At 60.2% G+C, this 67,870-nt stretch overlaps 2 protein-coding genes across 2 annotated transcripts in view; both read right to left on the reverse strand.

Annotated features, from left to right (window-relative positions):
• Positions 1 to 6,716: 6,716 nt before the first annotated feature.
• Positions 6,717 to 38,714, reverse strand: MUC5B (mucin 5B, oligomeric mucus/gel-forming). Its single transcript, XM_032153872.2, has 49 exons — positions 38,645 to 38,714; positions 35,869 to 35,925; positions 35,329 to 35,400; positions 34,729 to 34,990; positions 34,460 to 34,574; positions 34,206 to 34,296; positions 33,823 to 33,929; positions 32,785 to 32,986; positions 32,254 to 32,379; positions 31,747 to 31,864; positions 31,461 to 31,599; positions 31,003 to 31,113; positions 30,623 to 30,692; positions 30,067 to 30,204; positions 29,397 to 29,561; positions 29,013 to 29,107; positions 28,785 to 28,911; positions 28,287 to 28,542; positions 27,707 to 27,762; positions 27,196 to 27,296; positions 26,826 to 26,977; positions 26,228 to 26,366; positions 26,038 to 26,148; positions 25,128 to 25,304; positions 24,535 to 24,774; positions 22,739 to 22,895; positions 22,199 to 22,327; positions 21,822 to 21,966; positions 21,677 to 21,720; positions 21,390 to 21,587; positions 15,985 to 20,910; positions 15,224 to 15,405; positions 14,768 to 14,939; positions 13,501 to 13,754; positions 12,973 to 13,159; positions 12,588 to 12,813; positions 12,300 to 12,475; positions 11,990 to 12,059; positions 11,446 to 11,546; positions 10,946 to 10,977; positions 10,504 to 10,684; positions 10,011 to 10,115; positions 9,838 to 9,875; positions 9,133 to 9,252; positions 8,510 to 8,596; positions 8,267 to 8,389; positions 8,018 to 8,060; positions 7,683 to 7,785; positions 6,717 to 7,027 (listed from the first exon to the last, which is right to left on the reverse strand). The coding sequence occupies exons 1-49, from the start codon at positions 38,712 to 38,714 to the stop codon at positions 6,808 to 6,810; spliced, it is 11,316 nt and encodes a 3,771-aa protein (XP_032009763.1). The 3' UTR covers positions 6,717 to 6,807.
• Positions 38,715 to 57,976: 19,262 nt separating this feature from the next.
• Positions 57,977 to 67,870, reverse strand: part of MUC5AC (mucin 5AC, oligomeric mucus/gel-forming) — a 35,069-nt gene continuing 25,175 nt past the window's right edge. Inside the window, 18 exon segments of the mRNA XM_058439714.1 lie at positions 57,977 to 58,099; positions 58,301 to 58,419; positions 61,302 to 61,522; positions 61,659 to 61,817; positions 61,997 to 62,111; positions 62,202 to 62,271; positions 62,471 to 62,590; positions 62,776 to 62,874; positions 62,987 to 63,109; positions 63,687 to 63,724; positions 64,359 to 64,529; positions 65,088 to 65,119; positions 65,522 to 65,609; positions 65,943 to 66,121; positions 66,717 to 66,924; positions 67,076 to 67,159; positions 67,286 to 67,450; positions 67,564 to 67,842. Coding sequence (XP_058295697.1) covers positions 57,977 to 58,099; positions 58,301 to 58,419; positions 61,302 to 61,522; positions 61,659 to 61,817; positions 61,997 to 62,111; positions 62,202 to 62,271; positions 62,471 to 62,590; positions 62,776 to 62,874; positions 62,987 to 63,109; positions 63,687 to 63,724; positions 64,359 to 64,529; positions 65,088 to 65,119; positions 65,522 to 65,609; positions 65,943 to 66,121; positions 66,717 to 66,924; positions 67,076 to 67,159; positions 67,286 to 67,450; positions 67,564 to 67,842 — 2,393 coding nt within the window.

The raw sequence follows: 67,870 nt of genomic DNA on the forward strand, positions 1-67,870 counted from the left end.
TAAAGGCAGAAGGCAAAATTGCAGAGCTTTTAGGAAATAATTCAGAAGACAGTGTTCCTGATCCCAGGGCAGAGAAGGGTTTTCTTAAATAAGACCAACAGGCACTAATTACGAAGGATTGAGTCGTTAAAGTTAGCAACTTCTGTATTGTGACCTGTGGATTTCTGTTAGGTGCGTTTCTTATTCGGATATAACAGGGCACGTAGGCCGGGCACGGTGGCTCACACCTGTAATCCCAGCACTTTGGGAGGTCAGGAATGGGTGGATCACCTGAGGTCAGGAGTTCGAGACCTGCCTGGCCAACATGATGAAACCCTGTCTCTACTAAAAATACAAAAATTAGCTGGGTTTGGTGGCGCATGCCTGTCATCCCAGCTACTCGGGAGACTGAGGCCGGAGAATCACTTGAACCCGGGAGGCGGAGGTTGCAGTGAGCCGAGATCATGCCACTGCACTCCAGCCTATGCAACACAGCAAGACTCCATCTCAAAAAAAAAAAAAAAAAAACAAAACAAAAAAACCAGGGCAAGTCACCCATTTCTTTGCTCACCATTATGGCATGCGTGTGACTGCACTTGGCCACTGGTCACCTCTGTTAGTAGCTCATTCACAGAGGATCTGTGGGAAGTGACCTTCTCAGTCCCTGTATGTCAGAAATGTCCTTGTCACTCTTAAATGACAGTCTAGTTGGAATAGAATAGAATTCTGTGTTGATTTACCTTCCCTCAGTGCTTTGAAAAATATCATGGCACCATCTTGCTGCATCCAGTGTTACTAATGAGAAACCAGATACCTGTCTGGTTCTCATGCCTTTGTAGGTGAACTGCCTTGTCTTTCTGGTAGCTTTGAGGTTTTCTCTTTCTCTTGGGCATATTTTTGCTTGGTCTGTCTTGGCATTCATTGAAAGCTTTGAGTCTAAGACTTCATGTTTTCAGTTCTGAAAATATGGCCTCTCTTCCACTCTCTCTATTCTTTCCTTTTGGCGTCCACTAGAAAAAGTGTCGAGATTTCCAGATCTGTCCTCCAAATCCTCTATTAAACCTGACAGCTTGAGCGCATGGCCTTTGTCTTTCTCTACTGACGGAGCATTTGCTCTCTTTCAGGGTGTTAGCATCTCTGAGCTGCTTGGTGGTTTCAGGCTGAATGCCCATTTTCTGTAAAGAAAAGTGATGTCAGGCTCTGTGTCCCCACCCAAATCTCACCTTGAATTGTGTCTCCCAGAATTCCCATGTGTTGTGGGAGGGACCCAGGCAGAGGTAATTGAATCATGGGGGCCAGTCTTTCCCACATTATTCTCGTGATAGTGACTAAGTCTCACAAGATCTGATGGGTTTATCAGGGGTTTCCACTTGTGGTTCTTCCTCATTTTTCTCTTGCTGCCACCATGTAAGAAGTGGCCTGATTCTGAGGCCTCCCCCACCATGTGGAACTGTAAGTTCAATTAAACCTTTTTTTTCTTCTCAGTCTTGGGTATATCTTTATCAGCAGTGTGAAAATGGACTAATACAATAAATTGGTACCGAGAGTGGGGCATTGCTGAAAAGATACCTGAAAATGTGGAAGTAATTTTGAAACTGGGTAACAGGCAGAGATTGGAACAGTTTGAAGAGCTCAGAAGAAGACAGGAAAATGTGGGAAAGTTTAGAACCTCCTAGAGACTTGTTGAATGGCTTTGACAAAAATGCTGATAGTGATATGAACAATAAGGTCCAGGCTGAGGTGGTCTCAGATGAAGATGAGGAACTTATTGGGAACTGGAGCAAAGGTGACACTTGTTATGTTTTAGCAAAGAAACTGGCGGCATTTTGCCCCTGCCCTAGAGATATGTGGAACTTTGAACTTGAGAAAGATGATTTAGGGTATCTGGCAGAAGAAATTTTTAAGCAACAAAGCATTAAAAAGGTGACTTGGATACTGTTAAACATTCCATTTTAAAAGGAAAATAGGCTGGGCACAGTGGCTCACACCTATAATCCCAGCATTTTGGGAGGCTGAGGCGGGTGGATCACCTGAGGTCAGGAGTTCGAGACCAGCCTGGCCAACATGGAGAAACCTCATCTCTACTAAAATGCAAAAATTAGTCGGGCATAATGGTTCATGCCTGTAATCCCAGCTAGGGAGGCTGAGGCAGGAGAATCACTTGAACCTGGGAGGTGGAGGTTGCAGTGAGCCAAGATTGCACCACTGCACTCCAGGCTGGGTGACAGAGTGAGACTCCATCTCAAAAAAAAATTTTTTTTTTTGTTAAAGGGGAAAACAGAGCGTAAAAGTTCAGAAAATTTGCAGCCTGATGATGCAGTAGAAAAGAAAAACCCATTTTTGAGGAGAAATTTAAGCCGACTGCAGAAATTTGCTTAAGTAGCAAGGAGCCTAATGTTAATCCCCAAGACCATGGGGAAAATATCTCCAGGCCATGTCAGAGACCTTCACAGCACCCCATCCCATCAGAAACCTGGAGGCCCAGGAGGAAAAAATGGTTTTGTGGGCTGGGCCCAGGGTCCCCATTCTGTGTGCAACCTAGGAACTTGGTGCCCTGCATCCCAGCCTCTCCAACTGTGGCCGAAAGGGGCCCAATGTGGAGTTCAGGCTGTGGCTTCAGAGGGTAGAAGCTCCAAGCCTTAGCAACTTCCACGTGGTGTTGAGTCTGTGGGTGCACAGAAGTCAAGAACTGAGGTTTGGGAACCTCCGCCTCAATTTCAGAACATTTATGGAAACATCTGAATGTCCAGGCAGAAGCTTGCTGTAGGGGCGGGGCCCTCATGGACAACCTCTGCCAGGGCAGTGCAGAAGGGAAATGTGGGGTTGGAGCCTCCACACAGAGTCCCTACTGGGCCACCACCTAGTGGAGCTGTGAAAAGAGGGCCACTGTCTTCCAGACCTCAGAAAGGTAGATCCACCAACAGCTTGCACCATGTGCCTGGAAAAGCCACAGACACTCAACACCAGCCATGAAAGCAGCCAGGAGGGAGGCTGTATCCTGCAAAGCCACAGGGGTGGTGCTGCCCAAGACCATGGGAACCCACCTCTTGCATCAGCGTGAACTGGACATGACACCTGGAGTCAAAAGAGATCATTTTAGAGCTTTAAAATTTTACAGCCCTGCTGGATTTTGGACTTGCATGGGCCCTGTAGCCCCTTTGTTTTGGCCAATTTCTCCCATTTGGAACAGCTGTATTTACCCAATACATGTACCATCGTTGTATCTAGGAAGTAACTAGCTTGCTTTTGATTTTACAGGTTCATAGGCAGAAGGGACTTGCCTTGTCTCAGATGAGATGTTGAACTGTGGACATTTGGGTTAATGCTGAAATGAATTAAGACTTTTGGGGACTTTTAGGAAGGCATGATTGGTTTTGAAATGTGAGGACATGAGATTTGGAGGTATCAGGGGCAGAATGATATGGTTTGGCTGTGTCCCCACCCAAATCTCACCTTGAATTGTATCTTCCAGAATTCCCACATGTTGTGGGAGGGACCCAGGCAGAGGTAATTGAATCATGGGGGCCAGTCTTTCATGTGCTATTTTTGTGATGGTTATTAAGTCTCACGAGATCTGGTGGGTTTATCAGGGGCTTCCACTTTTGCTTCTTCCTCATATTCTCTTGCTGCTACCATGTAAGAAGTGCCTTTCACCTCCCACCATGATCCTGAGGCCTCCCCCAGCCATGTGGAACTGTAAGTCCAATTAAACCTCTTTTTCTTCCCAGTCTTGGGTATGAAGACAGTGTGAAAACGGACTAATACATCCCTGTGATCCCCACATGTCATGGGAGGGACACTGTGGGAGTGACTGGATTATGGGGGTGGTTTCCCCCATGCTGTTCTCGTGATAGTGAGTGAATTCTCACGAGATCTGATGGTTTCCTAAGCATCTGGCATCTCCCCTGCTAGGTCTCATTCTCTCTCCTGCCAGCTTGTGAAGAAAGTGCCTGCTTCTGCTTCACCCTCCACCATGATTGTAAGTTTCCTGAGGCCTCCTCAGCCAGGCAGAACTGTGAGTCAGTTAAACCTCTTTTCTTTATAAATTACCCAGTCTCAGGTATTTCTTTATAGCAGTGTGAGAATGGCCTCATACAAAAAGCTTTGGGCCCCCCTCTCAGCACTTCCCAAATATTTCCTTTTCGGGATATCTGCTGGCTTTGCGGATGATTTACTTTCTTGTTTTCAACTGCTGCTATTTTAAAGTTTCTTTCTATCATTGTTATAGTTTTTGTGTCTGTGGGGGAAGACAGGCCCACTTTTCCATCTGGAAACCAGAAATCCCTTTCAAAACGTCTTTAAAGTCTAAGTAACATTGGTTTATATTCACTGTGTTTGTTTATTTATTTATTTATTTATTTTTATTTATTTATTTATTTTTTTTGAGACAGAGTCTCGCTCTGTCGCCCAGGCTGGAGTGCAGTGGCGCGATCTCAGCTCACTGCAAGCTCCACCTCCCGGATTCACGCCATTCTCCGGCCTCAGCCTCCCAAGTAGCTGGGACCACAGGTGCCCACCAACATGCCTGGCAAATTTTTTGTATTTTTAGTAGAGATGGGGTTTCACCGCGTTAGCCAGGATGGTCTCGATCTCGTGACCTCGTAATCCGCCCGTCTCGGCCTCCCAAAGTGCTGGGATTACAGGCATGAGCCACCGCGCCCGGCCCACTGTGTTTATTTTTATAGTTCGTTGCTCTGGGGCATTGTAGAGCCCTGTGGTTTTGAGTGTGGCCTCGACTCGGGCTGCCTGGGTGTGAGCCCAGCTTTCCCCCTGACAGAACCACACCTTTTCATTGCTTTGTGCCTCAGTGTTCCCATCTCTGGAGTGGAAGACACAATAGCAGACACCACACAGGGTATTGTCAGGATTGAATGATACAGTTCTGGGGCACAGAGACAGCACAGCATGGGCCTCTGAGAGGTGTGCTTGTACCCACACACTGACATAAATGGGTCTAAGGAAACCATCGCGCCGTGGGAATGACTGAGGTTCAGGAAACCATTTGTTTACACGTGGCGGAATGCAGACCCAGGTCAGGCAGTGAGCTGGCGCAACCTCCAGACAATCAGCCTCAGAGATGCAGGGTAAAGCTATAGAAGCTCACCCCAGTGGTGACCATCCTAGCACACCACCCACCAGAGCCCACCTGCAACCTTGTCAGGCCCCTGACTATCTCCAGCCCAGTCCTGGGGTGGCTGGCCCTGCTGGGCCTTGGCAAGGAGGGCAGGAGAGGCTGGAGCTCTGGAGTGCTGGCAGGGGCCTGGCCGGGCCCCCAGAAGCTGGGAGCTCTGTAAATGTACAGTATGATGGCATCGCTTCCTGGGCAGGGCAGGACCCGCCCAAGGGCAGAAGGCAGAGGCAGGCCCCGGTGTGGGGAAGGCCCCACTCTGCACCCACACTAGAGGCTTCCACAGCCAGGCACGAGCATTGCTTTTGTCTCCCCAGGCCACGGTCTGCCTGTAGCCACCCCCTGCCCAGTAGGAGGTCATTTTGTGTCCAAAGCTCCCTGCATCCCACTGTGCCGAGGTCCTGGCTGGCACCACCTTCACTGTCTTCCCTACCCACACCTGCAGCCCCAGCTGCCGACCCCACCCATCCCACAGGCTCCCCGATACCCTGCTGTCTGCACCAGGTGCTCTCTGCTCTGGACAGAGCAACAGAAAGGAAGGGCAGAAAGCCCTGCCCGTGCGTGTGGAGGCGGGACAGGAGGCGAGCAAGCTCATGTGTGGCTCGTGTAGCAAGTGCCCCAAGGAAAGCATTCCCGGGGAGGTGTGCATAGCACGGGGTGAAAGGCGGCCCCACAGGGCCCAGCACCAGCCTGGGAGCATTGCACCCGGCTCCGTGCACCTGCCCTGGGGGGCGGCTGCCTTCCCGCTGACCGGGCCTGGTTGCCTGCTTGCCCCACTGACTGCTTCCATCTTCCTACATGAGCTGGTTTCCTCACACAATCCACTATGCTGGAAATAACAGCCGGGGTGACCTCTGGGTCATGGCGGCCCCCTGCCCCCTGTCCCCTGGGCAGTGCTCCCACAGCCCAAGACTGACTCTCGGGGTGCCCACAGGGGCATGTGGATGACCAAGCGGCTCCTTGTCCCCCACCCTGCCTGGCCTTCCCAGAGGCTTCCTGGCCCTTCAGTGGCTGCTGGGGGTCCTGCACCATCCCCCGCATGTGTCCTCCAGCCTGCAGGCCCCAGGCAAGCAGCCCACAGAGGACCTGGACAGCCTGGGAAAGACGGTAGGCAAGAAAAGACGTCAGGACAGGAAACGTACTCGATGCTCAGGGTTTATTTGCAAAACTGGGCTGGGTTGAGCAGAGGGGGCTTTGGGATGCTGACCCCTCTCTGACCTGGCAGTTGCAACCTCAGCCCTGAGGTACCCTGCAGCAGGCATGGACAGGCGGCCGCCTTGCCTATCGCAGCTTCCTGGCAGCAGCTGGCCTTGCCTGGACAAGCCTGTCTGTGCCCCAGCGGCCGGACATGGCCAGCCGGAATCCGTGCTGCACGGGGGTTCCGGCCGTGGCAGGGACACATAGGCCCGCACATGTTTAGTTTGTTCCAGGGCGTCCCAGTGACATCAGGGAGGGGCAAGGCCAAGGTGGGCCTCAGGCTCTCCCAGGGCAGGACTCCTGAGTGGCGCCCTCCTGAAAGGGGTCCTGCTGGCCCCTCACCCTTCCAGGGCTGGTTTCACCCATGGGGTGGGCAGCAGGAGCACGGGGTGCCACACACAGAGGCCGGGGGGCTCCGCAGAGCAGGCCCAAGGTTTTCATGATTGGACAATGCACGTCTTGGCTCCAGGTGGACAGAGCATGGGGATGGAGGCAGAACGTCCTCAGACAGCAGTGGCCTCCTGGGCCAGGAAGCCAGGGGTGTGTGGGGGAGCCCTGGGAGCAGGGACACAGAAGGGCGTGCAGCCACACTCATCCACGTGGGTGTAGGTGTGCAGGATGGCCGAGCCGTCGGGACAGCGCAAGGGTACCGTTTCCTCATGGACCCGCCTCTCCTGGCAGCAGGTGCACTGGTGCTGCATGGCCTGGGCCTCTGCCAAGTACCTGTGGACGCAGAGTGGCCCTCACATCAGCCACCTTGGCCCCGCCATTTCTCTGCCCAGCCATGGTGACACGTGGGCCTCTGGGGTCCTGGGCCAGACGGCCGCCCCCTTCTGTCCACAGTGGCCTACTCTGTGGGCATGTGAGGCTTCACCTTCTCAGGTTGGGGCAGCTCTGGGCCCCCAGGGTCCCTTGGCTCCCAGCTCTGTCTTCTGTGGCCTGCACTTCCCCTGTCTGAACCGCTCCTCCAATCCTGCTGACCCTGATCAGCCCTTGACCCTTCCTCCTGCCTCTTCTAGCTAAGGGTCAACCCTGCTGGCCCCTCCTGCTGACAGCCACAGTGGCAAGCCATGGGGGGCTTCACAGAAGGCTCTGGTTCCGCCCACCCTTCCCAGGGGGACACCTGGACCTGGGTTCGCAGCTGGGAGCTCTGTGCCATGTGGCTCAGCTCAGCCGGGCCCTGGCCTGGCTAGGAGAGTGGCCCCAGGCTTTCTGCCAATGGACTTGGAGAGGGGGAGCCCTGCTGGGGAGCCCCTTCCCTCCTTCCTGGAGCTGGCGTAGGCCCTCCTGACCCAGAGCAGGCTGCCAGCCAGCTGACGGGCCAGGGCAGACCCACCACATGCAGGTGCTCTTGGCACAGGGCCAGGAGCCCACTCACTTGGACACTCCGGGGCAGGAGCCCTCGCAGAAGGTGATGTTGACCTCGGTCTCACAGCCCTGGTGCCACAGGACGGTCATGTTGACGTGGACTTGACAGGAGTCTGGGAGGAGGAAAGGCAGATGCGGAGCCCCACTGGACCCTCACTCTGAGGGCCTGGACCTGCTGGGCTGACCATCCCCATGGGACCACCCCTCCCATGGCCCTCCAGGACCGAGGGTAGAGTCTGGACGTGGGCATCCCACTGCTGCCCAGTGCAGATGTCTGGGCAGGAATGGATGGGCGGCAACGGGCTGGAGCTGGAGGGCTGGTATGGGAAGGTGGCTTCCACTTACCCTCCTCACAGGAGTAGCAGCAGCCGGTTTTCCTGAGGCTCCCCTGGGGGGCCAAAGACAGGGGCAGAGCTGTGGGTGGGGCCTCCCTGGTGGGTGTGGCCTCCTGGGGAGGGGTGGGGCCTCCCAGGCAGGGGCAGGGCCTCCCAGGCAGGGGCGGGGCCTCCCTGCTGTGCGGGGCATCCTAGACAGGGGTTGGGCCTCCCTGGTGGACAAGGACTCCCAGGCAGGGGTAGGGCCTCCAGCACACACCCTGCAGCTGGACACATCTGGGCAGGATGCAGGCTGTGGGGTCAGCAAATGGACTCCACCCTCAACCTCACAGAGGTACACAGTGCAGTTGTCCACACGGCTGTTGACCCAGGTTTCGTTCAGCTGAAATGCAAGGGTGAGAGTGGAAGCCGAGTAGGGATTATCTCTTGTGTGGAGCCCCATTGGGGGCGAGGGTCTCCAGGGAGGGAGCTGAGAACTGCCCCCACATGCCTCTGCTGTTACCTGGACTGGCTGGCCATCGGGCGTGAGGCAGGCGGTCTGCATGCACTCCCCACAGCACTGCCCGGCCACTCTCTTGTACTCAAAGCCCTGTGGAGGCATAAGGGGCGTCAGGCCCTAACCCTCTCCTCCAGCGCCTGCCCCGGCCCAGCCTGCCCTCCTGTCTACACCCCAGTGGTCCAGGGTCCCTTAGCCCTGTCCCTGCCTGGGCCTATACCCGAAGAAGTTGCCCCCACTCAGTTATCCTGGCTCAGCCTCACCCCAGTTTCCAGCACCTTCTCTCTGCCTACCCCTGCCTTCCTGGAACCTGACCCCAGCCCCTGTCCCCAGCAGCCTGCAGGTCCTGTCCCACCCCCAGACCCCCTCAGTCATCCTCCTACTTCATACCCTCCCTTTGCAAACAAAGAAGACCCCAGCAGTGGCTGAGCTAGAGAACCCCAGGGAGCCGGGATAAGTGACTCAGGGCTGGGTCTGCCCAGCAGCTGTGGGCTCACCTGGGGGCAGGTGCCTCGGGGGCTCACCTGGGGGCAGGTGCCTCGGGTCTCACCTGGGGGCAGTGCCTTGGGGGCTCACCTGGGGGCGGGTGCCTCGGGGGCTCACCTGGGGGCAGGTTACTCAGGTCTCACCTGGGGGCAGGTAGTATTGTTGCAGGCATCCTCCTGACATTGCACCGTTGGGTCCTGGGTGTCCCCAGAGAGGCAGGTACATGTGTGGCAGGGAAGGGCCCCTGGGAAGGTTGCACCAACCTGCAATGGGTAGGAGGGTGGCACTGAGGGCACTGGTGGGGCACCAGGGCCAGGACCTCTCCCCGTGACCCACTGGGGCCCACAGGGAGTTGTTCCTTCCTCAGATGGAGCATGGATGCACCCCTGGCTGAGCATGGACTCGGGCAGGCAGGGAGCTGATGCACACAGGGACCACAGGTGGGCAGGGAATCCCGGCAGGCAGAGACCCCATGTGGGCAGGAATCTAGGTGGGCAGAGACCCCATGGGGGCAGGAATCCGGTGGGCAGGAATCCAGGCGGGTAGGAATCTGGGTGGGCAGGAATCCGGGTGGGCAGGGACCCCAGGCAGGTGTGTGCTGCCCCCAGGCTGTTGCTGGGAGCCCCTGAAAGGACCTTTCAGAGGCAGCAGGTGTGGAGCTCATGCTGTCGACGTAAGGTGCCTCCGAGTCCCAAGCACGTCCCAGCTCTGACGTGCCCAGGGCCCCTGTGCGGATCTGCCCTCATGGCAGGAATGTCAAGACAAGGAGTGGGGCTCAGAGGGCCCCGGGGCATCCCACACACATGTTCAGGTCCCAGGGCCACACCCGCCCACTGCTGTGCCCTTACCCCGTAGAAGGTGCCGTTGTATGAACACAGCTGAGGTCCTGGAAGGAAAGGGAGCTAAGCCCACGACAGGTGGTGGGGAGCATGTGCTCCAGCGCTCCCACCGTCCTGCACCTCCCACCCAGGCGAGAGGCCACCCAGGAGCCCGGCCCCAGCCCTGCCCCAGCCCCGCTCACTGCAGCGGAAGGTGGGACAGCAGTCGCCCTCCTCCTGGGTGCAGATCAACTCCTGCCCTGGCGGGCACACGGGCAGGCTCTGGGGGCAGGTGGTTGTGTCGCACACTGTGGGAGGACGGAGGCCACTGTCCGGGTGCTGCTCACTCCTCCTCCAGACCGCTTCTTCCCAGAGTAAGTTGCAGGCATGCTTTTCCCCGAGGACCTGACCGTTTCACAGCCCCTGGGGACTCCCTCCAGGCCCCTTGCTTGGCCACCTCCCTGCTGCTTCCCACGTCCCTGGGCCACTCCTGGGCAGGCCAGAGGTCACCAACCTCACCCTTAGGAGGAGAATGAAGCACCTGGAGGCCATCTCTGCCGAGTGGTCCTGCCACGGTCACACCAGGACACAGTGGCTCTCCTCTGCTCTCCTGTGCCCAACCCGCAGGCCCCTGGTGGGTGCCGGCTCTGTCCCCCCTCACCCTACGCCGGGCACCTCTGCTCTGCAGGGTCTTACCGCACACTGTCTCGGGGCAGCAGGGGTTGTCGGCCCGGGGCCTGGTCACGGTCACAAAGCCGGGACGGCTGCACGGCAGGGGCTGACCCTGGGCCTCACAGGGCAGGGGCTTGCACTGCACCGACACTGAGCCCTCGTCACACACGCAGGACTGGCAGTTGCTGACCCACCGCTCCCCGGGCTGGAATGGATCAAGGGGGTCCCTGAGGGCTCCTGGACAGGCACAGGTCAACTCTGGGCATCTGTCTGGCCACCCCCTCCCACCTCGGGCTGGTACCCGAGTGGCCCAGAGTGATGGGGCAGGAAGCCCACACCAGCCACCGGCACGTCCACGTCACACTCAGGCGCCCCACAGCTGCCCTGTGTGATGGGGATGATCCTTCCCTCCCTCCCTCAGCTCGCGAGAGGGTGGGGTAGGGCAGGTGGGGGTGGAGCCACTCACGAATTTGGGAAATCCATCGGGTCCCACGCAGGCTGGAAAGAAAACAGCATGGCGTCACTGAGGGTGCTGAGGTTGCAGGCGGAGGGGCCTCTGGCCATCAGAGGTGCTATCAGGCCTGGAGCCTGCTTCCCCCCGGGATGGAAGGCCCTGGAGAACTTTTGGGGTGTCAGATGTGGCTGGAGCTCAGGCCAGGGCACCGTAAGCCCAGCTGTCAGTGCACAGAAGCCTCGTCCATGGTGGTGGGAGGCAGGGCTCAGGGGAGGGACCACCACAGCATCACACAAGGGCAGAGCCTCCCTGTGGGGCTTCAGGGGACCGTGGGGGCTCTGCAGGGCTCAGGGCCACTCTGGGGCCATCCCGTGCTCTGGTGGGGCAGAACAGGTCACAGGGGTCAGCTGGGGAGAGGGGAGAGCACATCACGGTCCTGGGTGGCTCCTCCCACCCTGTGTGTGCTTGGGTCGAGCCCAAGGTCGTGTCCCGCAGCAGGTGGCGGAGCTTACGGCAGGCCTGCACGCAGATGCCTGTGTGTGCGTTGAAGAGGATCTGGTCCTCAGGGCAGAAGCAGCCCTCTGCCAGACCCTCCAGCTGTGGATTCTGGTTCCTGCAGGACGACAAGAGAGGCCCTGAGACCTAGAGATCCAGGAGGCCTCCACTGTCATCCACGTGAGTCCCCAGGATGGGCAGTGGGGAGCGGGGAAGGAGATGAATGGGTGGAGTGCAGGGCTCAGGGTGGGCGGGGCTGGGGGCGGAGATGTGTGGGGCTGGGGTGGGGATGGGCGGGGCTGAGTGGATGGGGATGGGTGGGGCTTGGGGGCGGGGCCAGGTGGGGATGGGGGACTAGGCGTGGCCAGGGATGCGCCCCCTGCCTGACTCTGTCTCTAAGGCATCTGGGAGCAGCAGGGGATGTTTTCCAAGGAGTCCTGGGCTCAGGTACCCCAGAGATCTGTGGCTCACAGTGGGACACCCTCTGGCCTCCTCCTGCTCCCCCAGACGGGTCAGGCAGGCCTGGGTGGCGGAGAAGGCACCAGCCATCCCCGTACTCACCTGGAGTTGCAGGTGGCAGGCTGTATGCGGCCGCATGGCTTGTACACTTTGGTGGGCGGGCAGGTGAGGTCTGTGGGCACAGAGAGGTGTCAGACAAGCCAAGGGGTCTGGGGGGCCCAGGGCCACCCCCACTCACCACACAGGCCACTCAGGCTGAGGGGTCTGGGGGGACCCAGGGCCGCCCCCACTCACCGCACAGGACACTCAGAGAGGCCGAGGAGTCTGGGGGGCCCTGGGCCACCCCCACTCACCGCACAGGACACTCAGAGAGGCCGAGGAGTCTGGGGGACCCAGGGCCGCCCCCACTCACCGCACAGGCCACCAGTTGCACCTCGCCAGTCACTGCACACTCCCTGGGTGCGGCAGAGTGCTGCGTAGGCCTCCAGGCTCTGGCAGGGCACCTCGGGGCGGCCCCCGCAGTGGTCGCTGATGCAGGCGTTGAAGAATGGGCCCGGAGGCACAAGGTCGTGGCACTCAGCAAAGACCCTGTGGGGCAAAGCAATCAGGATGGAGGGCACCCAGCCCCAGGGAGCTGCGTGCGTGCGTGCGTGCGGGCGGGGGCGCCCCAGGGCCTGCAACCCCTGAGGGGAGGACTCACTGGCTCAGCATCAGATCGCAGAGCGGCTGCGGTGGGCACGGGCTGGGGGTGGGTGTGCTAGACACCGGGGCCGGGGGGCTGGCAGTGGGGGGTGTGCCAGTCGGGGCCCAGCAGCCGTCCTTTCTGCTGTCGGGGACCAGCCAAGTCTTGGCCATGTCCTTGCAGCTGGCGGCAGTGGTTCCATCCCGCTGGAGACAGTCGTCCCTCTGGTTGTTGGTGCAGGTGCCTGGGGGTGGGGGTGTCACCGCGGTGCTGGAATCCGGGGAGCCTTTCACAGCCCCCACCCCCTCCCCCACTCATTCCCCTCCGCAGGCTTCCCCTATGCTCACTGGGTTGTCAGGCCCAGCAGCAGCCCTGGCCCGGACAGGACCCGCCGCCCACTCACCGCACTGGCCCTCGGTGTTGTTGTGGAAGAGGCTGTAGGGCAGCCGGGCCTGGAAGACGTGGCCATCGAAGGTGACGCTCACGCCCAGGGCAGGAATGTCCACACGCATGGTGGTGGTCCCCGTCACAGACACCAGCACGCCGTTCTTGCTGAAACCGCTGCTCACTGGAATTTTGTCAAACAGGGTCTGGGGGAATCCGGGGGAACCCTGAGCCGGGAGGCAGTGCCAGGCGAGCTCGGGGAGCGGGGCTTCCCTTTGGGGCTCTGCCTTGATGTGCAGAGACCCCCTGTGTATCCCCCACCCCAAAGCCCAGATCTTCCCCAGGGGCCTGGAGTCTCCAGTTGGCTGCATTTAGGCCACGGGGTGTGCTTGGCCTTAGGTGGCCCCACAGGCCTTCCCTGCCCCCTGGGAGCTGTCTTGGGCACCGGGCCATCGCTGCGGCACCTGGGTCACCCCGGCCTGCAGTCGGCCTGCCCAGGTTCAGTTGGGACTGGGCCAACACTGTGCCACCTGCAGCCTGGACTCACCAGGCCCTCCTCCTTCCCATGCACCATGGTGACGGTGAGGACGATGTCCATGGACTTGTAGTGGATGCTGAGGGCGCGGGGGCAGCTGGCGGCAGTGGCAGAGGCTGCGCAGTAATTGTTGTCCAGGTAGAGGCTGAGATTCCCAAAGCGTGCATGGATCTCTCTCATGAGGACATAGGTGCAGTTGCCCCGGAAGGTGTAAGAGGTGCCGTCAAAGGTGGAATAGTGGGAGCCGCCCCACATGCTGCAGATGCCTGTGGGACACAGATGGACGGGCTGGCAGGCTCCGTGGTGGTGCCCTCGTTCCCCAGGCGTCATGGCAGCCAGCATCACCACTGTGACTGCCGCCTCGGGGAGCCACTGAAGCCCTGGGGCCTCAGCTATAAAAATGGGTCCAGTGTGTGGAATTGGGTCCCCAAAATCTATGGCCACCCCAGAACCTCTGCATGTGGCTTTGCCGGGAGAAACCGTCTTTGCAGATGGGATTAAGGGAAGCATCTTGAAATGACTTCATCGTGGACTAGCTGGGTGGGCCCTCAATCCAATGACCAGTGTCCTTACAGGAGACAGAAGAGACACAGACACAGAGAGGGGAGGCCACAGAGAGGCAGAGGCAGAGATCAGAGGGATGCAGCCACAGCCAAAGGACACCTGGAGTCCCCAAAGCTGGGAGAGGCAGGAAGGACCTCCCCAGACCCTCAGCGGGGAGTGTAGCCCCTGCCCGCCTGGATCTCAGACTTCCAGCTCCAGGACGGAGAGTGTGTTTCTGTTGTATAAGCTCCTCAGCTTGTGGCGGTTTGGAACAGCAGCCCTGGGCCAAGGACATGGGGAGGAGTGAGAAGGCCGTCACCTCTTAGCGGCGGGTCCCGCATGGTGATGGAAGCCACTGTTAGGACCCAGGAGACAAAAGCTCCTCTGGGCTCCCGCTTCCATCCTGAGCTTCTCCTGGCCCCAGAAGCCCCTGGACGGGGTCCCTTTCAAACCACACAGGCTGATGTACAGAGAAGCTCAGCAAACCGGCCTCTGCTGCCTCTCCCTTGGGCTGTGTCAGCATTTTCAGCCCTGTGGACACAGAGCCTGCACACTAAAGGCTCTCAGGACATGCACCACTGAGGCCCGAGACAGCATGGTACGTGATGGTTTCCTGAAGGGATGCTAGCGATCTTCCAAACACCACCACCATGCCCCACCATGCCCCACTGCACCCCACCATGCCCCACCGTGCCCCACCATGCCCCACTGCACCCCACCACACCCACACACTCACACTCGCACTCATAGTGGAAGTCACAGGGCTGGATCGGGTCCGACACTTTGATGGGCAGGTGCTTGTTCACGCAGGTGACGTTGGCCACAGGCTTTGGATCCAGCAGGATGACATGGTTGTCACCCACGCACCTGGCCACCATGCAGTTCTCCAGGGTCCAGGTCTCATTCACCTGGGGCAGGGAACATGCACGTCCTCACCTGGACTGGCTCACGGGACCCATCCCCAGCTCATCCCACCCCTCATGGCCCAAAGCCCCAGGTGGCCACAAGATCCTACCTGGGGAGGGCAGCCCCTGTGCTATCCTGGCCCCTAGACCCTGTGTGCCTCCTCCAACTGGAGATACTGGCGGCAGGGTCACTGAGACGGGCCTTGGGGGCTGGGCCGTGGCTGTGCCTCCAGCCAACCCAGACCCTGTGCACACAGCAGGGGAGGTAGAGGGCAGGCGGGGCCCACCTGCCGGGGAGGGATGGCATTGTCACAGCCAGGGGCAGGGGAGGGCGAGGACAGCGGGGTGGAGGACACTGGTGCTGGGGAGGTGGGGCAGGCGCCCTGGAAGCGGTCGATGTCACAGTGCTGGTTGCACACTGCGTAGAAATGGCAGCCGGCTCGGTCGGTCTTATTATAGATGACTTCCCCTGTGAAAGACAACACCATAGGAAGATAAGCCACTCCCAGAGATGGGCAAGCCAGAGTCCTGGGAGAGTGAACGCAGAGGTCAGTGCAGGAGGGAGCAGCTGTTCCAGGGAGGGGAGTGGGGAGGGCCGAGGCTGAGTGTGTCCAGTGGGGACTGATTGTGGCCAATGGGGACACATTGTGGCCAGGGGAGACCGAATGTGGCCAGTGGGGATGCACTGTGGCCAGTGGGGACGCACTGTGGCCAGGGGAGACCGAATGGGGCCAGTGGGGACTGATTGTGGCCAGTGGGGACCAATTGTGGCCAGTGGGGACTGATTGTGGCCAGGGGAGACCGAATGTGGCCAGTGGGGATGCATTGTGGCCAGTGGGGACTGAATGTGGCCACTGGGGATGCATTGTGGCCAGTGGGGACCAAGTGTGGCCAGTGGGGACCGAGTGTGGCCGGGAGGGGCCAAGTGAGGCCAGTGGGGAACAAGCATGGCCAGCAGGGAGAAAGCAAGTGGCTCCCAGGACAGGCAGACCCAGGTTGGCATAGCATGCGGGGAAAGGGTATGGCAGCATTATCCACGTTCACTCACCAGGCGAGAAGAACTGTCCAAATGCCCTGCAGAAGCAGGGAGTAGAGAAGTGGGAGCTGGGCAACCCAGTGGGTCTCAGGGTAGTGAGGACTGAGGAGGACACAGTGGACATGCTGAAGGTTGGCAGGCTGCTGGGGAGCACTGCAGGGGTGTGGGTGGTCCCCAGGGTGGACGAGCTGGGAACCGTGGAGCCAGTGGCTGTGGGCATGGTGGCCATGGTGGTCACCACCTTGGGGGTGTGACCTGTTCCTGGAGTGGAGGAGGCAGTGGCCATGGAGCCGCTGGGCACGATCATGGTGGCTGTAGTGCTTGGCTCTGTGAGGATCCAGGTGGTCTCTGGGGTGGAGGACGGGGTGGCCGTGGAGCCAGTGGCTGCAGTCGTAGTGGCTGCTGAGGTCAGCTCTGTGAGGACCCAGGTTGTCCCCAGAGTGGAGGAGGATGTGGCCGTGGAACTGGTGGCCCTTGTCGTGGTGGCAGTGGTGGTCAGCACTGTGGAGGTGTGGGTGGTCTCTGGAGTGGAAGAGGTGTGGATTGTGGACATGGTGGCCACGGGTGTGGTGGTCTGTGCTGGGAGGGTCCAGGTGGTCCACAGGGTGGAGGAGGGGATGGGTGTAAAGCTGGTAGCTGTGGATTTTGTGGCTGTGCTTGTCAGCACTGGAAGGGTGGTTGTAGTCCTTGCACTGGAGGAAGGAGTGGCTTTGGAGCTGCTGGCTATGGGTGTGGTGGCCGTGCTGGTCAGCACTTTGGGAGGGTGAGCTGTTACTGGGGTGGAGGTCAGGGTGGCCGTGGAGCCCGCGGCCACAGTCGTGATGGCTGTAGTGGTTGGCTCTGTAAGGATCCAGGTTGTCCCCGGAGTGGAGGACGGTGTGGCTGTGGAGCCGGTGGCCACGGTTGTGGTGGCTGGAGTAGTTGGCTCTGTGAGGATCCAGGTGGTCCCTGGGGTGGAGGAGGGGGTGGCCGAGGAGCCAGTGGCTGCAGTCGTAGTGCCTGTTGTGGTCAGCTCTGTGAGGATCCAGGTCGTCCCCGGAGTGGAGGAGGCTGTGGCCGTGGAGCTGGTGGCCGGGGTGCTGGGGCAGAGGCTGTAGTTGCAGCAGAACACGCGGATTTCATAGTTGAAGCACATCTTGAACTTCCCCACCTGCTCACGGTTCCTGCAGACCAGGCCAAAGTCCAGGCTGCATTCCACGATCTGGCCCAACTCCCGCAGGGGGACACCAGGCTGGGCCTGGGCGCGGCACTCGAGGCCCAGGGGCTGCTCACAGACGGCCCCTCCGGCCGCGCGGATGTTGGAGTAGGTGTCAAAGTCGCCGCCAGAGGGCCCCGGCATGGGGTAGCTGTAGTCCAGCCAGTCCGACCAGGCACACTGGGGCTCACAGCCCGTGGTCACCACCAGGGTCGTGGAGGCCGACGTGGGGCTGCTGGGCAGCAGGGTCGAGATGCGAGTCTCACTGGGTGTGGTCGTGGCCGTGGTCCTGGAGGTGGCCGTGGTGAGGCCCAGGGTGGTCTTCCCTGGAGAAGGAGGTGACTCGGTGGCCCTGCTGCTAGGGTGAGGGCTGGACAGGATTGGAGTCGAGTGCAGGGTGGTACCTGTGGTTCCTGCTGGGGTGTGGGAAGTCACCGTGGATGGCTCTGTGATGTGGGTGGTGCCCAAGGTGGCCATGGAAGTCCAGACCGTGGGCACTGTGTGGGGACTACTGGGGGGCTGGGATTGCCCATGTGTGGTGGATGTTGTGGTCAGCACTGGAAGTGTATTAGTTGTCCCTGCAGTGCTGGGGGCTGCAGGTGTGATGGCTGTGGTGTTCAACACTAGAGGAATGGGAGTTGTCCTTGGAGTGGAAGAGGGGTTGGTGGTGGAGCCAGTGGCCGTGATCTTGGTGGCCGTGGTGGTCAGTTCTGTTGGAGTACCAGCTGTCTGTGGGCTAGAGGTGGGTGTTGCCATAGAACCAGTGCCCACAGTTGTCATGGTGGTGGTGATCAGCACTGCAGGGGTGTGGGTTGTCCCCGGGATAGAGGAGGGGGTCACCATGGAGATGGTAGTTTTGGGTGTGGTGGTTGTGGTGATAAGTGCTGGAAGGGTGCTTGCAGTCCCTGGGCTGTTGGAGGGGGTGACTGTGGAGCCCATGGTGGTGGCCGTGGTGGTCAGCACTTTGGGGGTGTGAGCTGTCTGCACGGTGGCGAAGGGGGTGGCGGTGGAGCTGGCAGCCACAGTTCTGGTGGTAGTGGTGGTCAACATTTTGGGGGTCTCAGCAGTCCTTTGGGTGGAGTAGGGGGTGGCTGTGGAGCTGGTGGCCTGGGTCGTGATGCCTGTGGTGGTCAGTACTTTCGTGGTGTGAGCTGTTCCTGGGGTGGTGGCGCGCCTGGCTGTGGCGCCTGTGCTCCTAGGCGTGGCAGCCGTGGAACCAGCACTCATGGATGTGGCAGCCATGGATCCGGTCCTCGTGGGAGTGGTAGTGATGGATCTGGTGCTCGTGGGAGTTGTGGCACAGTGGCTGTCGTCGCAGCACAACAGGCGCACATGAAAGTTGTGGCAGTACCACAGGGGCCCAAGTTGGTCACGGTTCCTACACACCAGCCCAATGCTCACGTCGCATTGTACCACCTGTCCCAGGGCCTCCAGTGGCTGGTCGGGCTCCATCTCAGAGCGGCACTCAATGTCCTGTGGATGCTCACAGAAGGTGTGGCCAGCCGAGCGGATAACCCCAAAGGTCTCAAAGTCCCCGCTGTCAGGGCCGGGGCTGGGGTAGTCCGCATCAAACCAGTCTGTCCAGGTGCAGCGAGGCACACAGCCCGTGCTGGGAGATGGGGGGCCGGAGGGCAGGGTCGTCCTGATGGTGGGCCCAGAGCTGGAAGTCTGCAGGGTTGTGTGCACACGGTCGGTCACCATGGGGGACGTTGTGGGGGTGCTGGTCACAGTTGCACTGGTGGGCATGGACGGAGCCTGGGAGGTCTGCTGCCCCCTGGTAGGGAGGAGGCTGGTGGTGGAAGCTGGAGGGGCAGAGGGACTGGGGAGGGATACCCTCTCTGTGGTCTTGGAGAAGCTGGGGCCAGTTTGAGTGGTGGCCAGAGTTGAGGGTCCTGTTACTGCTGGTGACTTGGTGCTCCAGGTTGCAGTGGCTGTGGGGGTGGTGGCCACCATGGCAGTGGTGGCTGTGGAGGCAGTCACTGTGGGGGTGGTGGCCCCCGTGGAGGTGAGTTTGGGTGCCTGTGTGGAGGAGGTGGGCGTGGGGGCGGCTGTGCTGGGGCAGTGGCTGTAGTCGTCACAGCAAAGCACACGCACATTGTAGTTGAAGCACATGTTGAACCTGCCCGTCTGGTCCTCATTCTTGCAGGTCAGCCCCGTCTCCAGGCTGCAGGTCAGCACCTGCCCGACCTGGTCGATGCTAACCTCGGGGTAGTTCTCCGCCCGGCACTCTATGCTCTTTGGTGCCCAGCACATCTTGCCCCCAGCAGCCTTGATGTTTTCAAAAGTTTCCATGTCCCCGCCTGCAACCCCTGAGGTTGGGAAGTCCACGTCAAACCACTCTGTCCACTCACACTTCGGCTGACAGTGGGTTGTGCCCTGGCTGGTGGTGGCCTCAGTCAAGGGGGTCAGTGTCGTCTCTGCCCTGGGCGTGCTGGTGTCGGCCCGAGAGGTGGACAGCTTGCTCGTGAGTGTTGGCGCCAGGCTTGTGGTCAGCGGCTCTTTGGAGCCGGTGCTGGCTGTGCCTGTCGGGTGAGCTCTGGAGGTTGCCATTGTTGTTGGGGCCAGTGTGGATGGCTGTGAGGGGCGCCATGTGCCCGAGCTCCCTGTGGTCGCTGGAAGGGCTGAGCGTGTTGGAAGGCTGGATGTGGCCACCCCTGGGACAGTGGGTTCTGTGGAAGCTGCAGGAACCGTGGGGCCTCCCGTGGTGGCTGTACCAAGGGTGCTTGTGTATCTGGGGGATGTCAGTCCTTTTGAGAGAGTGGGGACTGCTGTGGTGCTGGGCAGGGGAGCCCTGGTCACCCCTGGGCTACTCGTAGGCTGCGGCGTTGAGAACAGGGCCTGGGTGGTGGTGGTGGTGGCTGTCTCCGGCTCTGTGGCTGGTGGCGGGGTTGTGGCACGTCCCCTACAGTGGTCGGCGCTGCAGCACAGGACCCGGATCCTGTAGTTGTAGCACATCTTGAACACGCCCTCCTGTTCCCAGTTCCTGCACACCAGGCCGAAGCGGACGTCACAGTGCACCTTCTGCCCCACCTGTGCCAGGGTCCAGTTGGGGAAGCTCTCGGCCTGGCACTCTATGTCTTTAGGCTGCTGGCATAAGTGCCCTCCCGCGGCCTTGATCTTATCGTAGGACTCAACGTCCCCCCCAAGTTGTTCAGACTTGGGGTAGTCCTCATCAAACCACTCTGTCCACTGACACCGGGGCTGGCAGGTGGTGGTACCTGGGGCTGGGGGGGTGACCGTCACGGGGCCTGAGCTGGACCCAGTCTGCGAGGTGAGGGCCGCCGTCGACTGGACGCTCGGGGTCACCCATAGGGTGGTCTTTTCGGTTGCTGTGGTCTGGGTGGGGGTAGGCACAGCAGGCTCCGTGCTGGCACTGAAGGAGGGCTGGGGGCTGCTGCCTGGGGCTGGGGAGGGGCCACAGGGCACGTATTCACAGCAGAGAACCCGCAGCTCATAGTCGTGACAGAGCGGGGGGCTCTGCTGGCTGTTGGCGCACATCAGCCCCCGCACGCGGTCACAGTCCACCTGCTGGCCCAGCTCCTCCAGCGGCATGTCGGGAAGCTGCCCCGCCCGGCACTCGATGTCAGCCGGCATGGGGCACACCTGGTACCCTCTCTGCCTCAGGTTTTCAAATGTCTCGAAGTCTCCACCTCCCAGGCCGGGCTCTGGGCGGTGCCCATTGTACCAGCTGGACCAGTGGCAGAACTCGCGGACACACACGGTGGAGACCGGGAGGGCCGGGCCTGCAAGGGGCGTGGGAGAGGGGTCCTGGCTCAGCATCCTCCAGTCCTGGCCTCACAAGGTGGAGGGGCCCCCGTGGACCCTTTTCCCAGGGCTGGCCCTGCCCCTGTGGGATACTGGGGACCCCAGTGCCTGCCTCAGCCTTGGTTAGAGCCGTTTCTGCATGAGGGACTGGGGCCTGGCAGCCTGGCCTTGAGGGAGCTGGCTGGCTGGGATAGGCCATGCTGAAGGATGGGACGGAGTCTGGGAAAGCTTTATTGTCCCCTTGGGGTATTATCCCATCAGTCATTGTGCTGAGGCTTTGTGGGGAGCCCCTGGAGACACGCAGGGTGTTGGGGGGCCGTGCACCCCGAGACAGAGCCCGGCAGGTCAGTGGATTGGGACTGTCACTACCATCCAGGGCACCTGCACCAAGAGCCCAGGGGGTCCCTCCTTGTCACCCAGGTGTGACCGGGCCTCAGGAGAGCCAGGTAGGGCTTACTTGTCGTGGGGTGGGGGACCCAGGCGGTGGTGAAGGTGAATGGCGTTGTGGCTGGAGTTCCAGGACATGCCACAGCCTTCCTGATGATGGTGCCGTTGCTTCCGCAGATGGCGATCAAGCAGGCGCCAAGCCCATCGGTGGTGTTGTAGATGACGTCCTGGTAGCTGTAGGTCCTGTCCTCATAGGTGCAGGTGCAGGCTGGGGATGGAACCGGCAGAGTCACCCAGTGCCTCTAAGCCCCTGGCCGCAGCCCTCACCGGCCCGCTAACCCCCAGACCCTTCCTTACCCTCAAGGCTGTGAGCGCACTGGATGCCACTGGGTGTGCAGTTACTGGGGGTGGGGGAGAGGCGAGCTGAGGGCCTGGGGGGCAGCCTGTGGGGTCTGCTCCCCAGCCCTGCTCCCCCAGTGCCACCCGCTCCCCACCCCCTCACCAGCTCTGGCAGTTCTCCGCTGTGGGGACCCTTGCACCGACGTCATAGTAGTTTCCGTCCTTGTCGTAGCAGCCACACTGGGCCACGCACTTCATCTGGTCCTCATTGAAGAAGGGCTGGCTGGGTGGGCACTTTGGGTAGCAGCCTAGGGCCGGCAGGGTGAGCAGAAAACTCACCAGGGCCCTTTAGTCTTTCCAGCCAGGGGCTCCATGCTGCAGGGAGTAGCTGCCCCCGACCAGCCAGCAGGGGCCTGCCCTCAAGGCTTGCATTGTGCAGTTTATGGGAGCCTACACTGCGCCCCTGGGGATCCCTGGCCCCCCACATACACTCGGGAACCCAAGGATAGGAGGCTCCATCCAAGAAAGGCTGCCCCTCACCTTCCAGGCCAGGCAGGTCCACCAGGCAGTGCCCACTGGGGTTCCGGCAGGTTTTCAGGCAGGGTGCCCCGCAGGGCTGGTAGTGCCACTCACAGCTCCCGTGTGGGTTGTAGAAGTCACAGAACAAGGCTGGGGCACAGAGGGCAGAGGCTAAGGAGGCGCCCACTGGCCCTCACCCCTGTTGTGCAGGGCAGCCCCCACCCTGGGTGTGGGGGCCAGTGTCCCCAGGGCCAGACCCAGGCTTGTCCCAGACATGCAGGGCCTCGGGCCGGGTGGTGCCTCACCTTCCCCTCCACTCCCCAGCCCTGCTCTTGGAACTCCTGTCCCCTAGGAGCCGTCTCGTGTTGGGGTGACCTGTCTGGTGGTTTTGCACAGGTCTTCCTCTGTGCATAGGAAAGTGTGCACTCACGTGGAGGCACATGCGTGTTGGATGTCTGTGTGCAGCTCAGGCCCAGGCCAATGCACCTATGGAGGCCGCCACACCTCCTCCCCTGCCCCGGCCGCTCCACCCTTCAGCACCACGGACAGAGCCCGACTCACGGCAGGTGTCTGGAGTCCGCCAGGACACACACAGGCCTGCGTCGTGGCAAGCCTGGGCGTAGGCGGCCACAGCCGTGCAGAAACACTCGCAGTCGCCACCCGAGTCACAGGCACACGCGTCGTTCACGCAGGCCTCGTAGTACTTGGTGGAGTCAACCTGGGGGCGAGGCCAAGATGCGGCTCAGCCAGGCCAATGTCCCCGCCAGCCAGGGGGTGGCTGGCCCAGGGCCAGTTGCTGGAACCATTTGTATTTCAACACCCCCCATAGCAGCTCTCTGAGCTCCGGGGCCTGGAATACCTCAGAGCGTGCCCCAAATGGGAGCTGCCCAGCACTTCTCCAGCCCACCTGTGCCCTTGTCCAGCTATATCCCTACCCACCCGCCCACCTGCACACCTGCCCATCTGCCCACCTGCCCACCTGTCCATCTGCCCACCTATGCACCTGCCCACCTATGCGCCTGCCCATCTGCCTGCCTTCACATGTGCTCTTTGGATTTTTCTATCACGTGGATCTGGTCATGTGGCCCACAGGTTTCAAACCCATGTAGAGCATAGCACCCTTGCCTACCCTCTGCCCTCGCCCCTACCTCTCTCTGCTGCAGTCGTACTGGCCTCCTTTCCACCTGGGGGCCTTACCTCCAGCCGACCCAACCCCTGCCCAGGGCCCTCCACATCCGAGCATCCGACCACCCAGCGCCCACCGCCTTGCTGCCTCCTCTGGAAGCTCTGTGAGAGTCACTTCCTTTCCAGACCAGCCACGTGGGGAGCCGAGCTGTGAAGCCATCCTGACCATGGGAAGCTGCCTACTTCCTCCACACAGCCCACACCCCTCCCAGGCCCCATCTGAACCTGGGCTCAGCTTTGTCAGGCCACAGGACCTTCCAAGTGGTCACCAGCTGCCTTCTCAGGAAGGCAAGTGGTGACCAACGTGAGAGTGCTTCAGGGCCTCCCACGAGCGAGTATGCCCACTGCTGCCCCTACGCCAGCCCCTCATCTCAGCTCCTGAGCCACCATGCTGTGTGCCTAAGTGGGCACTCAAGTCTTCCTTAAGATGACAGGAAACTGCTTTTTGGTTTTTTGGTTTTTTGTTTTGAGACAGAGTCTCACTCTTTTTGCTCAGGCTGGAGTGCAATGGTGCGATCTTGGCTCACTGCAACTTCTTCTTCCCAGGTTCAAGTGATTCTCCTGCCTCAGCCTCCCGAGTAGCTGGGATTACAGGCACGCACCACCACACCCGGCAAATTTTTGTATTTTTAGTAGAGACAGGGTTTCACCATGTTGACCAGGCTGGTCTTGAACTCCTGACCTCAGGTGATCCACCTGCCTCAGCGTCCCAAAGTGCTGGGATTACAGGCATGAGCCACCGCGCCCAGTCAGGAAACTGCTTTTTGGAAGTGTCTGCTTAAGGCTGATCTCTGATTCCTCCCTGGCTGGGTGGGGAGCCAGGCTGGCGTTCCAGTTTGTGCTGAGGACCGGGCAGGTCTGGGGATCATAGAGGAGGGTGGCTCGGGCCACATCGAGGGCTGCCCCTCCCTGTGAGTCTCTGGGTGTGACTGAGGCTGTGGTCAAAGGAGTGGCCGGGAAACAGCCAAGATGGCTTTGTGCCAGGGGCAAGAGGCACAGGTGTGGGGCTAACGGAGATCCGGACTTGGGACCTGACATCCAGGACCGTGTGCCGTGGGACATGGTCAGACTCTCCTTGGAGCCCTGCTGTGTGCCCAGAAGACCCAGTTCTCAGTGGGAAGGAGGCAGCCGCCATCCCCACCAGACCTTGCCTGCCAAGACCAGAGCCCCACCTGGGAGCGGCAGGCGGCGAAGGTGGGGCCGTGGAGGATGCTGCACTGCTTCTGGGCCCAGGACTTGCGGAAGGGGTTGGCTGTGCAGGGGTCCTTGGGCACCAGGGAATCCGGGCAGGAGGGGGAGAGCTTCCAGCTGTTCCCGAACTCCAGCGCGTCCCCCACCACGGACCGGCTACGTGTGGCAAAGTCATTGATGGCATTGTCATCGAAGTTCCCGCACAGGCCGCAGACCCTGCCCTGCAGAGGCAGCAAGAGAGTGGGGCCCTGGAGCTGGGGCCACAGGCATCCATGGGAGGCAGTGCAGAGCCCGCCCTGGGATCCAGAGCCCTCGGGGGATGGAGGGATGGCAGCCGGTTCCCCAGGCAGTGCCTGGTGAACTTGCAGGGGACAGGTGTGCAGTGGGTCCCTGGGTGGGCCGCTGGGTGGCATCTGCTTCCCTGCAAATCCCTCTGCCCACTGTGGAGACCACAGGCAGGGCCCTCGCCAGCCAGGCTCATGCACTCATGGGTCAACGAGTCCCACCCGGCACCAGGGTTTCTGTCACTGTGAGAGGGTCCTGCAGGGCCTAGAAGTGCACGGTCCGAGCTCACCTTGTAGTCCTGGTGCAGTCGGATGAACACGCTGGTCTTCCGGTCCCAGGACACGGCCATCCCGCGGGTCTCGATGACCAGGAAGATCCCCATGTAGCGGATCTTGTAGGGTGGGTCCCCACCTGGCCCTCTCACCACCGCCTTAAAGGTCCCCTCCTGGAGGATCAGCTCGTAGCTCTGCAGGGGAGGCAGATGCCGCCGGAAGCTGACCCTGTGGCCCCCGGGGAGGGGCCTGAGACCCCGGGATGCCCCACCCAGTACTCTGCAGGTGCACAGGGGTCCTCAGCCCCTCCCACCATCTGCAGGGAGCATCCTGGCCAGCGGCACTGCTCTCTCCCCTGGGAGCTCCAGCCCCCCTTTGTTGGAGTGGGTGTTTCTGGGTGTGGCAGGGTGAATGGTGGCTCCTAAAAATGTCTGTCCACATGCGAACTCCCAGAACCTCGGCGTGGGCCCTCACTGGGAGAAAGCATCTCTGCAGATGGGATTAAGTGAAGCATCTTGAAATGAGATCACCCTGGACTACCTGGGTGGGCCCTAAATCCAATGACCAGTGTCCTTACAAGAGACAGAAGAGAAAAACAAAAACAAAAAGAGAGAAGACAGACGCAGACACAGCGGGAGGCCACAGGCAGCCACAGCCCAGGGACACCTGCCGCCCGTGAAGCTGGAAGAGGCAGGAAGGACCTCCCCAGACCCTGGACAGGGAGTGTGGCCCTGCCTGCCTGGATCTCTGACTTCCGGCTCCAGGACTGAGAATGCATGCCTGTTGTCTAAGCCCCCTAGTTTGTGGCTGTTTGGAACAGCAGCCCCCAGCCAGGACACTGCTGAGAACCGGTGGGTGCAGCTAAAACCTCACGAAGCTTCCCTGCGGGCTGGCTCGTTGGCTGCAGGGTCGGGGGGCCGCTCTCACCTCCACGAAGAGCTTGATGGCCTTGGAGCAGGTGGTGCCGGTGGTCCCACAGGGAATGTTCTCGGTGACGATGCGGAAGGTCCCATGGGTGGTGTTGTCCCCACAGTAGTCCTGGGCCAGAAAAAGACAAGCTGCTGGCTGCGGGCTGGAGTGTGCCCGGCCTGCAGGAGCGGGCAAGGGGGCGGCGTACCTGGGCCAAGATGTACTCGCAGCTGCCTTCAAAGCTGTAGCGCTCGCCATCAAAGGTGATGAAGTGGCCATCCCCGTAGGCCACGCAGGTGCCCAGGCAGAGCCGGTGGCTGCACTCCCACCTCCGGTTCCTGCAGGTGCTGCGAGGGGCCACAACGGTGCCTGCTCACAGGGGCCTGCCCTCCCGGCCTTCCTGAGACCCAGCACCCAGGCCTGTGCAGGTCAGCATGGGGCCTCAGCCTCCCCAGGCCCAGCCTGACCTCTCCTCCATGGAAGGAGTGGTGTCCCCCACTGTGAATGCAGGGCACGCAGCCCCACCAGGCTTCTGGTAGCACCACGGCCCCTGGGCCACCTTCCAGAGGACGCACAGGACGGCCCATGGCTTTCCTAGCGACTCTCTCTCCTGCCACGGCCCCACCTCACCCTGGCCAGCTGGCCCCCTGCCCTCCCTGGCCCACTGCCCTTCCCGCTGGCTGCCCCCCGCCCGCTGCCCTCCCTGCTTCCTGCCCTCCCCGCCCCCGCCCGCTACCCTCCCCACCCCCTGCCCTCCCCGCCCGCTGCCCTCCCCGCCCGCTGCCTCCGAGGGACTCACGACCCACCAGGTGTTGCAGTCGACCCTGATGGTCTCTCCAGGCTTGTAGGTGGCCTCGTTGTGCACGCAGGGGCAGTCCTCCTCAGCAATGCAGCCCCCACTCCCGTCCGACACCAGCCCCGGGGGACAGACACAGCCGGACACACAGTGTGTGCTGAACTGTGGGTCCCAGGCAGGTACCGGTCAGGGCCGGACACCAGAGTGGGCAATGTCACTCACCCTCTGGGACAGGCGCACCCAGCTGCCCCCAGGGCAATGCATGGGCCAGGGCAGAGCTTCCGGGGGGGTGTCTCCAGGACCACCAGATCCCTGGGCTCGGGAGCTGGGAAAGCTGGGACCCCTTCCCTGCCCACCCCTCCCTGAAGCATGGAACTCACACAGCCCACGTCCAGCGTGTGGCAGCTCCGGAGGCACTCGGCCCCAGGGGTGCCCGCCGAGCTGTTGCTGCAGTCCAGGTACACCATGGGGGCGGTACACCCTGGGGGCAGAGCTTGGTGGGAGGGGTCCTGGGGAAGGGCAGCCGCGGCCCTCGACTGACCCCAGGCAGCCCTGAGCCTGTCCTGCTGATCAAGCTAACGGCGCCCGAGCCAAAGCTTCCATGACACCTGCAGCCCCCAACCCCAGGACACCCTGGCCACTCTGCGGGGCAGAGACCCACTGGCCCCTCCGTCCCTGGCATGTCGGGGCATGGGTGCCTGTGGCAGAGCCCAGGTGAGGACTGACCTGGCCCAGCAGGGCTCGGGAGGGGTGGGGCGGGTTGGGGCGTGTTGGGGCTGGGCCAGGCGGGGTGGTGCGGTGCAGGGCCGGGCAGGGCCAGGCAGGGCGGGGAGGGGCGGGGCAGGGCAGGGCCGGGCAGGGCGGGGCTGGGCAGGGCAGGGTGGCACTTACCTGTGCTTTTCTGCAGAGAGGCTCCCAGGCAGCTCAGCTTCCCACCCGTACACGAACTACAAGAGATGGACGGCACGGCCTGGACCTGTGGCCCTCACCCCACAGACCCCACCCCCGGGCTTCCAAGCCCCCGCCAAACACTGGGCCTCCCCAGCCTGTCCACCTCCTTGTAAGGCCAGACGGTGCCTGCTGCTGTGTTTGCTGGGAGCCCCCAAATCCCCTGGAGGAGCATGGGTAAATACACACAGGTGGGCAGCAAAGCAGCCAGGACCCTGGGCTTAGGAGCGGCCTTTGAGCCCAGGGTGGGAGTAGGGGCCACCCACCTTTCCTGGCGGGGGCTGCCGTGTGGACCCAGCTGAGAACAGCCAGCAGGCGTCCTCCCAGGGCCACCTCCACTCCTGGCCTCTTTCCCGGCTGAGAATTTTCTCTTCAGAATGTGCTGGGTCCACCCTGCGCCCCCCTCCCCAGCCTGGCCCCTCGTGTCTCAGAACCCTCGGAGGGAGGCACAGAAGCCTTTGGGGAGGGCGGGAAGTGGCTTTGAGGAGCACCCAGGGACCTGCTTTCCCCCCCTGCCCCTTACCACACGGCGCCTTCGTCGTGCACAACCTCTCCAGGAGCCAGCACGGTGCCATGAACGTAGCAGGGGCACTCCTGGGCGGGCACACAGGCGCCCGCGTCATTGAGGAAGGTGCCCGCGGGGCAGGTGCAGCCGTCCACAGGCACGAAGGAAACGCTGCAGGTGACGTCGGCCTCACTCAGGCCGCGGCAAGTGGGCTGGCAGGCATCCACCACGTAGGCGTAGCGCTGGGACTTGGGGCAGTTCTGCATGTACTTGGCTATGGTCAGTGGGGCCAGGGGGGACAGGTCAGCGGCCGAGCAGCCTGGCCAGCCCCCATCTTCAACTCAGCATCCCCGTCTGTGACGTGGGGATCGCAAGGGCATGAGGTTCTTGCGAGGCTGGGATGAGGAGGTGCAAAGCTCTGGGCTGAGAACCGTGTGAGTGACGGCTGCTGCTGGCCAGGGTCCCCCGCACCCCCACGCAGCGTGGACACATCCCACCCCCAGCGCGGGCACTCACTGCAGACGCCGTCCCTCCAGCCGCTGAGCTGCACGCCCTTGGCAGCGCAGGCGTGCACATAGGAGGACAGCGCGGCGCACAGGCAGTCCTCGCTCCGCTCACAGTTGCAGGTGTCAAACATGCAGTTCTGCGGAGGTGGGGGGCATCGGGGCGTCAGGGACCCCAGCCTGCCAGGGCTCCCCCACCCATCCTGCCCAGGCGTGGGGGTCTGGCCTCATGGCCTCTCACCGAGTGGAAGGGCTTGGGGTTGATGACGGAGTGGCAGCGTGAGAAGGCACCGTTGGGGTCGGTCAGGCGCGAGCACCAGTGCCGGGCGTAGTTCTCTGCGGGGAAGACCCAGCCTCATCTCCATGCCCTGCCCCGAAGCCCACACCCCTGACACGCAGGCCTGCGCCCCCCTCAGCCCGGGGAACAATGAGTTGGAATTTGCAGCTCACCTGCTGCACTTTGGGGGGTTCTGGCCGCCTGGCCCCAAGAACCTCCTCCTGATGCCTCCCACCTGCCTCCATGGGGTCCCCAATCCCACCCAGGGATCCCCGTGGCCCAGGGGACAGGAAGGTGCTGGGTGGAACTTGAGCCTGGGGTGACTGTGGGGGTGGGGGCGAGGAGTACCATTCTCCACACTGAGGGAGCAGGGGTCCTCAAAGCTGTTCCTGGCATTGGCACAGGCGGCCTGGGCCTTCCAGGTGTTGGCGAAGGCTGCGCCAGTGGCCTCCACCACCCCACTGAGGGCCGTGAAGTCGTCAGCCTGGTTCTGGTTGAAGTTCCCACACAGGCCTGGGAGCCAGGGTTGGGGGATGTCAGTGGCCGCTGTTGGGCCCACCCAGCTCTTGGCCCCTACCATCCCTCCAGGCACCATACAGGGTGGAACGGCTGGGAGCCCTGTCCCAGGATTCTGCTCCCAGAACCCTCTGCAGATAAGCCCCGGCGGGGGGCAGCCCCTGTGCAAAGTCAGCCCCTGTGTGAAGCCTGCCCCTGTGCAAAGCCAGCCCCTGTGCAAAGTTGGCCCCTGTGCAAAGCCGGCCCCTGTGCAAAGCCGGCCCCTGTGCAAAGTTGGCCTGAGCCAGGGCAGGGCTGCCCGCTCCATCCTCCCGGCTGGCTGCTTCGTGGCTGCCAGTCCGATGCTGGTGTCCTGCGCTGACACCAGGGTCTCCGCCATGCCCTGGGAGCAGCCCCCTCCCCGGTCCCCTGCCTGCCTCTGCCTGCCCCTCCCTGCAGCATGGCGCTAGTCCAGGCCCCGTCCCCACTGGACCTGTCCCCGAGGGCCCCTACCCAGCCTCACCGCACATCTGGCCCTGGTGGGCGGAGTCCAGCCTGACAAACACCTGCATGAGCGGCACCAGCTGCACCAGCAACTGCAGCCCGAGGCCTGTCTGCACCACGATGAAGAAGCTCGAGGGTGTGAACAGGGTGATGTTGGCTGCCGGGAGTGTGGGAGAGAGGCTGGTCAGGGGTGCAGGGTCAGATCTGGCCAGATTGGAGGGGCAGGGCATCCAGTGGGCCAGGCCACCCCGCTGAGACCCAGGAGTGAGACCCAGGCGTGGCCAGGAGCCCTCAGGCTCCCTGTCCCGCGCCTGTGGCCGCCAAGCCGGCTCAGGTGGAGACTGGGCTCCCCAAGAGAGTGGGGATGAGCAAGCTGGATGTGGGGTCCCTGCTGCTGCCGGGGTGGGATCCTGGCATTCCCACTCTACAGATGAGAAACCGAGCACAGGAAGCTCCTGGAGCTGCCCGAGGCCACAGAAAGCTAGCAGGGGATGGAGCCGACGCTGCCCAGGCTGTGGGAGCTGCCCCTGCTAGGAGGCACCACCCGGCCCAGCCGTCCTGGGAGAGCTGCGTACCTGCCGACAGGGGCAGCTGCGTGTAGATGGAGTTGAGGAACACACCGCCATCCGCTTGGACCCGGATGGCCTGCGGGAGGAGGTGGGCAGGAAGTCAGCTGTGGGGAGGAACCCATTCCTGACTCTCAAATGAGGGGGTGGCCTGCCCAGGGGCCCCCACCGGGGACAAAGCCCACAGAGAAGCTCAGGCCCGGACCTGCGGTGCGCTCTGCTATTGCCCCCCAGGGAGGACCTGACCTCAGGGCTGGAGGGGGACCTGACCTCGGGGCTGGAGGGGGGACCTGGCCTTGGGGCTGGAGGGGGACCTGACTGTGTTTGCTCCCTGCACACCTTTGCATGCCCCTTCCTGTCCCAGCCCAGGGCCCCACCCAGGTCCTCACCGTGTCCCCGCCATCCAGGCTGAGCGTCACTGCTTTCAGGCAGTTCTCGTTGTCCGTCAGGCCGCACTTCCGCAGCTCGGCCAGCACGGTGAAGCTGCCGTCAGCACATTTCTAGGGAGAAGGACCCACGCATGCATTGGGCCTGGCTCGATGATGTGGGGTGCCCCCCAGAAGGGTGCTGGGGTTGCCCATGTGGGGGATGTGGCTCTGTGGGGAGGTGGCCCTTGGCACCTCTGGTCACCTCCCAGCAGCTTGTCTCAGGGCCTGGGGGCTCCTTGGCCCTGTGCCGCTCAGCAGGGAGAGCCATCCCTCTATGACCATCATGGGGACCCAGGGCTCCCTCTTCAGGCAGGGACATCCACCCCTCTATGACCATCGTGGGGGCCTCCCCTGGGTGGAAGGGGCACGAGGGGCCCGGGAGGGTCTAGGTGTCTGAAGACCCGGCCCCACGCCCAGACCTTGGACAGAACGTAGCTGCAGTCACCATGCAGGTCGTAGAGTTTCTCATCGTAGGTGGAGATGTGGGCCCCGCCCTGCACGGAGCAGGTGCCAGGGCACGGCAGGTCCTGGCACTGCCATAGCCCCCCGGAGCAGGTGCTGGGGAGGGAGGCCGTGAGCAGAACCGGCATGTCAGGAGGAGGTGGGCTCCACCCTCCACACCCCCACCGCAGGTGGAGGCTGGTGGGTGTACACCAGGAGCTCCACACCCCCACCCCAAGCAGAGGCTGGCAGGTTCATAAATACCAGGAGCTGCAGGTGGTGTTGAAGGAGGTGCCAGGGCTGTAGGTGCGGCCGCTGTGGGTGCAGGGGCACTGCCCGAGGGGCAGGCAGCCAGAGTGCGTGATGTCATCCAGCACCGTGCCTGTGGGGCGGGGTGTGAGGCAGGGCCGGCCCATGCACGGGGGACACCAAGGTCAGAAGACACCAGCCTTGGAGACAAGCTGCCTCCCTTGGGGAGGAACTCCTGCTCCAGGACACCGCCCCCGCCCTGAGCTGCACCCACTTGGATGAACACCAAGCACCTCTGGGCCTTGATTTCCCCTCCATGCCCAGCTGGCTCATGGCACTGCTCTGCCTCCCTCCACGCATCGTCTTCCGGCACCCTCCCAGCCAGTGCCCTTCCCACCCTGGGCCCTCTCAGGGGACCTTCTGGCATGAGGGCCTCTGCTTCGGGGCCTGATGAGGCTGGGGGCGGGGTTGGGAGCCGGGATCTGAAAGCCCCCTTTGGGGTCCAGGGCACGCAAGACCTGCCTGGGGGGCAGAAGCAGCCATCCACACAGTGGTCCTCACAGAGCTGCGCGCGCTGGGGGTTGGAGCAGGTGTCCGCGCAGGGTGAGCCACACTCCTGGTGCTGCATGTTGAGGGGGCAGGTCCGGGCTGCGCAAAAGGAGGCGGGGCTGGGCCAGGGGAAGGGCCCTGTACTGCCCGTGTGGTCAACCCCAGCCGCCTTCCACCACTTTCCACATGCCATCAAGTCCACAGAAGCCAGAGCTGGGCCCCAGGGTGGCCTTGACACCCCTCATCGTGGGCAGCTCCACCCTCCAGCCCCAGCCCCCGCCACCTCCTGCACAGCCTCTCCATAGCCTCTCCTTCTCCTGCAGCCCCTGGAGGCCCCAACCCCTCCTGGGGTCCTGGGGTGGCCTCTGCCCACTACGCCTGGGGTGGGTCCTCTGCCCTCCACCCCTGTCCCCCAGGCCTCCCCACCCCCCAGTGGCCCCCAAGGCGCTCCCCCTGCCCCTTCTCTCCAGCACAATCCCTGGCGAAGGCCCTGGGAGCACTCACGGCAGAGCTCAGGGCGCCTCCAGTTCCGCGGCTGGCCCCCCGCGTGGGCGCACTGGCGTGAGTATTCCACAAAGGTGGCACACGGGCAGGTGGGGCAGCGGCACAGGTCCTGGGCACAGGCGGCCAGGTATGCGGCGCTGTCCACCAGCGCGTGGCACTCCGCAAAGGCCGGCCCCAGCAGGGTGCGGTGGCAGATGCCCTCCTGGGGGAGCACAGTGGGCCAGGCTGGACACCCCTGCCATCCATGGGGGCTGCCACGGTGCTGGAACAGGACCCATGGCAGGCCAGGCCGGGAAGCCCTCTCCCTGTCGGGGTTCCTTGTACCCAGCCCCACCCCTTCCATCCACTGTGGCCGTGCAGAGCTCTGCTTGGCCCTTGGGAGTGGCCCATGACCCGGGATCCCCCACCCGGGATGTGCCTGCCGGTGGAGTAAGCGCCCAAGAAAGGTGCAGACCCCGCCCCAGGAGGCAGAGCCAAGGAGGGGAGGTGGTGGCCCCGCCCCAGGAGGCAGAGCCAAGGAGGGAAGGCAGAGGCCCCGCCCCAGGAGGCGGAGCCAAGGAGGAGAGGTGGAGGCCCCGCCTCTCTGGGCAGCCCGGCAGGTTCAGGGCAGTCCAGTGCTGAGTGTCGTCCGTCCCCAGGCCCAGGGGCCCAGCTCCCACGGGGGCTGATGCTGTCATTTACGGCACAATTTAAGGCTCAGAGATCCTGCTGGTTTGGGGATCCTAGAGCCTCCAGGCCCCTTCTGAGTCCCCCTGCTGGTGGGAAGGGCTGGCTCCAGGCTCCCCGAGTGCCCAGCCTGTGCAGCGTGGGCCTGTATTTGCTCACACAGATGGGCACACGCGTGGCCTGAGGAACACGCACATCACCACACTCACACAGTGTGTACCGTGGAACTGAGCACACAGAGGGTGGCTGCCTGGCCTCCCTCCAATGCCACCATCTCTCCTCCAGCTGGGAACGTTCCTCAGGCCTCGGCCCAGCTCCCCCTGGACCTGGAGGCCGTCCCTGCCCAGGAGCTGGGGGTAGGGGGGAACTCACCTCGTCCGTGCAGTTGCCGGCTGGCAAGGGCAGCGGGTCTGGACACTGCTCTGTGGGCCCGTCCAACTTCTGCAGGTTCCCAAACTGGAGCGGGGTCAGCCTGGAGTCTGCCGGGAAGAAAGCAGGGGTGTGGTGGCTCTGAGGGGCTCCTGGGAACAAGATATGGGCTCCCACTTCCTGAGCCCAGGCCAGAGGACTCCCACTCCTGCCTAGGGCCCGACGCCCCCAAGGGGCGCTCCTCCCACCATGTAGGACACAGTCCTCATGGCCCCTCCCTGCCCGGTGCCCGGTCCACACTCCGCCCCCTCCCGGCCTCCCCGGGACTGTGGCTCTTGGTTGGCCGACATAATCGGTCACTGCCCCCTCACCCAGGTGGCACTCACTGTGGGCGTAGAACTCGTTGAAGGTCGGGAGGCCATTGAAGTCCCCACACAGGCCACAGGTCTGGTTGGCGTATTTGGGGTCCAGCTCCAGCTGAGAGTGGGGGAGGGACAGCTCCAGCCTCAGGACCTCTGATCCCCCCACCGGCAACATGCCCCAAGCCCCGTGACCCCAAGCCCAGGGAGGTATCCCTCGACCCCCGGTGGGGGTTTTGTGGCCAGGCCCGAAGGGGCAAGGGGCGAGGGGGCTTCCTCACCAGGGCACTGTCCTCTCCGTTCCACAGGAATGTCAGGACCAGCCGGATGCTGACCTTGACATAGTCCCCGCTCTGCTCCACCAGGAGGCCAGTGCGGCTGTAAGGCAGCTCCTCCCTGCGCAGACAGCGGGGTCTCTCCCTGGGCCCGGCCCTCCTGGCTGCCTGCCTGCCCAACCCCACCCCAGCCCTGGCCCAGGTCAGACACGGCCATGTGGGGAGGTCACACCGCGTGGCCCGGCCCTCGCCCCTCCCCAGGGTGGCCGGCTCACCGCTGCCCGTTGACGAGGACAGAGCCGTTGGACGCCTCCAGCACCAGCCCCTGGGCCTTGATGACAACACGGGTGACCACAGGCCTGGAGCCCACCAGGCCTCGGCGCAGCTGGACGTTGAAGTCCTCATAGGCAACGCCGCAGTGCTCGGAGAACACGTAGTTGCAGAGGCCGGGGAAGTGGAAGACGTCGCCGTCGAAGGTCTTGTAGTGGAAGTCGCCCCAGGTGCTGCACACCCGCCCGTTGTGCGCCGGGTTCAGGGCTGCGGGGAGCGCGGGATGAGGCCCATCCCCATGCCAGCCCCCCACGGGGTAGCCTCCCCTAAGCCGAGGCACCCTGGTTTTTGGAACAGAAAAGCCCATGGTCGGCTGCTGGCTGTGCCCTGCCTGGCTCACCCTGGACTGCCTCTGTTTTGCTCCAAGACCCCTGACCCATCCCCATCCCCCAGGGTGGCCAGTGACCAGGAGACCGCCCACACGGAGGACTCTGGGTCTGGCCCAACGGCCCCACCTGGTGGCAGCTGCACCCCTAGATCTGGGCCCCCACCTCTGGGACTGGCAAACACCCCTTTCCCGGCTGGCAGGGGCAGCATCTGCTTACGGCTCAGGCTGGGGAAGACAGTGACGGGTGGAACAAAGCTCACGCGCCGGGTGGGCGAGGACGTCGGGGCACCTGTGGGTGAAGGCTGGTCACCCCAGGAACATGGCCAGGAAGGGGAAGCAGAGACACCCTCCCCGGGGCCCACCCTCCTCGCCAGCCACCAGAGTTGAAGCGGAGCCCAAAACTGATGGGCTGGGGGCAAGGCAGCCCCTTTACCCTTGGCCCTGTCTGCCCCACAAACACTGCTGCCCTTGTGTTTTGGCCTGTGTGTGCACACATGTGTGTGCCGGTGCAAGTGTGGGCACGCATGTGCCTGTCCACGTGTGTGCGTGTGTGTGCATGTCTCCTGCTCTGCACTTTCCTCTTCTTTGGAGCACCAAGCTCCGCCTCGGGTGACGGGCATTGTCCTGGGCAGGGGACCCAGGGTGGGTCTCTGTCGGACGCATGGCTGCTCAGAGAGCCGTCTGCCTGCCCCAGCCCAAATTCCAGCCCCTCCAGCCTGGCCAGGAACCTCCCCGCCGCCCGAACCTGGCCACGTACCGCCGTCTGTGGTGTGCCCTGCACTCCCCCAGCTCGGTTCCGCAGGGCCCTGGGTCTCTGTGGGAAGAGAAGATGGGAGTCAGTGAGGAACCAGATGTGGCTGCCAGCCACAAACCTGACCGTGGACCTGGCCACATCCCTGGTGCGGCAGCCTCATGTGGGGTCTACGGTGGCGGTCTCCACGCCCTGCAGGTTCACCCGCACGGCACACTCTGGCCAAGGCCAGGACTCCTCAGCTGCTCAGGCCACCCCAACCGTCAGCCGCAGACGCCTTCCCTGCCACTCAATGCTATGGAAAGCCTGCAGGATGGAAGCTTCCAGCAGGGAGCCCTGAGCTGCCCCCGGCACGGCCTGCCCTGCCCAGGGACCCCAGCCCTCCCTGACTGACACGAGGGGATGGTGCCTCCTTCTCAAGTGATGGGGGAGAAAATGGAATCAGGAAAAGGCGTTGGCCGCCCCAAGGGGGGATTTCGCCCCATCCCACACATCCCTTGGAGAAGGACAAAGACCAGCTTTGTTAGGAGGACACGCTTGGAGCCTTCCAGGCGTGACTTGGCAGAAACCTAAACACAGAACCAGTTTCAAACTCGATCCTAAGTCAGGGTGAGTGGGGCAGGCTGGTGGCAGGCCTCTGGGCTGCGCAAGGTGTGTGGCCGTTGATACTGGGATGGCTGCCCAAGGTCCCCCAGGCTGACCAGCACCTCCAGGCAAGGCCTCACCCACCAACCCCATGGAGGCTGGACTCTGGGCTGAGAGCCTGAGAGGAGGCAACTCCAACCCGCAGGACTCTGAGGCCCCCCGGCCCCCCGGCCATAGTCTGCCCAGTTTGGGTTGGGGAGCCCCCTTCACAGGACCCCAGAGCTCCTCCCTGGAGCCTGATCTGAGTCGGCCCAGCCCAAGCCTGTGCTCTGTGGGGAGGCGGGAGGTAAGGCCCCAGCCCCTACAGCACGGTCAGGGCTCAGCGAAGGGCCGGCCCCTGTGGTTCTCGCTCTGGCCTGGCCCTGCCTGGCTTTTCCAGCCAGGTCCTGCTGACATCTGGGAACCACCGCAGGGGCCGCCTCCAGAGGTCCAGGTTGACTGCCTTTCCCAGAAGGCCAGCCGCTCCCTGTGTCCTCTACCCCGACCCCCAGCCCACAGCCCTGCCCTTGTGTGCCGGCCCAACCAGCCACTCCCACGTCCTGGCTCCGGCCACAGGCAGCCCCTCCCCACCCCAGCAGCTCCTACCAGCCCCAGGCAGCCCCTCACCCGCCCCAGGAAGCCCCTGCCTGGCCCGACGGCCCCTCCCCCGCCCCAGTCAGCTCCTCCCCTGCCCCAGACAGCCCTTCTCCCACCCTGGCAGCCCCTCCCCACCCAAGCAGCCCCTCCCCCACCCCAGACAGCTCCTCCCCCGCCCCAGGCAGCTCCTCCCCAACCCCAGGCAGCACCCCCCTTCACCCAGGCAGCCCCTCCCCTGCCCCAGGCAGCCCCTCCCCACCCAGGGAGCCCCTCCCCATCCAGGCAGCTCCTCTCCACCCCAGGCAGCTCCTCCCCCACCCAGGCTGACTGCCCTTGGTCGTCTGCTCCATGCGGTGCCCTCCTTGGGCTGGACCACTTGGGCCTCCATCTTGCAGCCAGAGAAGTGCCCACCACCAGCCACCCCATCACCTTGGGTTGTGTGCCCTAACATGAAGCCGCTCTGTGCAGGGCCTGCCCTCCCTGGCCACAGGACGTGCATCTCGTGACTAAAGCACAGTCCCTGCCAGGGGCTTGATCTCCCCAACTTGGACGTGCGTGGAGGACAGGAGGACGGGTGGGCTGACAGTCCCTGGGCCCTGCCTGCTCGGGTGAGGGGAGCCAAGGCTGCATGGCCCAGAAGAATCAGATGCAAGGATTGGCTATTCTGGTCAAACCAGCACCCAAACCTTGCAGCCAGAGGCAGCTCCCCCCGGGCCCAGGTTGGGAGCCACTGGGGGAAGCCCCCTGCCTCCAGCCCTGCTGACCACCCAGCCTCCCTTCCACAGATGGAGAGAGACCCCGGGGAGCCTCGCCTGCCCAGCCCAGACCCCAAGCTTGGGAGGGGGCAGAGGGCGGGGCAGGAAGGGGCTGCGGAGCCCGGCTGGGTGTCTCCCGGTGGCCCCTGGGGCTGCATCTTTCTCTGTTGACAGTAAGTATTAATGCTGCGGCTCTGGCCAAGAGACGGCAGACAAGGGAAAACGCTTGGCTGAGAGCCAGGCCGCCCGTGCAGCCTGAGATGCCCGCAGACGGCCCATGGGAGTCGGGCGTGGGTTGAGGCCTGGGCTCTCGCGGCTGGCTGTGCAACCCTTGAGGGTGGTACCCTCACCTGCCCTGCCAGCTATGATCCCCAGGCAGGTCGTGAAGGGTAGAGCCAGTCCTGGACAGGGGTCCACGCTAAGCCTGCCCCTGCTCACTCTGATGCCTGGGCCTCACGGGGCTCCAGAGAGATCCCCAGCTGCGACCCCCTCCCCCGTTGCCCATTCCTGTCCCACCCCCAAGACCAAGACCCTTTCGGTGGTCTCCCAGGGGCCTTGCCCTGCGGTCAGGGGCCCGACTTCTCCGGGACACCCCATCCAAGCCAGCCCCTGAGTTTCCTGACACTGTGAACCCGTGGGGCCCGGGAGCCCTCTGTTGGGGACGGGTAGGGTCCCATGCAGGACACTCAGGGGGTTGTAGGGGGATCTGCCCATCCACTCTGCAGGAGAAGCTCCCAGGCAAGCGACCCGCAGAGACCCCCGCCGTGAAGATGGCATCGAGAGGGGGCGGAGTGGGGGGTTCTTACCTGCCTGCGGCACCACGAGCACGGCCGCCAGAGCCAACACCAGCGTCCGGCACGCGCTCGGGGCACCCATCCTGGGGGCTGGCACGGGTGGGGGGATGGGGACGGGCAGGGAGGGAGCCAGGCCGGGTGCTTGCTCCCCTGGGGGCCCCAGCTTATGTAGCAGGGAGCCTTGGCCCCAAGCCAGGCCAGGCCACGCAGGGCACCGTGCTCTTCCCCGCTCTAGCCACGTGTGTTTGCTCTCGGGGAGGGGCTGTGGCAGGGGAGAGGCCTGGATCAGGAAGGATTTGCAGCTCTGTGCCCTGAGGCCCAGGACGCCCCCACCCCCAGCAGCTTCTGAGAATCAGAAGGGAGAGGAGAAGGAAGGGCCTATCCCACCTGGCACCCGTCCTAGATGGCAAAGCTGCTGGAAGGCAGGGCTGGCCTTGGACGCAGGGTCCGTGGAAACAGTGGTCAGCCAGCCTGCCTCACACTCATCCGCACTCCAGCTCCTGCTGGAAGGGAACCCCAGCCTCCGGGCAGCTCCCCCAGCCAGGGGAGGGCCCACGAGGCTGGAGCTCCTCTCCCACCACAGCTCAGCCTGAGCTCAGGCATGCACGTGGCCAGGATGCTCAGTCTGGGTGGCTTGTGGGGGTCCTTGGAGGAGGCCCTATTTCCAGAGACCCCAGCCCAGCTGACCAGACCCTTGGAGTCCGTGGGAGGTCTCTGGGCTGATCTATTTCAAGGTTCACGTTCAAGGGGAAACTGAGGCCCAGAGTGTCTCCTGCCCGTGCACATCGAGAGTCAGCTATGCTTGTCCAATGCCAGCCCTGATCCAGCCAGGCCAGAGGCTCCAGCCCTGAGTCCCATCTGGCCTCCACCTCACTCTGGGGCCTCCTCGTTAACCCTGGCAGGCTTGAGGAAGCAGCTGCTCCAGGGGGTCCCGGACCTGCCCGGGGTCCTCAGCCTGCCCCAGGTGGGAGCCGCAGAAGCCTAGCACCTCCCACTGGTGCCGGGTGGGCTTCCCGGGGGCCACGTGGTAAACGTTCCCCACGAGCGTCATCTACAGGACAGACAGCGTCATCTGCAGGACACTCCGTCTGCGCTGCAAACACCTCTTGCAAACACCTCCTGCCTGTGTGACCTGCACCTCAGGTGTTCCCACCTCCTGGCTCCCTGGCCACCAGCGTCCTGAACGCTCCGTGGTGCAGACCCCAGGCGGGAAGCACCAGGTCGGGTGGTGTGGCCTCGTCCGGCCCCATGGGGACCCTAGGGTGGTTTCCAGGTCTGTTGTTTTGTTTGCGTCACAGTCGCCGTCACAGGGGCCCTGCACCAGTTCCCCCGCGTTTGTCTTTCTGAAGTTAAATTCTTAGAGGTGGAGTTTCTGGGGCAAGAAGAAAACCCGTCTTCAAAGCTTCTGACCTGCCTCACACTCAATAGGATGGCGGGGATCAAGAAACACAGGAAGTAAGAAGTGTTGGCAGAGACGTGGGGACCCGGAGCCCTGTGCCCTGCTGGTGGGGGTGACTAGCAACTCCACTCTGGGTCTGTCCCCAGAAGAACTGAAGACGGGTCATGAGGGACATTTGCACACCCATGTCCACAGCAGCATCACTGAGAAAGGGCAGAAGCTGCCCACGTGTCCCTGGACGGAGAACTGGGTCAGCATCGTGAGGCCGATCCATGCGGTGGAATACGGTTCAGCTGTGAAAAGGAGAGGCTGGCCCAGGCTGCTCCGTGGGGGAAGCTGGGGACACTGTGCAGAGTGAGGCAGGTGGACACAGAGGACAAAGGCAGGAGGGGCCACTCGTGTGCTGCCCCTGGAGTCATGAAACTCGCAGAGACGGAGTGTGGACGGTGGGCGCCAGGGGCTGGCAGAGGGGATGGGGATCTGGTGTTTCATGGGGACAGGGTTTCAGCTTGGGAAGATGAGAACGTTCTGGAGATGGAGGGCGGAGACAGCTGCACAGCAACATGAACGGACCTGGCCCGTTTTGCCACCTGTCTCCCCTCATGGCTGAGGCCCCCAGGTAGCTCCTCAGAGCGAGAGGGCTGTGGTGGAGGCTGGGACCCGCCTTCTTCCTTTGTTCTTTGTGGCGGTTTCTCTAACTCAGGGCACACCTTAGGCTTCTGCCTGGCCCTGTACCTGGGTGGGGGGAGGGGGTCTCCCAGATCTCAGCACAGCGCAGACCCCTGCTCCCCGCTCACTTCTGGGACTCCGGAGCCTGTGCTCCCCCCACCCCACCGATGTCACTTCCAAAGCTGAAGGTTCCAAGGTCTCTGGGGTCTTCAAGCTCTCTTTCATATCCAGGCCCACAGATCCACTGCAGCACGGCACGGCGGGAGGGGCGGGTGGGGATGCCTGGGCCAGTGGGCCTTGAGGATGGTCTGGAGGGTGGGCCAGAGTCCCCACCCCTGGGCTCATGGCTGTGACTGCGCCCAGGCCCCGGCCAGACCCCTCTCCCCGGCCTTCCTGCCTGCTCCAGGCCAGGCTGGGCAAATGGGGGGCTCCCGAACGCTGTGGCGCCTCATCCCTCGCACCGGCGGGAGGGATGCGCCTGCTGCCCAGGCCTCTGCTGCGGACATCCCCCCGACGCACCCACCCAGATCTCCCACCTTGGCCACAAGCCCTCGTGGCCTCCCGCCTCCCTGCCCGTGGCTCCAGCTCACAAGCCAATGCCCACCTGGGTGGTGGGGACAAGCCTGGTGTCTCCCCTGCTGGCCCCCACTGCCTGTCCCCTGCCCTCCCTGACCACGGCCAGTGCCTGCAGCCTTCATGGGGGCTGGTGGCCCACTGGGGAGCAGCCCCCTCACCCCCAGCTCAAGTGGGCCGGGCACCTCGGCATCAGCAAGATAGCGTTTTCTCTGTGGCAGAGCTGCAACCCTCAGGCAGCTCCTCTGTCCCTGCTCAGTGCCTGTGGTCCAACCTTCCCCGCCTCCACCCTGGAACAGCCTCGCCCGCCTGTGGCTGCTGGCACGCAGTGACACCAAACAAGTGGGGGCCCCGACTTTGTCCTCGTCCCTCCCGATATGCACCTCCCCGGGCAGAGGGCCCCTTGGGAACGGGGCTGGGTCCGGGGCAGGGGTCCGAGGTGGACGTCAAGGCCACAGCTATTGAGACATCCCGGATGTGGCCCCGGGAGTCCGGCCTGTTTGCTCAGCGTGTTTGAAGAGTTCGCCTCTTCACAGTTGAAGGCCCTGAAAACAGAAGATAAAGGAAGGAAAGGGACGCAGCCGGTTCCTGCCGGGAAGGGGGGCCAGGCACAGCCTACCAGAGTGCAGAGGAGCCTCCCGCCTCGGACGTGCCAGGAACCTGCCCTGCGGCTCTGACGGGGTCTGAGCCAGGCCCAGCCCTGGGTGGGTCACTGTCCGTCATACTGGCCAGGGGGCAGTGGGGACAAAGAGGCGGCCTGGGCCACACAGAACCCAAGGGGGGTTAATCCTGCCATGAATGAGGACCCATCCAGGACCCCACAGACTCCTCCAGAGGCCGCACAGGCACCAGTGATCAGGGCCACCATCTGCTGTCACCAGCTGCCCCAAGCCCAGACCCTCATCCCTGGGGGGCCACCTGGAGGGCTTGGCCACTGCAAAGAGTTGTCATTGGGGCTGGGGTCCCCACGTGGCTCAGCCCTCCCCTCCCCTGACCACAGTGGTGCAGGTTTGAGCCGGGGCCCAGTGTCCATCAGCCCCCAGGCACTGAGCCGGGCCCCAGGGTCCATCAGCCCCCAGGCACTGAGCTGGGCCCCAGCTCCACGCTGGACACCTGGGGTGTCAGGCACAGCCCAGGGGGGTCACAAAGCAGGGATGGGCTCTTGGTCTGCTCAGAGCCAGGCCCCAGGCTGTGCTGAGGACAGGGGGTGGTGGCTGTGTGGGACCCTCCACCTCGGCAGCCTCCTGCTCCCTGGCACGGGGGCCCCCCACCTCCTGGGGTGGAGGCCTCACCAGGCCACACGCACGCTCCTGGGGGCTCACCTGCTGATGGGCCGAGGGTCCAAGTGTGTGACCGAGCGGGACAGGTCCAGGGCTGGGTGGGCCCAGCAGGAAGGTGTTCCAGGCCTCGGGGCCCTGGGCAGGTGATGGGCTGCTTGCTCCTGGGTGTTGGGATGGCCAGGCCCCTGTCCCCTGGTCCAGTACACCTGGGGAGGTGTCCAGCAAGGCCCGGGGGTCTCAGAGCCAGTGCCTGGTGTCCAGAAGCAGCAAGTGGGGGCATGTTGGGTCTTCATGGCCCTTAGAGCCCAGCCCACTGAGCGACAGGCACAACTAGGGGTGCCGAATCACCCGGCAGGAAGTGAAGCTGTGGGATGGCAGGTCACCTTCCACCTGTGCGTCCCGGTGCCCTGAGCTGCTCTGAGGATGCCCTGCACAGGGGCTGCAAGACAAGGAGACCCCCCTGGGATGGCCCTTGCCCTGTGTGAAGGCTTCAGACCCCCAACGACCTATCTCTGGTTTCTCCTGATCTTTGCACAGACCCCCTTCTCTGCCTGTCTCCCCACCCTCTTCCTTCCTGCCAGTTCCAAGGAGCCCCAGCTGGGTCCTGGTGCTGCCCTGGGCAGTGGGATTTGACAAAGACTAGAACAGAGTCCCCCCTACTTTGAGGCTTCCAGTAGCGAGGACTTTGCAGCAGCAGCACCAGCTTCCAAGGAACAAAAGACGATGATCCTCTGGGTGGGGTGGGAGGATGACGGCTGAGCTGCAAACCAGGGAACAGCAGGTGCAGAGACGCCGAGGCAGGGATGAACTTGGTCCCCTGGAGGGTCCAAATGCACCTGGTGTGGCTGGGGCTGGGGCACAGGGGGCTGAGGGGAGCCAGAGGTGAGGGCAGGGTCAGGTGTGGGGAGGAGCCTGGGGGAGTGGGGCGAATTGATTGGATCATTTAAAGCAGGAAAACTATAGGGCATTTTTTCTAAAACAGTGGTGAAATGTATGTGACATAACATTGATCATTTTAGCTTTGTTTGTTTATTTATTTTTGTAGAGACGAGGTCTCACTCTCTTGCCCAGGCTGTCATGAAATCCCAGCCTCAAGCAATCCTCCCACCTCAGCCTCCCAAAGTGCTGGGATGAGAGGAGTCAGCCACCACACCACCCAATTTGCAATTTTTTTTTTTTTTTTTTGAGATGGAGTCTTGTTCTGTCGCCAGGTTGGAGTGGAGTGGCTCGATCTCAGCTCACTGCAACCTCCACTTCCTCAGTTCAAGCGAGTCTCCTGCCTCAGCTCCCAAGTAGCTGGGACTACAGGTGTGTACCACCACACCCAGCTAATTTTTGTATTTTTAGTAGAGATGGGGTTTCGCCATGTTGGCCAGGATGGTCTCAATCTCTTGACCTCGTGATCCACCTGCCTCAGCCTTCCAAAGTGCTGGGATGACAGGAGTGAGCCACCGCGCTGCCCATTTTGCCATTTTTAAATGAATATAGGAGCATTAAGTCCACTTATACTGTTGTCCAACCATCCCCAGAGCTTTCCCGTCATCCTGCACTGAAACTCTGTCCCCATGAAACACCAGCTCCCACTCCCCTCCCCAAGCCCCATGCATCCACCAACCTCACCTCTCTCCATAAGTTTGGTCCTCTAGAGGACCTCGTATAAATGGACTCATACGATACCCGTTCTGACGTGACTGGCTTGTTTCACGGAGCACCATGTCCTCAAGTTTCGTCTGTGTTGTTGCCTGTGTCCGGGTCTCCTTCCTTGTTTAAGGCAGAGTCATTTTCCACTGCATGGATGGGCCCTGCTGGGTTCATCGATTCGCCCGTTGATGGACCCTGGGGCTGCTTCTGCCTTTTGGCTTCGTGAATGAGGCTGTGATGGACATTGCGATGTGCCTAGGAGTCCGCGTCCGTGTTTCCAGTTCCTCAGGTAGGAGTCCCTCTGGCTGGGAGCGGAATGGCTGGGTCACACAGTAAGTCTATGTTTGGCTTTCTGAGCAGCTGCTAGACTGCTCCACAGCGGCTGTGCTGTTTTACGCTCCCGCCAGCCGTGCATGGCATTTCCAATTTCTCTATATCTTCACCAACACATGTTATCTTTTAAAAACAAATCACCTCGTGATAGTTCCCTGTGGTCCGGACTTGCATTTCCCTAATAGTGATGTCCAGTGTCTTTGTATGTGCTCATGGGCCATTCACACATTTCCTTTGGAAAAATGTCCATTCAGGCCGGGCGCAGTGGCTCACGCCTGTCATCCCAGCACAAAAAGTAAAAATTAGGTGAGCATGGTGCAGGGCACCTGTAATCCCAGCTACTCGGGAGGCTGAGGCAGGAGAATCACTTGAATTCGGGAGGCAGAGGTTGCAGGGAGCTGAGATCACGCCACTGCACTCCAGCCTGGGTGACAGAACAAGACTTCCTCTCAAAAAAAAAAAAAAAAAATGAATGAAAAGAAAAAGAAAAAAGAAAAATGTCCATTCATGTCCTTTGTCAATTTTTTAGTTGGATCTATTGGGTTTTCTTGTTGTTGCTACGTTTTAGGAGCTCTCTGTATGTTCTAGATATTGATTCTTTATCAGATATATTATTGGCAAATATTTTCTCCTGGGCTTGTCTTTTCACTCTTTTGATGCACAAGAGGTTTTAATTTTGATGAAGTCTTATTTATCTATTTTACTGCCTGTGCTTTTGCTGCATGTTCAAGAAATCATTGCCAAATTCAATGTCATAAGATTTTCTCCTATGTTTTCTTCTAGGGTTTTATAATTTTAGCTCCTATGTTTAGGTGTTTGATCTATTTCGAGAATTTTTAAAATCTCTCATAAGGTAAGTGTTCAACTGCACTCTTTTACATGTGGATATACAGTTTTCCCAGAGCCGTTTGTCAAAAAGATTGCCCTTTCTCTATTAAGTGGTCTCGGCACACAAGTTGAAAATCAACTGACCAGGCCAGGCACGGTGGCTCACATCCGTCATCCCAGGGCCAGGCGCGTCGGCTCACGCCTGTCATCCCAGCACTTTGGGAGGCTGAGGCCAGTGGATCACCTGAGCTCAGGAGTTCGAGACCACCCTGGGTAACATTGTGAAACCCCATCTCTACTAAAATACAAAAAATTAGCAGGCGTGGTGGCAGGTGCCTGTAATCCCAATTACTCAGGAGGCTGAGGCATGAGAATCACTTGAGCCTAGGAGGTGGAGGTTGCAGTGAACCAAGATTGTGCCACTGCACTCCAGCCTGGCAACTGAGCGAAACTCTGTCTCCAAAAAAAAAAAAAAAGAAAGAAAATCAGTTGATCATATATGCCAAGGTTTATTCCTGGCCCTCTGTTCCAGTGCATTGGTCCATATAGCTGTCCTTATGCCAGTACAGCGACTTGATTACTGTAGTGTTGTCATGCGTTTTAAAAATAAGAAGTATGAGTCCTCCAATTTTGTTCTTTTGAAAGACTATTTTGGCTATTCAGGGTCCCTTGAGATTCTATACAAAGTTTAGCATGAGTTTTCCTATTTCTACAAAAGTACCATGAGAATTTTGATAAGGATTGCATGGAATCTGTACTACCTTTGGGTAGTATTGTTATCTTATCAATATTGTCTTCAAAGCCACGAACACAGGATGTCTTTCCAATTTATGTCTTTAAATATTTTTTTCAACAATGTTCTGTAGTTTTCAGTGTATAGATGTTTTGCCTCTTTGATTGTGTTTATTTCCTAAGCATTTTATTCTTTTGGATGCTATGTAAATGGAATTGTTTTCTTAATATCCTTTTCTCATTGTTCATGGCTAGTGTATAGCAATTGCTGAATGCTTTAATCAGCTTCAATGGTTTTGGGGTGGAATTTTGGGGGATTTCTCCATATAACATCATGTCTTCTGTGAACATAGTAATGTTACATTGTCCTTACCAGTTTTTGCTTCTGTTATTTCTCTTTCTTGCCTTATTGCTCTGGCTAGAACTTTGAACCCTATGTTGAACACAAACGGTGAATACAAGCCTTGTTGTCTTTTTCCCAATCTTAGAAGGAAAGGTTTCATCTTTCATCACTGAGTATGAGGTTGGCTGTGGGCTTTTTACATACCCCCCTTATCATGTTGAAGTAGTTTCCTCCTATTTCTAGTTAGTTGTTTTGTTTTGGTTTGGTTTATTTTTAACCATGAAATGGTGTTGAATTTTGGCAAATGCTTCTTCTGCATCAATGGAAATGATCATGGGTTTTTTTCCCGCTTCATTCTATTAATGTGGTGTATTTCTTTTTTTTTTTTTTTTTTTTTGAGACGGAGTCTCGCTCTGTCGCCCAGGCTGGAGTGCAGTGGCGCGATCTCGGCTCACTGCAAGCTCCGTCTCCCGGGTTCACGCCATTCTCCTGCCTCAGCCTCTCCAAGTAGCTGGGACTACAGGCGCCCGCCACCATGCCCGGCTAATTTTTTGTATTTTTAGTAGAGACGGGATTTCACCGTGGTCTCGATCTCCTGACCTCGTGATCCGCCCGCCTCGGCCTCCCAAAGTGCTGGGATTACAAGCGTGAGCCACCGCGCCCGGCCAATGTGGTGTATTTCAATGGTTGATTTTCATATCTTGAACCACCCTTGCAGCCCAGGAAGAAAACCCATTTGATCATGGTGTAGAATCCTTTTAAGAAGCTGCCGAGTTCAGTTTGCTAGTATTTTGTGGAGGATTTTTTTCATCAATATTTTTAAGGGATATTGGTCTTTAGTTTTCTTGACTTGTTTTGTCTTTGTCTCCTCGGTATCAGTGTAATGCTAGCTTCATAGAATGAGTTAGGAAGTTGATATGGGTGCTGTTCTCAGAACAGTGAAAAAGTCTCAAGAGAGCTGGTGGTTTTATAAAGGGCAGTTTCCCTGCACACACTGTCTCCCCTGCTGCCATATAAGATGTGCCTTTGCTCCTTCTTTGCCTTCTACCATGATTGTGAGGCCTCCCCAGCCATGTGGAACCGTGAGTCCATTAAACCTCTTTTTCTTTTTTCTTTTTTTTTCTTTTTGAGACGGAGTCTCACTCTGTCGCCCAGGCTAGAGTGCAGTGGTGCAATCTCAGCTCACTGCAAGCTGCGCCTCCTGGGTTCACGCCATTCTCCTGCCTCAGCCTCCCGAGTAGCTGGGACTACAGGCGCCCGCCACCACACCCGGCTAATTTTTTGTATTTTTAGTAGAGATGGGGTTTCACCGTGTTAGCCAGGATAGTCTCGATCTCCTGACCTTGTGATCTGCCCACCTCGACCTCCCAAAGTGCTGGGATTACAGGCGTGAGCCACCACGCCCGGCAAACCTCTTTTTCTTTATACATTACTCAGTCATGGGTATTTCTTTAGCAATATGAAAATGGACTAATACAGAACTGTTGCCCTTTTTTTCCAATCTTTTGGAAGAATTTGATACATATTGGTGTTAATTCTTCTTTAAATGTCTGTTAAAATTAACCAGTAAAGCTGTCAGGCCCTGTGATTTTCTTTGTGTAGGAGGGTTTTGATTACTGACTTAATCTCCTTTTCTACGTCTACTCAGTTTGCCTCTTTCTTCATGAGGCAGTTTTGCTAGATAGAGTGCTTTTGAGGAATTTGCCTATTTCTTCTAAGTTATCAAATTTGCTTGCAGATAATCATTCATAGCATTCTTTTATGATCGTTTTTGTTCCTGTAAAATTTGTAGTAATATCTTTTTCATTTCTGATTTTAGTAAGTTGAATCTCCTCTTTTTTCTTAGCCAATCTAGCTAAAAGTTTGTCAATTTGGTTGATCTTTTTAAAGAACCAACTTTTGGTTTCATTGAAGGCTTTCTTTTTTCCTATTATTTTTTAAAATTCCTTATTTTATTTATTTCTACTGTAACCTTTATTATGTCCTCCCTTTTGGTAGCTTTGGGTTTAGTTTTCTCTTCTTTTTCTATTTCCTTAAGGTATGCAATTAGGTTATTGATTTAAGATATTTCTTCTTTTTTGATTTAGTTGTTTCTAGCTATACATTTCCCTCTCATTACTACTCTTGTGTGTCTTACAAGTTTGGATACATTGTGGTTTTGTTTTCATTCAAGCTTTAAGAATGCCTAATATCTTTGGTGATTTCTTCTTTGACCTGTTTGTTATTTAAGGGTGTGATATTCAATTTCCTCATATTTGTACATTTTGGTTTTTCTCTTATTATTGATTTTTAGCTCCATTCCTTTGTATAATACTTTGTGTGATTTCAATCTTTTAAAATCTATTAAGACTTATACATTTTAGTTTTTCTTTTATTATTGATTTTTAGCTTCATTCTTTTGTATAATACTTTGTGTGATTTCAATCTTTTAAAATTTATTAAGACTTGTTTTGGATCCTATCATATAGTTTATCCTGGAGAATGTTTCATGTGCACTTGGAAAAAAATGTATCTTCTGCCGTTGGTAGGTGAAGTGTTCTGTGCATATACATTATGTCTAATTGGTCTATGGTGTTGCCCAAGTCCTCTGTTTCCTTATTGATCTGTCTGGTTGTTGCATTGATTATTGAAAGTGTGGTACTTAAGTCTTCAGCTATTGTTATAGAACGATTTATTTCTCCCTTCATTCTGTCAAAGTTTGCTTCGTATATCTGGAGGCTCTGTTGTTTGGTTCATATATATTTATAGTTGTTATATCTTCTTGTTGAATTGACTTTTTTTTTTTTTTGAGACAGAGTCTCACTCTGTTGCCCAGGCTGGAGTGCAGTGGCATAATCTTGGTTCACTAGAACCTCCGCCTCCCGGGTTTATGCCATTCTCCTGCCTCAGCCTCCCGAGTAGCTGGGACTACAGGCACCCACCACCACGCCCGGCTAATTTTTTTATTTTTAGTAGAGATGGGGTTTTACCATGTTAGCCAGGATAGTCTCGATCTCCTGACCTCAAGATCCACCTGCCTCAGCCTCCCAAAGTGCTGGGATTACAGGCGTGAGCCACCATGCCCAGCCAATCATGGTTTTTTAAAAATTGATTTTAACCAGTCTCTGCATTTTAAATGGAGAGTCTAAGTCTATTTGCATTTAAAGTAATTACTAATAAGGACGCACTTACCACTGCCATTTTACTATTTTTGTGTGTGTGTCTTCTAATTTTTTTGTTCCTCATTGTCTCCATCACTGCCTTCTTTTGTGTTCAGTTGATTTTTTGAAGTGACAAATTTTTATTCCCTTCTCATTTCTTTTTGTGTATATTCTATAGCATTTTCTTTGTGGTTACCCTGGGGATGACATATAACATCCTAAAGTTATAACAGTCTAGTTTGAATTGATACCAACATAGCTTTAAGTGCACACAAAACCCTCCTTCTACACAGCTCCACCCCCTCCCTTTATTGTATTGATGTCACAAATTACATCTTTATACCTTGTGTATTTAATAACATAGATTTATAGTTATTTTTATGCATTTGCCTTTTATATCCTGTAGAAAAGAAGAAGTGGAGTAAAATCAAATTTACAGTAATACTGGATTTTTATATTTGTCCATGTATATAGTTTCAGTGAAGATCTATTTCTTTTTACAACTTTGAGTTACTGTCTAGTGTCCTTTCATTTCAACCTGAAGGACTTCATGCAACATTTCTTGCAGGGCTTGGCTAGTGGCAACAAATCTCTCACCTTTTGTTTATCCAGTAATGTCCTAATTTCACCCTAAGTTTTGAAGGACAGTTTTGCCAGATATAGAATTCTTGGTTGACAGTGTTGTTGTTGTTTTTTAATTTCAGCACTTTAAATATTATCATCCACTACCTTGCTGGCCATTAAGGTTTCTGATGGTAAATATGCTGCCAATCTTACTGAAGATCTCTTGAATATGACAAGTCACGTCTCTTGTTGCTTTTGAGATTCTTTCTTTGCCTTTGTCCTTCAACTGTTTGATTATAATGTGTCTCAGTGTGGATCTCTTTTGAGTTTATCCTACTTGGAGTTTCTTGAACTCCTTGGATTTGTAGATTCATGTTTTTCATCAATTTTAGGAAGCTTTTGGCCATTTTTGTTCCTTTGAATTTTTTTGAGTTTCTTTGAATAATTTCCCCCTTTCTCTCCTCCTGTAAGACCCACTTTGTGGTCAACAAGTACCTCAGACTCTATTCACTTTTCTTCGATCTTTTTTTCTTTCTGCTCCTCAGACTTGATCATTTCAATTGCCTTGTCTTCAAGTTTGGCTGAGCCTTTCTTATGACTGCTTAAATATGCTGTTGAACCCCTCTAGTGATTTTTTTCATTTCAGTTATTACAATTTCCAAGTACAGAATATCTGTCTGGTTCTTTTTAAAAATGATTTCTGTCTCTTCATGGGTGTTCTCATTTTGTACATGCATTGTCTTACTGACCTCCTTTGGTTCTTTGTCCATCCTTTGCTTTAGTTCTTTGAGCAACTTAAGACAGTTGCTTTAAAATCATTGGCTAGTAAGACTGATGTCTGAATTTACTCAGGGATTACTTCTCCCAGTTTATTTTGTTCCTCTGAATGGGCTATATTGTTTCTTTGTAAGTCTTGTGATTTTTTTGTTGAAAATTGGGGATTTAACTATTATAATGTGGTAACTCTGGAAATCAGATTTCCCCCTTTTTCTAGTGTTGGCTGGGGTTTTTTTTCTTCTTTTTTTATTATTGAAGGCTGAGGTGATCCATTTGAGATGTTTTTAAGTGAATTTTGCAAAGGCTATTTCTTGGTGTTTTTTTTTCTTCTTGACAGAGTCTTGCTCTGTTGCCCAGGCTGGAGTGCAATGGCATGCTCACTGCAACCTCTGCCTCCTGGGTTCAAGCAATTCTCCTGCCTCAGCCTCCCAAATATCTGGGGTTACAGGCATCCACCACCATGCCTGACTAAATTTTTGTATTTTTAGTAGAGACTGGTTTTGCTATGTTGGTCAGGCTGGTCTTGAGCTCCTGACATCAGGTGATCTGCCCTCCTCAGCATCCCACAGTGCTGGGACTACAGGCGTGAGCCACCACGCCTGGATGCCAAAGACTATTTCTTGTCATGTGTGATCATGAAGTCTGTGTTCCTTTAGCTCATGTTCAGCTGATGTTTTGACAGAGATTTCCTTGAATGCCTGGAGCTCTCCCAGTTTTTAGAGAGAAAGACTAAGAAAAGTGGGAGGAATTAGAGTCATTGATGGATACTGACACTAGTTAAGGCACAGCAGCTAGGGAGGAATAGAGTAACTATGTGGTCCTAAAGCACCTCCCACAAGAGACTCCTTAGCTCCAAGGGAGGAGATGGCAACTTTCTGCCGAGACCAACTCGGTCGGGGAGACCCTAACCCAGTGGCGCTAGAGGAATTAAAGACACACACACAGAAATATAGAGGTGTGGAGTGGGAAATCAGGGGTCTCACAGCCTTCAGAGCTGAGAGCCTCGAACAGAGATTTACCCACCTATGTATTAACAGCAAGCCAGTGATAAGCATTGTTTCTATAGATCATAGATTAACTAAAAGTATTCCTTATGGGAAATGAAAGGATGGGCCAAAATAAAGGGATGGGTTTGGCTAGTTATCTGCAGCAGGAACATGTCCTTAAGGCACAGATTGTTCATGCTATTGTTTGTGGCTTAGGAACGCCTTTAAGCTGTTTTCCGCCCTGGGTGGGCCAAGTGTTCCTTGCCCTCATTCCAGTAAACCCACAACCTTCAGTGTGGGTGTCATGGCCATCACAAACATGTCACAGTGCTGCAGAGATTTTATTTATGGCCAGTTTCGGGGCCAGTTTATGGGCAGATTTTGGGAGGCCTGTTCCCAACAACTTTCCAGTGGAGAAAACTGGCAGACACCCCTGAACCAAGTGGTGAAGGCTGGCGTCCCAGTGCTGGGTCCAGTCAACATCACATCCTCTGGAGACACACACAGCTTCCCTGTGGTGACCTTGCCAGGGTACAGCCCAGCCGGAGCACGAGCAAACCTCAGACAGACTTAGGGGTGTCACACAACATAACCAGCCTGCTCTCCTCAAAAGACCATGGTCAAGAAACAGAAAAGCTGAGGACAGATTCCAGATACAAGGAGACTGAGGAGCAGGCAGTGGTGGGACAGGTGGTCCTATGCCAAATCCTGGGGTGGGAAAGATGAAAGCTGTGATGGACGTGTGCAGGACAGCGGAGGGGTCTGCCTCTGGGCTGTGATGTCACGTCACCGACCCGTCTGGGTGGGACCCCTGCTGTTTCTAGGCGACACATCTGTGTATATAAGGGTGAAGGGACATGCTTCTCAAACACCAGAGGTTCAGAAAAATATGTAGCTACAGACAGCAAATAGCAAAGTCCCTGGAACAAAATGCAAGCCCCAGAGCCTGGGGAAGGGCATGGAGGAGGTCTATGTTCCACTCATTCAACTTACCTGCGAGTTCAGAACCACAGTGAAGGAGGACTTTCCCCAGAGGCGTGACGCTGCCAGAGTGCGTCCCCTGCAGTAGCCCAGTGGGGCCTGGATGCAGGGGTGTGGTAGTGAAGGGGGACAAAGGGAGAAGTGGAGGGGACACGTGTGGGAGGAGGAGGAGGGGGACATGGTAGAGCCAGCCTGAGCAGGCAACAGGGATGCAAGGGGCTGGCGCGCTGTGGCCAGGGCCTAAGGCCAGTGTTGGGGGTGACCTGGCCCCAGCACTGTGGATGCTTAGTGGCTCCCCAGCCCTGTGAGTCTCCTGGGGAAGCAGCACCCCGATGCAGGGCCGGGGTCTTGGGGTGGCTCACAGTGGCGGGCAGGCGTGACCTCAGTGTGGCGGGCAGGCGTGACCTCAGTGTGGCGGGCAGGCGAGGATGAGGGCAGGGTGTGGACAGAGGACAAGGCCGAGGCAGGCCCCTTGGCCGCATTTGCTCAGGATTAAGACGCCTCGAGTCAGAGCAAACAGGAGTAGGGCGCACGTTGTCCGGTTCCCTGCCAAGTGTCAGCGGCAAACAAGCCCTCCCTTCCCTCCAGGAACCCTGATGTTGACTTAGCGCCTGCGGGGTTGGCAGAGGGGCCGATGTGGCCCCGTGTGGCCGAGGCCACCTTCCCCAGTGGCCCGGTGCTGTGTGAGGCACCTGATACCAAGGCCAGCACCCACACCCAAGCCCTATAGGCTCCTGCTACCACCGGCTCCTGTCCCACCTGGCCCCAGGGCACCTGCAGGAACTGGGAGAGGGAGATCCAGGCCCAGCCCAAGGGACTCACCACGGTCCTGACTCTGGCGCCAGGATGGGGCAGGCCGAGCAGCAGAGGGGCAGCCTACTTGCAGGGCCTGACCCTCACGGGACACAGGCCCAGGCGTGATCCCCGCCCCTTGCACCTTTGGGCCTGGCTGCCATGTCTGTGCACTCAGCCTCACCAGGGCCCTGCCTGCCCCACATCTGGGATGTGGCTGACGTTCCGAAAGCCTGTGTGGTCTGAGCAGATGGTGGCGAATGTGCCCACACCCCTGTGGGGTACAGAGTCAGAGCTGCTCCAAGGACAGTGGTGAGTGAACTCTGAACTCTGACCTACTACCCCATTCAGAGGTCAGGGTGGTCAGAAAGGCTCAACGGGCACAATGAGGACTTGTTTGTCGGGGGGAGGCTGGCGACCAGACCAAGGCCTCACGCCCAGTTCTGCCCAGCCACAGGGACACGAGGGGCAGCCTCACCCATGGCCGGCCTGAGGCTTTGGCAGAGCTTGGCTGAGAGCTGCTGCCAGGCCCCTTTCTCAGAACTTAAGGGCACTCAGCACCGACCCTTTATCACCCAGGAGGATGGTGGGACTAGCCTGGGGTCGGCAGGGGCCCTGCCCTGGAGTTGCTGAGCCTCTGGATGGACGGACGTCTGCCCAGCTGAGCAGCCCCACGCTCTGCTTCCAGGGAAGGGGGCAAAGCCCCAGGCCCAGCTCTTAGCAGGGCTGAAGAGGCATTTCCAAGCCTCTTTGTATTGACGTCCATATATCCACACATCCGCCCAGGGCCTTGCAGCTCTGTCCATGCAGCACACACGTAGGCAAACAGGAGCCGCCGCCCACGATTCTCCAGAGGCAGAGTCTGCAAACCAGCTCGGCCGGCGCTGCTGTGGAGACCCAAGTGGAGGGGGGACATGGCCCCGGGGACAGCTGAGACACTCCGGGAGAGGAGGCTGGTCTCAGTGGAGCTACCAGTGGCTTCCTGAGCTGCGCACGCACAGGTGAACGGGTCCAAGGCAGGGGGGGCGGGGTGCTGGGAGCAAGGCCATAGTGCCTCTTGGCTTTGGGGACCTAAGGCACATCCTGCCACCAGGGTGTGGCCTGGTGACCTCCCTGCCCCCAGGGGCTTCTTCCTGGACCCTGTGAGCTGAAGCCAGCCTGCCAGGGCCCCTCCTGGCAGGACGTGGATTCTCAGTTTTCACTAAATTCTGAACCATCCTTTCATGGGAAGGTGGAAGCTTGAGAGCCATCGACTGGGGACATTAGCTTGGGGGCCCTTCCCTGGCACCCTCCTGCCAGCCCCCGCCCAGGCATCTGAGGCCTCCAGGGTGGGTGCTGGGCGAGGCAGCCTGAGCCCCGGGTCCCTGCAGGGGTGGTGCATCAAGGCTGGTCTCCCTCTGGGTAGGACAATCAGAGGAGCAGCCCCCCAACCCTGCCCGGGTGGGAATGAGCCTCTGGCTCAGCCCAGCCAGAGAGGAGCCAGTGGGGTGCTGGCCTGGGATGGGTGTGGATGGTTTGGGGTGCAGGACCCCTGCCTCTGGTTTGGTAAGCACTGCTCTCGGGGCCCCTGCAGGGGTGGCACGTGGTGGCTGATGAGCAGGGAGAGCTCCTGGAGGTGACAGAGCTGCCTCCACCACTGGCAGGGGCCCAGCCAGCGGCCTCTGAGTCCTCCAGGCCCCACAGCTCAGGTCCCCAGTCTTCATTGTCTACCTTCATCTGGTGAGGGCGGGGCCAGCACAGGAGCCCCCACCCCACAGTCCCAGCTAAGGCACCAAGGCTGGGGGACCCCAGGGGTGGGCTTCGAGGGCTGAGGAGCCCCACATTTGGAGAAGTGGGCGGGCCGGGCAGGGATGGTTGTGGGATGCAGGGAGTGGGGTGAGATTGCGGTGAGGGGTGCATGTTGCCTTCGAATAAACAGTCGGTCCGGACGATGATGGCGGATGAGAGCAGAGAGTGCGGCGCCAGCGCGTCTTTCCCACTGGGCCTGTGTCGGGGCCGCCGGACGGACACACCTCGGCCTCCCAGCCACGCAGTCCTGCCTGCAGGCGCCTTCTTTCTTACCTGAACTTGCTGCTCTCCATGTCCTCCGGGCTGCCGTGTCTACGCCTCCCAGAACCTCAGTCATAAAAATGTCTTTCTCCAGGGCCCAGGATGCACATACTTTGTCATAGTCACCCTCTGACAAGTTTTATTTTTTATTCTATTCTGTAAAAATACAGCAGCCTGGGTGTGACCTCCGGGTGGGTTTTGTGAGCATTGAGAAAGCCTCAGGGTGAGTGAGAAGCAGCAGGATTTGAGGCAGACTTCGAGGTGCCTCTGCTGGGACCTCCAAAGCCCACCTCACTCGGCCTGGCCTGGCCACTTCTGTATCCACCCCTCCTGGCCCACCTTGGTCCAGCCACCCTGGCCGGGGGCTCTCTCGCAGCCCTGCTCCCAGCGGGGCTCTCTGTCCCGCCACCCCCGACCCCACAAGCACCCCGGGCTCCGGCAGGCTCTGGTCAGCACACCCACAGTTCTAGCCCCAATATCTTGAATTCTCCTTTTCTGCTTTATGTTGCCCTGTAGCTCCAGTGTGGGGTGCCTTCCAGCAGGTAATCTCATCTGCTCTGCTCACTGTGAGGGCCAGGCTCCATCCCTGGGCTCTGGGCTGTGAGCACTCAGCGACCAAACGCTGCAGGCCTCCCAGCAGATGCTCAGGTGCTGACAGCCCTGCACACTGCTCCTGCAACACGGCGAGGCCCCAGGGACACGGGCACCTCACCAGGCCCTCAGTGGGTCCCTTTGGCCTGCGTGGGGCGGTTCACACAGCACGGCTGCTGGAAGCCACTGTGACCCGGGGGGAGGAGCGCTTTCCCTGCAATGATTGCCGGGGAGCCCTCCTGGGTGGCAGGGCACTGTACTCTTTGCTCATGTCTTTCCAAATCCACCTGGATATTTGAGGACCTTTTTTCAGTCCGGGTAGATTCTACAATGAGTTTGCCAACTTTCTCCAAAGCTCTCACCAGCCGCTATCGGCCTGGGGGAGCCACGCCTGTGTGTGCAATGCCCCTTCCCTCTCTGAGTCCTCCTCTGCATCCCTCCAGCCCGCTGCTGGAGACATGGACATTCACCATGCAGCTTCACACAGCCAGAGACATGGTCGTTTTCCGGTGGTGGTCCAGGGTGTGGAAGAACCGCGCTGACTTTGGGCTGCTCTAGCCAAGGCTCTGCGGGGCTGTCCCGTCGGCACCCATGGCTCCTCTGTTGGTTCAGTCGGGTTCTCTACATAGGTGGTCATCTCTTCTGCAGTCTTTTGTCCCCCATGAGGCTGTCCCTGGGTCAAACACGTTCCAGGTCCTGCCTAGGGACATTCGAGCACACAGTCGGTGCCTGTCCTGAACACAGGCACACCTAGGGGCAGGAGCTGTGCCCAGGGTGAGTGGCCAGCCCGGGGCAGCTGCCCTGCTTCCCCACACTGGCCCCAGCCTCCTTAAAATCATCCTCCGGTCTCTCTGCTCCCAGAGCTTCAGCTGGCATCTGTGCCACCGCAGCGTCCGTCTCTCTGCGCCTGGGCCAGGCAGGTGCCCTGGATCTCTGATTGCTCTGAGAAGTCACCCTGCTGCCCGGGAGCTCAGAGCTGCTGCCTGTTCACATCCCAAGATGTGGCCGACCACGGGGACCCACCCTGCTGCCTGGAGCTCAGAGCTGCTGCCTGTGCACACCCCAAGATGTGGCCGACTGCGGGGACCCACCCAGCTGCCCGGGAGCTCAGAGCTGCTGCCTGTGCACACCCCAAGACATGGCCGACCGTGGGGACCCACCCTGCTGCCCAGAGCTCAGAGCTGCTGCCGGGGACACCCCAAGACGTGGCTAACCGCGGGGACCCACCCTCCTGCCCGGGAGCTCAGAGCTGCTGCCTGTGCACACCCCAAGATGTGGCCGACTACGGGGACCCAGCTCCCCAGGAGCCCTGGGTGCTGCCATGCTGGGGAGAGCTGGGAGGGGGCTGAGAGCACAGCCCACCCTCCACGGTCACAGACCCCTGAGCCCTGCGTCTCTGTCCATCTTGCTCCCCATGGCCGGGAGCCTCCCAGCTCCCCTTATCTGGGACCTGGCCCCAGTATGGGCCCCAATATGGATCCCCCAGGCACGTGGCGGGACACCGCTTCTCCATCAGCCTGGGGGAAGTTTTGGCTCCTGGACGGGTCCCAGAATCATGAGTGTCCAGCCTCGACCTGATGCCTCCGCCAAGGCCATACTCCAGGCGGCCTCCTGGCACGGGAGTGTGGGGGGTGGGGCAGGGGCCACCCAGGCCAGCCCTGGCCTCTTACCGCTCATGTCCTGGAGGAGTGGGGAGCAGGGGCAGGCTGGCAGCTGCCAAGGTGTTTGGGGCCACACCCAGCTCTGTGGCTCTTTCCGGAATGGCGACTTGCATAACCGGGGCCAGGGGCTGTGGCGACCCAGGTGGGCGGCAGGGAGGCGGCTGCTCCCTCCCAGGGACCTGCTATCCGGTTACCTCTGGCCACTCTACCGTGTTCCAGGCAGGGAGGGCTGGGCGGGAGGCCATGGGGCCAAGCTCACCCCAGGGGGTGGGGGATTAGTCAGCAGTTCCCAACCTACCCTGAGAGGAATTGGCAGCTTTCTAGGATACCTGATCCACCCCGGGCACAGTGGTGCTGGTTAGGGTGCTCTGAGGCTGTGAGGTCAGGTGGTCAGCCGAGCACTGGAGCCGACAGTTCTTAGAGCAGGAGCTGCCGGCTGTGCTTCCGCCTGGACGCCAAGGGGACATGGGTCGAGGCTGGGGAGCCCCCTCTGCCCCACCCGCTCACCCCAGGAGTCAGGCTCGGAGGCAGCCCCACTGCCCAGGTGTCTGGGAGCACACACTGGGACAGGGCATGCGGGCAGGCAGCTGGGGAACTGGACCTGGGGGTTCCTGGGCACCCCATCCCTGAGACCTGTCAGAGCAACCCCCAGATGTGAGCCAAGACTGGAGCCACGGAGGCCTCGCTGCCTGCCATTGGGTCAAAAATCCTGGTGCAGGGACTGGGCCGGCCTTGCCCTCTGACCTCCCAGTACCTGCAGACGTGGCCCGCGGGCAAGAGGGACTCTGGGACTGGCTGGGCCTCCTCACAGGGCTAGGCACACAGTGGTGGGAGGGGCTGAGGCCCTCCGGCCTAGCCCAAGCCCTCCAGGCTGCCATGTGCCTGTAAGCCATGAGGGGTGTCCTCAGCCTCCCAGGGCCATGGGCAGGCCTTGAGGGATGTGGATCGAGACCCGGGACTCCCCTGGCTCTGCGGTGCCTGGAGCCCAGGCCTGAGCCGACAGGCGCCGGGCCTGACTGTGCTGCCACCTCATGGCAGCTGCAGGGAGCGCGGCTGCACTCCTGAGAATGGAAGGTCGGTTCCCCAGACCCCACCCCGCCGGGCCTGGCACCTGAAATGGAGGCTGGGGGAGGTTGGAGCAATGGGCGCAGCCAAAGTCCAGGAGGGCTGGGAAAAGCGCCCACCCAGACAGGCACACAAGGCCGGGCCCCTACATCCACCTTGCTGATGGTGAATCCCCGTGCCAGCCCCTCAACCACTCCACACCACGCCCAGGGTGCACAGGTCCCTGAGATCCTCTCTGGCCCAGAGGGACACTGGGGCCACCTGAAACCATGGGAGGCCCAGGCAGGACCCTGAGCCCCAGAAAGTCACCAGGGAGCTGGTGCCTGCCACGTCACTGCCTCTACTCTGGGTTCAGCTTCCCACTCACCTGTCCAACCATCAGGCGTGGGGAGCTCCAGACGTTCCTGGGCCTTCCTGTGTGGGCCACAGGCCTGACCAGGGCCGACCGCAGCCCTCCCTGTCTTTCCCCCGCCCTGCACTGGCCGTATCTAGGCAGTGGGCTCCCCAGCCCCACCCGGTTCAGCCTGGGCTCCTCCAGACCCCTCTGCCCACTCCTGGGATGCCGGGCCAGTGCCGCCCGCTCTCCTGGTGCTGCTGTGTGGCTGAGGCAGGGCCCAGCCTGAGGCCGGTGTGTCCTGGGGGATCTGCGGACTCCCTGGAGCCCTCCAAGAAGAGAACACCGGGCATCAGGAACATGGAGGCTCCGGGGAGGGATGGCGGTGGTCAGAGAGGACTAAGAGAGTGACAAGCTTCCAGGGCCCAGCCCACCCTCTGCAGAGCATCTGGCAGATGCTCCGTGGGGTTGCCGACCTCCCGCTTGCCTGCAGATACACTCAGGATGTGCACACCCCAAGCTCAGCCCCGGTAACGGTGCGTCTAGGAACTGCACAGAGATGAAACCCCCATCCCAGAATGCCTCCATCACCAGGGGCAGCCCTCCCATGTCAGAGACCCTTGCCTGGGCCATGAGGTGCCCTGGATGCCTGGGCTGGCCCCATTCCCTGCTGACTCCCTCACACATTCATTCATCGCTCATTCACTCATTCACTTATTCACTCATTCGCTCGCTCGCTCATTCATTCATTCACTCATTCACTTATTCACTCCCTCATTCACTCACTCACTTATTCACTCACTCATTCGCTCATTCATTCACTCGTTCGCTCACTCATTCACTCACTCATTCACTCATTCTCTCATTCGCTCACTCATTCACTTACCCATTCGCTCACTCACTCACTCATTTGCTCACTCAATCACTCATTCATTAATTCACTCATTCACTCAGTCTCTCACTCATTCACTCACATACTTATTCATTCACTCACATTCACTAATTCACTCACATGCATTCATTCACACATTCACTTATTCATTCGCTCACTCATGCACTCACTTATTCACTCACCCATTTATTCACTCACACATTCACTTATTCATTCGCTCACTCATGCACTCACTTATTCACTCACTTATTTATTCACTCATTCATTCTCTCACTCTCATTCACTCACTCTCTGTGTTCTGAACAGATGCATCCTGGACTCTAGACTGCAGCCAAGTCCTCAATGACCTCTGCAGGGTGGTGGTCTCTTCTTGGGGCAGATCCAAGCTCTGGCCTCTCCTCGCTGAGCAGATGGACACTGTCCCACCCAGCCCCCAGAGGCAGCAGGGCTGCCCGGTACTGGGTGTCTGGCCTGAGGTGTGCACCCCGTGGGGCCTGGGTCTGCCCCCACCCTATTCCTGGGTTTTATGAACAATCTCAAAAAATGCACAGTCCACAAATTGCAAAATGCTCAAGTGTATTTATGCAACAGATTGGCTGTGTCCTGAGGAGGGTAGCGCAGGCTGAGGGCTGAGGTAGGAGTGAGGTTCTTCCTCCTGCAGCCACTAGGCAGCCGATCACCATGTCCAGGCATCATTCCTGAGACCCTCAGGTGATGCTCAAGTCCCCAGAACAGCAGGCTGGACGCATGGCCAGAGGAGCCTGGCCGGCCCCAGGGCTGGTCCTGAGAGGTGGCTGCAGGCGGGGTGGGTAAGGGCCCCTCCTCCAGGCAGCGGGCGACCCACAGCCCACACCCTCCACAAGAAAGCGGGCGTGGACAGTGTGTTCAAAGCTGCAGCCGCCTGGACGATGGCACAAGTTCCACTGGCCTTGGAAGCCAAGCTCGGAGGACATATGGGAGGTTCTCCTTGGGGGTCAGGAGGACGGCGGTGCTGGTCAGTGGAGGGGGGACACTGGGACGCCTCTCTCCCAGCTCCCACTCTCTGCCTCCTGGCTGTGCTCGGGTTCCACCTCCTCCGAGTGCTGGGTGTCACCCGGCACAGGGCACCGCCGGCCCATGCAGCTGCATTCTTCCACCTTGGTGTAGCTGAAGGCCCGGCTGGAGCCGTCCGTGCAGTACAGGGTCACGTTCCTCAGCGAGGTCCGCAGCTCCTGGCAGCACTGGCACCTGTGCTCCACCACGGTGCCCTCGAGTGAGTACCTGTGGACAGGGGCTGCTCAGCACCAGCTGCTGTGCTGGGGCCGCCCCAGCCACCTGCCGCAAGCCGGCACCATGCCGAGCTCCGGGCAGCCTCATCGTGTTCCCTGCTCCTGGAGGCGTGCTGCCAGTGTCTGACAACCAGCTCTCGTTCGCCAGTTCCCCAGGCGCCAACAGTCCCACCAGGGCCGACTCCAGCTCCGTGCTGATGGGAGGGAGGGAGACTCGGGGTGCCTGCGGCAAGTTCCTGGCGGAGCTCAGTAAACAGGAGAGCGTGATGCCGACACAGGCTCCGGGGCTGTAGTTACACCAGCCTCACCCTTGCCATCTCAGGACCCCTTTCCCGCCTCATCCTCAGAGCCCTTTGCCTGGCCCCTCATGGTCCTGCCCCTCGTCTGTCTGGCACCCAGAGCCCTGGAGTCCCTGACTGCACCCCACAGCCAATCGCGTTTCCCTGCCCTCTGCCCAGGCACGTACATGGAAGAGCTGTCCCCACAGTTTCCCCGGCAGTAAGCCAGGCGCACGGGCTCCGAGGAGCTGCAGCCCTGCTGCTGGATGATCTGGCTCCTATGGTACACAGCACAGGTCCACTCTGGGGAGGAACACAGGGTTTAGGACCAGCCCAGCTGCTCCTGGACCTCTGAGGGTGGAGCCCGCCCCGCCCAGCAGGCTCGGCACTTACGGTTCTGGTAGGGGGGTGGGGGTGGCAGGCAGAAGCGGCAGCAGCCGTCCTTACTCATGCGGGCCTCGTCCTGTGCCAACAGAGGGGCGCCCTCAGTGCCGAGGCACCTGGCCTCACAGAAGTGGGGGACGGGGACATGGGGCCAGGCTCAGGAGTGGATAGCCCCAAGCAGGAGGGGGTGTCTGCTGGCACTGCAGGGAGGATCACAGCCCCCCAAACCCGTCTGGGGGTGAAGCCCCCTTGGCTGGAGCGGGGATCCTGGACCTCACCAAAGAACAGCTGAGCGGGGGACACGCCTTCTTCGTGGTGACCACCACGAGCCCGTCCCGGTGCTTCTCACACTCGTGGGTCACACAGTGGTTCCTGGGGTCTGACCAGGTCTCGCCAAGCTGGAGGGAGGCCAGGCCCCGGGGTGAGTGACCCTCCCTCCATCTGTCCCTCTGTCTGCACCCCAGCCCGTGGGCTTCCAGAGAGTCCCCAGCCTCTGCCAGGCGCATGCCTGGCAACAACAGGTCCCCAAATGCCCCAGTGCTCCCAGACCCTGCCCTTCCGCTTTGTGGCAGCCGCTACTCACGTAGAAGAGGTGGGCGGGGCTCTTGCTGGTGTTGGTGACACAGGTGACCTGCACACAAGTGCCACAGCACTGCCCGCTCTGCTCCTGGTACTCAAAGCCCTGCGGGAGGGATGGACATGTGGCCAGAATCCAGGGGACCACTGTACCCCGGGAGCCAGGGCAGGGGTGGGGGCAGGGCGGGGTGGGGGCGGGGCAGGGCAGGGGCACTTACCACAGGGCAGTGTGTGTTGCAGATCTGGGTCTCACAGCTGACCACAAACGCGTCCAACGGGGGGCCGCCGGGCAGCTCACACCTGCAGGTTTCGCACAGGCTCGAGGAGACCACGGCGCCAGGCTGGGGAGAGCCAGGGCAGCAGACGCTCATGAGCTTGGGCCTGGGGGAGACCCGCCCCTGCCTCCCCACTGGCTTGCTGCCCTCACCTTCCCAGACATCCCCCTCCAGGCTGCTTCCTACCAGGCCGACCTGCACCCCTAGGGTGACTCCTGGTGGCACCTCTTGGTGCAGAGGCCACGGCCCAGGGTCCCCATCCCTAGGGCAGAGCCCCACGCTGCACCCCCATGGATGGGGTGCCCAACAAGGCCACACACTCTGCAGGGCCACATGCTCAGCCGGCTCAGGACAGAGCCATCGGACCCAGGCCTGGCTGCGCTGTGGTGCCAGGAGAGGCAAAGCCCCCCGGAACCCCCTGGCGCCCCCTGGAGCCAGGCAGGCCAGGGTGTAGATGGCCATACTTCCAGGACCTGGGGCCGACCTCAGGCCTCAGCCACACTTGATAGTGGGTCGTGTCTGCAGAGACTCGAGTCCCTGGCCCCAGCCGGAATTGGCAGATGCTCGAAAGTCTACCTGGGCCCCAGGGTCAGTGGGAAGCTCTGTCCCTGTGGCTGAGGGGTTCTGACTCCGCGGCTCTTACCTGGTACAGGGTCCCGTTGACGCTGCACACTGTCCAGCCTGCCCGGGAGAAGACAAGCAGCTGCAGCCCCTGCCACCCGCCCTCCCTCACCCTTACCCTCGGCATTCCCGCCCCTGCAGCCTCCTGGGCACCTCATTCCCGGGCTCGCCACTGGGGTTTGTCCAGCCTCATCCCTGCGGAAGGCTCAGTCCAGAGCCACAGACCGGTGGTGGACAAGCCACAGTGGCATCTGGTTATGGCCCCCCAAAATCCCAGGTGGAGATGCCAGCCCACAGCCCCTGACAGGGCCTGGTCCAGGCCACTCACTGCAGTTTTGGACCGGGCAGCAGGCCCCCACCTCGTAGGTCGGGGTTGCGCGGGCGCCCTCAGGACAGCCTGCGGGCGTGGGGCAGTGGCTGGTGTTGCAGGCTGCGGGGGCGGGAGGGAGGCAATTGGGAGTCTGTCCCCTGCCCCCGCCCGAAGGCCCACCCCCAGGGGTCTCCAGGATTGCGGATTGCCTCGACAGCCCGCTGGGGGGGTCTCCAGATGAGGCTGTTGCAGGAGCGGAGGAGGAGACGCCCTCGTAGGCACTGTCCCCAGGTGCACGCCCCAAGGCAGCAGCAAAGGCTGGGCCGAGTGGGCTCCAGGTCACCTGCCTGCCAAGCCATGCCCCCCACCCAGCAAAGGGCTTACCGCAGCTGTACTGGGGGCAGCACTGGCCAGCCTGTGGGGCTGCAGGCACAGGCACGAAGCTGGGCAGGGGGTGGGCAGGGGGCAGCGGGCAGAGCTTGGGTCGGCAGGCCAGCGTCCACGTGGCCGCCTCACACGTGCACTCCTGGCAGTCCATGCTGACAGTGTGGCCCACTTGCAAGGGAGGGGACTGAGGTCCAGCATCCGCAGCGGCTCCACCCAGGGGTGCAGCAGCCAGGCCAGCTCATGCAGTGCCGGGCGGCCAGGTGTGGAGGCCGTGTGGCCCGCAGCTGAGGACCCCGCAGGAGTAGGGCTTCAAATTGCAGGGTAGGGCCCAGGGATGGGCACGAAGCTCTGCAAGGTGGGCAGGCTTTGGGGTGACTGGCAGGCTGTGGAGTGACCTCACACCTCCACAGTCTTGGCTGGGCAGAAGGGGGGATCCCAAGGAAGGGAGGAGCACAGCCAGCCTCAGGGCCGGCATCCACAGAGCAACACCAGGACAGAGGCCCTGGCACCGTCCCCGATGCGGACAGAGTGGGTGCCTGGGAAGGGAGATCCCGAGTCTTTCTGGGAGCCCGGCTCCTCCCACGGCCCTTTCTCTGGGCCTCTGGCATGGAGAGGACACCCCGACCCCTGAGCCCCATCTGACCATTTCTGGGGCCAGTGTTTCAAGAGCCTCCCTCCTCGGGCTCTTGGACCCCAGTGCCCTCTTGGGTCATGCCTGCCGCTCACCTTCACCGGCTGTCCGTGGGGCCCCAGACACCCTGGAAGGAGAGAGATCTGAGGTCACTGGGGGTCAGCCGCCACAATAGGGGCGAGGGGCAGGGTCCCGTATTGGGGCCGGGGCAGACCCCAGGACCTGGCCAACAGTCACAGGCCCAGTCCTGCCACACCCCCCAGCCCTGGCCTGGGGCACGTACTGGGGCAGCCCGTGGGCACGCAGACTTAGGCATTGGTGCTGAAGAGGATCATGCCCTCCAGACAGAAGCAGCCTTCGGTGATGGGGCCAGCCTCCGGCAGAGCCCTGTGGAGAGCATAGGGTTGGTGGGTCTCCTTTTTCCCTCTGGGTGGGAAGGGCCCCAGCCTGGGAGTGGGAGATGCAGTGGGAGGCTGGGGGCTGGGTGGCTCCAGCAGCCCACAGCAGGGCCAGGAGGGAGGGTGCCTACCCGAGGCTGGTGCTGTCATTCCCATAGCAGTAGGAGGGGTTGCTCGGGTCGCAAGGCTGGTACACCTTGTAGGCTGGGCAGGTGAATGCTGTGGGGAGGGAAAGCCACACCTGAGAGGGCGGGAGGGCACCCACCCAGAGCACCGCGGGCCACTGGGCACCGACATCTGCTCCAGAGCTGCCCGCAGCCACCCGTGGGCCTGGGCCTCGCTACAGCCTCCCACACCCCAGTGCCACACCATGGGCTCCCCGATGTGGACGCCCTCCTTTCTCTCCAGGGAACCGGGTACACTCTGCCCTGGGGCTGCCCCCTCCTCCTCCAGGTCCCACCCTGACTGGCCGAGCCCACCCTGATGGTCCACCTGGCGTGCCTGTGCCCCTCACAAGCGACTTGGGACCCTGAGGACAGTGGTGGCACTCACAGCGCATGTGGTTGGTCTGGCCTCTCCAGTCGATGCAAATGTCTCGGGACGTGCAGAGCGCCACGTACAGCTCCAGGCTGGAGCACACCACATCCAGGTAGGCCATGTGGCACTGGTCGAAGACACAGCCCTCATAGAACGGCAGTGGGGGGATCACGGCGTGGCACGGCTCAAAGGCCCTGTGGGAGGGATGGGCGGGGTGCTGGGTGCAGCCTCTCCGGCCACCTGCCTGCTCTACGTCAGGCTCCCAGGCTTCAGGGCAGTCCCCAGGCGAGGCAAGTCCCAGAGCAGCCGCTGGTGTGTGGCCACCCCCCTGTATCCCCGGACAGGCTCCTTCCACGCATTCTGTGTGCTTGGGGGCTGGGGGTGGGGGTCCAGATGGCATCATCCATTTATTTCTGCAAGTTCTTCTTCCTGGCCCCCCAACCCCTGCCCTGCAAACCTGGGAGCTGCCTGGGGGCAGTGACCGATGCCCCTGTCCATACACCTGAGCCAGCAGAGAGCCTCAGAGATGGCCCAGCCGGCCAGCCCTGGTGACCCCTTGGCAGCATTCCAGCCACGACCACCCCTCCCTGGTGCCCGTCCCTCCCCAGTGCCCACCCCTCTCCGGCACCCACTTGTCCCCAACACCCATCCCTCCTTGGCCTGTGGCACCAGCAGCTCTCATTTCCTCTCAGGAGCCCCCTGAAAATGCGCCTCTTCCCCTCCAGCCCTTGGAAGGGTGGGAGGTGGGGTGGCCGCACTGACCCTCCCTCCCTTGCACCCAAGTCTCACTTGCTCAGAATCAGCTGGCAGATGGGTGATGGCAGGCACGGAGCAGGCGGTGTGGTGGGCCCGACCGTGGTGGGTGTCGGGCGAGGCCCGTGGCAGGCTGGCTGGTCGGGGATGCTCACGTTCCAGAGGCTGGACATCTCAGAGCAGGAAGCGACCACCGTCCCCCTAGGCGTGCGGCACTCATCCTTCCTGTCATTGGTGCAAGTGCCTGGGCAAACGCGGTGGGAGTCAGGCTGCTGGACAGCAGAGCCGGCTGGCCCCACTGCCCATGGGGCTTGGCACCCCCAGCTGGGGGACAGGACCCTGGCATCTCAGGGTCACACCTTGGTGGACTGCAGCGGGCCCTGCGTGTGTCTCACTGTCCCCCGAGAACAACCCTGGGACAGTCCCCATGGTACCCAGGAGCTGCAGATACCGGCAGGCGTAAGCCTCATGCGTGTGGCCTGCACTCAGCAGAGCAGCCAGAAAGCGGAGACACCGGCACACGTGGCACACGGAGGCCATGTCCCTGCCCGGCACCCCCCACCCCCGTGAATGTGAGACGATGCCCAGGAGCCCTGTGGCCTCACCACACTGGCCCTCGGTGTTGTTGGCAAACTTGCTGAATGGCACCTCCACCGAGAAGATGAGGCCAGAGAACATGATCTGGACTCCCAGCTCCGGGATGGTCGCGTACATCTTGATGCCGATGTGCGAGACCACAACGCCGTTTTTCCAGAAGCCGGGCTGACCACCTTATTGTTGAAGATGATCTGGATGCAGGGCGCAGTTGACGGGAAGTCAGAAGGCAGGCGGGTGGGCGGTCAGCCACTGCTCAGGCCCTTGCCGGGAAAGCCTCGTCCCCCACCCCCTCCCTGGCACACTGGGCGCGCCCCCACCTCGTTGGTCATCACCCCGTGGACTGGGTTGCGGGTCAGCACCACGCGGTCCTGGTGGTACTGCAGGATGATGGACCTCGGGCAGGAGAGCCCGTCCTCCACACCGCAGAAGTAGTTGACGAGCACGCAGAAGTGGCCATACACGGGCACAATCTGCTGCACCAGCACATACGTGCAGTTGTCCAGGAAGGTGTAGTAGGTGCCGTCAAAGGTGATGTAGTGGGGGTCACCCCAGCCGCTGCACACACCTGCCAGGCCCCAGGGGCAGCCTTACAG

Source organism: Hylobates moloch, unplaced genomic scaffold (genome assembly GCF_009828535.3).
Source record: "Hylobates moloch isolate HMO894 unplaced genomic scaffold, HMol_V3 SCAFFOLD_5, whole genome shotgun sequence".
Classification (NCBI taxonomy): domain Eukaryota; kingdom Metazoa; phylum Chordata; class Mammalia; order Primates; family Hylobatidae; genus Hylobates; species Hylobates moloch.

Excerpts from the sequence above, each read along its gene's own strand:
- MUC5B (XM_032153872.2), bottom strand. The coding sequence starts at position 38,714 with ATGGGTGCCCCGAGCGCGTGCCGGACGCTGGTGTTGGCTCTGGCGGCC. Across the intron at positions 30,205-30,622 it reads GCAGCTGCCCCTGTCGGCAG|CCAACATCACCCTGTTCACA; the intron begins GTACGCAGCTCT and ends CACTCCCGGCAG. Across the intron at positions 26,367-26,825 it reads AGGGTCGACTGCAACACCTG|CACCTGCAGGAACCGGAGGT; the intron begins GTGGGTCGTGAG and ends GGCCCCTCGCAG.